Below are 62,549 nucleotides of genomic sequence, written 5' to 3'. Positions count from 1 at the left end.
ACTCCGTTGCTGATAAATGTGCGTAACCAGAGTTAAACACCTAAGTGTTGTGATGTTTTGATGTTGTGATGTTTTTACATCATCAGTGACTAAAGATTGGAACACCTGCTAATCTTCACTAATTAAGTTAATAACTGGTTCAATTAAATAACGAGAGACTGGATGAAACAAAAACCAGCAGCCACAGTAGCTCAGTAATATGGTTGGCGACCCGCTGACCTAAGTGAAGTAATCAGGAGCTAGTCCCCATTTACTTCCATTATATTTTGGCCCATACATTTCAATGTGGTGATAATAAGGAGAGAGTGACACGGACAGGGCAGATGTTATTATCTGGCGGTTGAAATTGACCTCGCCCAGTTCCTTGCTAAATAACAATGTCCATCAAAAGATATTTCTTTCTCCCTCGGAGGGAAATGTTCTGTTTCCAAAAAATTTCTCAGACAACAGAGCCCTGAAATGTAGGGACAGTGCGTTTTTGTGGTCTACTCCCAGCTCAGAAAGGAGAAGTTACACTCAAAGAGTCTTCCATCTGACAGTAAATAGGCATGACAACTAATAGCAAAGTGCGGGACGTCAACTCTGACAGAACAGTTCTGAAACTGCTGTAAACTCCACGCTCACACTGAAATTGACCAGATAGTGCAAATACCGGTAGGGAGCACAGATTACAGGGTCAAAAAAAATCTTAACAGGAATCCTTCACTTTAGCTTCCCAGGGTGAAATGAATCATCTCTTTTCCCACAGTGCCTTTGTGACTGTGCACTTGAATGCTTCAGTCTGTGTCTAGAGGTCAGTTACTTATCTTGCTGGAGGAGTTGAATTGACAAAAAGCGAGCATTGCTTCTGCTTTACTCTACAGTAGAAAATCCCACAGGGGCACAAACCCCAAACTCATGCCCTTTGCATACAAATGTCCCTGTCAAAAAATGACTTCCTAAGCATAAGGCTGATACTATTGACCTAGTAACTGCATATTCCTTGTCCTTTGAGATGCAGAACTTTCAACTTTAATTGCTTCAAAAAAATAGTCTTCAATCGACTGGAGTAAGAGCTTTGTGTGTAATTATATTCTGGTTGACATTAGGCAGGTTGAAACACTGAATAAGACTTTTAAGTCTAAATTGACTTTTTTTTTTTTTTTTTTTTAAATGTGTTTTATATAAATCGGTTGTATCTGGGGTGCATTGTACATATGAGCTCTCTTGTTTTCTTTTTAACATTGTAGAGCGTTGACGAGCATGATGTATATAAACATTATGTACAGAACAGAATAAGAAACGGCAATAAACAGTTTCATGAAAATTGGAGGTATTAAAGACCTAGATGTCATTAGTTAAGCAAAATGCAAAACGGCTGAGTTACAGTATGTGCAATAACTTCTTGCGTTCTTAAGATGCATGTGCAAATGTAAGCTGAACTAACTGGCAGACTAATGTATAGACAGAGAGACTCCCACAATCTGATACTCCCAATATCTTATGCTAAATAATGTTAATTATTTTTACAGCTGCAATTAACGTGGCACAGCTGCAGAACGTCACAGTAGAGCTGAAATAATTCTGTTTAAGCAGGAACACATGGACTTAATATTCTTTTCCCCATTCTGTGATTTTCCACAACACTGCACAGCACACTGGACAATATGATTCTAATTTCTGTCAACAAATCCAGTAACTATAACTACTGACATCACTGCAAAGGTTGTATTTATAAATGTGTATATTTTATAGGACAATATGTTAACCATGTGTTGATGATTATGTTTTTGATGTTTTCAGGTTTTTTTTTTTAAATATCTGACATTTCCAGTGGCAGACCTAGTTATCTAGCACTGTGGCTTAGTTTCCTGTAGACAAATGTATTTGCTACATTAGATATCTTTTTACTGTGTATAAGATATATTACCTATTATAAAACATGTAAATTAAACTTTATGTAAATATATATATATATATATATATATATCATATATATATATATATATATATATATATATATATATATATATATAATATAATATGATGAAAAACTAAGATGTTACAAAAAATTTTTAATTGTTTTTTAAAAATGTTCTTCAACTGTGAACTTTTTCTGCCTATATTCATAAATAAAAGATTTTGAAAACAATATATTTGCTTGAAGCTTGAAATGAAATAAATATTTTCTGCTAAGTCAATTGTGGAACTTTTCAACTCAGAGATTGCTATCTTAGATATAAAACGCACTCTATTACCAAAAATATATATAAAAAAATAAAATAAAAAACGAAGTATTTCTCCAAAGTCAATTTGGAAATGGTACATTTGTTAATTTTTTTTGTCTGTTTTAGTTTGCTGTGTCACTAAGCAGTTCAGAATTGTAGTGATTAGCAGCCACTGCCAGTAAAACAATGTTGTAACTCGTTTCCTTCTTTATTATCGTCAAACTGAGTCATTTTTACAATATGGATACAGTGACTAGTTTTAATACTGCCTGTATGTGCCCGTTTTGGTCATCTCAGATATAGTCCCAAAATGTTATGCTAAATACTGTTTCATTACAATATACTACGTAATCTCCCAAGGAAAAAAAAAAAAAAAGAAAACTGTAGCATACACATTTGAAATTGTATAAAAAGCATACTAATGCCTGGTAATGTTTTGTAGCTAGACGCTAATAATCAGTATAAACGCTTCAAAACCTGGATTACAGAAACCGCTTATTTCAGAAATAGTGAATCATCAATAACGCTAAAGACCACTGAAGTTTTCAAAACCTTATCACAATGGTTTCGTCAATATGACTCACTGAATCACGTCTGAAAGACCTTCACGGTAAACAACGTGCCCGTGTGCACGATTACCATAACTGCAGATGAAAAATTCCTCTATTGAAAACAGGGGACACTTCATTTCCCTACCCTGAGGGAATTACCTGCGCTGTGCAGCAGTCAGGAAACGTGTCAAATAAACAGTACACTTATTGGAACAGAGTTGTACCGCATTTATTTCAATTTCTATATCCATGCATTTCAATATTCATAGTTTAATCTCAAACTAGAAACCGTTTTTGGTCACACTTTACATTAAAGAGTAAGCAACAGAGTTCATTAAAATCATATAATCATAGATTAAAATCTATAATCACTGCAGGGAGGTTAAAAAAAAAAGCTTTTCCGTTCCATACCACGTCATGGACCGTTAGTGTTACCTGTTTGACAATGTGGGCAAAATCTTTACACTACCAGTGCACTACAGCGTACATTTTGAAAAGAGCTTTGAAACAGACTTCAAAGTTATAAGTGTAAAAAGTTGTCAGGCTGTAAATAATAATAATAAAAAAAAAAAAAAAATACAGGTCTGTCATTTAAATAGTTGCAGCAACACGTGAGAACATAAATCGCTATATTTCTCATAACCCTGCTACTTACTATTTAAGTGTCTTACTTAGTAAAATACAAATGTATTTACACATACAGTGTTATTATACATAAATCACGTGTGAATCATTTGTTGTTGCCATAATTTGTGCTGTATGTTTTAAACTGTCAGCTTACTTGAATCACAAACTGGCACATGGTGAGTGCATGTGTTTCAGTCTGTCTGTAAAATGTCAAAAATAAATTCAGCACGGCTTTATATATAAAACAAAAAATCCCAGGTGTTTGTGGTTCCCCAGGTCTATCATTAGTTAACAAAGGGTTCCAAGCAGCACATCTGGTAGTCTAAAGCTTTGGTTTAGTTGCTTTCGTCTACATCTGCCAACTCGTTTTCGAGGTACCCCGGCCCATAAATGAGTCTGCAGATAAGTGGAGAGGCTAACCACAGGGAAGCCCTGGGCAGGCGGGGCAAGATAGCTGCCCTCCACATTAGACGCAGGAGAAGGCTGGGGAGAAGGAGGAGGTTAACTCTGGCGCACAGCAGGGACGAAATGGAACGAGGCAAAATATAAATCCTTTCCTTGTCGCTCACTGGATGTATTGTTTACTGAAGAACAAATAAGATATCAGACATTCAACAATGTGCTTCATGAGTACATGAATTGATCTAATGTTGAAAGTGATTTCCCTGCCAGAACCTTCACTTTGCTTAATTTTCTTAACGCTGCTGCAAAATATTTAAAAACTGCTCAGACTTTAAAAAAAAAAAAAAAAAAAGTCATTCATTCATATGTTAAGCACTTGCAACTGCACTTCGGTCCACCTAAAACCGCGAGCTTCACAATTACTTCACAATCACACGAGGTGCGTTTAGTTGATTACCAGTTTCTGAAGTCAACTGCCATGCTGCCATTTAATTAGTCAACTGCACAGTGATGGCCCTAGTTTATTCTGCTAAAACCCATATCATTCTGTTTAAGCACAGTGCAAACTGAACATGTTAAATGATGGGTTTACTTTTAAGAGTTAATCTGACACCTTGATCAACAACTAGACTCCAGACAGGTAGCTGTAGCATTGACACATCAATGACGTGCAGTAGTCAGAGGAAACATGAGCGATTAAGTGATAACAGTACATGGCATATGAGGAGCACTGTCAAGCAACAGGGCATGATGCATTGACCTTAAGCAGAAAGCAATGATTTTCAAGTTGCAATTTGGGAGAGAATGTCCTGGGTTATATTCTGAGGGATCTCAGGGTTTAAAACTTAGCAGCTCAGTGGTTCCAAAAGTAGAATCAAGTGTGAAAAACTGATATGAAATTGTAAATTACTTCTTGTAGTAAACCATTGCTAAAAATTGTCATTCGGAGGAATACAAAACTTTTTTGGCTGTAGCAATTATTGACTTTATTTTGTTGGGACGGTGGGATTTTTTTTTTATGATCTGTTTTACAATGAATGTTAAATGATATATATGTATATAAACATTACTTGGAAAGGACACTGAAGTAAAGAGATGAGTCAGAGGATGTTTTTTTTTTTCTTTTTTTTTTTTGCAATTGCAATTACCAACTAAACAAGAACATAGTGTTCTCTAAAGGGGAATCAAATCCATTTCGCCAAAAACAAACTTACTGGTAGATTTTATTTTTCCCTGGTAGCCTCTGAACTTCGGGTAGAGAAACAGGTTACATTACTGCAATAATGTGTGACCAACTATACACAATATGGGTGCAATTCCTTTGAGGGTGATATATCACGACAGTGCTAGGACATTGCTGAAAGACTTTGCTTTATTGTTATTTGTGAATAGTGGATAGACTTTCGGCAACTGTCTTAATCATTACACTACAAATCTTAAGTACGTAGCTTGCCTATAAGTACCTCCACTGTTTGTTTTCAAACACACTTTCCCTTGACAGGTATATTAAATATAATTAAATTTCACAAAGTTGGTTCTTTTGAGAAAAAAAAATAAAGTATACAGCAGTGTGGTCCACTGGTTAAAGTCCAGGGCTTGTAACCAGAAGGTCACCGGTTCAAATCCCACCTCTGCCACTGACTGAATCTGAGCAAGTCACTGAACCTCCTTGTGCTCTGTCCTGTGGATGAGATGTTAAATCAGTGTCCTATTGTAAGTGACTCTGCATATAATGCACAGTTCACAGCCCACTTCTGTAAAGCGCTTTGTGATGGTGGTCCACTATGAAAGGCGATATATAAAGATATTATTTCATATATAATGGCCTTTCTAATCGATTACAAAGTAGCTGTTTGCATATTTCAGTGTGAAAGAAGTAGATATTTGGACTTGGGGAGGATATTACAATCTTGCCATTCAAAGACTCTCACGCTAGTTAGCAAAGCTTTGTGATGATTAAGTTGATGTGCTTCAGAAATGACAGCATCTTTATGTTTACACTGACTGCACACAATAACACTTAATACTTTGTACCCAAACTCGCACTGCATTCTGCTTATGAAACTTCCCACAATCACTCTTGTCAAGTTTCAGCAGTGTGGGTTACAGACTATAACTTACCCATGACTCACTCAGTCCAATTAAGCCATGCCTTTTACATTATTTGAGTAAAACACATACTTTTGCGTAAATCCAGAAAGAAACCAAATGTATTTATTTTTGGCTTATACATCTTGCCAGTGCCACAGTGACAATAAGACTAGTGGGATTTCGAATCCAATACACCTTTGCTGATTGTACATAGTACAAATCTATGCGTCCCTCATGTAGGATATTAACATTTCAGGACTCTGAAGTTAGTCAGAAAACAGTTTGTCGGGATTCAGTTGTGTGTGTTCTTGGAAGTCACAGTCTCTCAACATTCACACTGACCCACAGAAACTAAAGCTGCACACGACTAGTGCTTATTTTAGAGAGCAGTGCTTGATTTATTTTTTTTTTTGCATGAACAGTTAGCAAGCAACTACAGGGAATGATAAAATGATATTAAGTGATGCTTTGACATTTGTAACATTTACATTCAGGGTACCAATAAGACCAAGAATATGACCAGGTACAAATCATGTTTTTTTAAGGGGTAAAATGTAAAGGCTTGGAACATTTTTTTAACACAGATTTTCTGATTCTGTACTGAGTCTATACACATGGTATAGCGGCTTGCAATATCTATAGAAGTGTGTGGGCAATCGATTTCATTGTATCATAAACCAAACATTAATGAAAGTACGTCACCCATAACAAATACTCAATCATAAAAGTGTAAGGTTTTACACTTCATAAAACAGCCTCTCTATGTTGGTCATGAGAATTGCTTCACATGACCTTGCTGTGAAACAAGGCATGGCATCTCACCATTTATTTATCAACCACGAGAAACGCAACCCCTATCTTTAAATTCTGATGAATGACTGTGCCAAGGGAAGGTGCTCTTACTACAGTAACTGCTCAGGTCTACCCAACAGTGATGCCTGTCTCCCCTGTGTCCTGTACCTGAACCACGCATTAGTTTTTGGGTTTCTGTGTTTAGATATTTAATGTTTTCAATACATATATTTTTAAACCGTTGCCATCGCAGCGTTTCTCGCTAACTTGTGTTTGAGTAAAACCCAAATGGTAGAAATGTGCTTTGTTTTCTTCAGTCTCGATCACGGCTGAATCTACAGTTTCCATCGCTGTTAATACATTTCCTATTGCGAGGTGAGTCACAGCTAAAACGTGACACAATCTATCAAGTGCACCAAACCCATTTCCTGGAAACCGGCCTAGTGTCAGTTTGACACAGATCTAACATAGAAAAAACACAACAGCCGTTTCTACAAAAATAACACTTTTTTTTTTTTTTTTTTTCTTGCCAACAGAGTGTAATAAAGTTTTAAAAAAATACTTTATTTACAAAACTTATTCAGGTTTGAGAAGCTTAAAAAGCAATGGTGTGTCGTAAAATACAATGAGACCAACTTAAGATCATCTAGGTTACAATTCAATGTCAAAATCATGAATACTTATTTTGACCATGGCTGATGGCTATGAAACTCATGCAAAAGATAATATCTTATATGTCTCTGTCAAATATTTTTTCTTTGCATAATATCTTATGTATCCTCCACTTTTTGCAGTCTTATTTACCCCCCCTCTCGCTCACACACTGACCTACAGACTAAATGGCATAGGTATAATGGATTGAGGTAAAATATAAATTCTTTCTTTGCCGATCATTGGATGTATTGTTTAATTGAAAGACAAATAAGATACTAGCAATTTGGCTTACAATTTGATCTGGTGTTGGAAGCGCCTAAAATAAGCTTGACGTGTACGTGATTTGATCTGGGGTTAAAGTGAGCTTCCTGCCAGGACCACTGCGTTAATTATTGATCATTTGGCCGCTGGTTCTGCCTCTCAAAGTGAGTAGGAAGCCACCGCCCTCTGAAAGGAGGAAATGATCTGGCAATGTCAGGTCAGCAGGGGGGACTGTAACAAAGACACGTACTTCCTCCCCATCAAGGGGGCTTCCTGCAATAAAATTGGTTGGGGAGCTGGAGAATAGGGTTGCAACTGGGATTGCATCAGCAACAGAAAGGTGAATCTACCTTAGATTTAAATAACGTGTGGAGGGAGGGTTATGAAGAGAGAATGCAAAATTCATAATCCCTCCCCCTTAAAATTAGAGAGTGCTGTTCGATGGAGTTTATAAGCAAGTGAGTGCCAATGTAAGGTTCAGGCTGCACAGCCCTTCAGGAGAAGTGTAGCTAACACACATGAAGGACAACACTGCAGCTGCTCTGAAGGAGGGGAAGCCCAGGGCAAGTTAGTTTATGTGCCCTGGAAATGCAGAAATGAAAGTCCATGTATATATGGTGGATTATTTAGTATGGTTGGCATAGAGGCTGTGGATAGCTGCCAAGCATGTGGGCGATATAAGAACAACTCAAAACAACTGAACAACTGATCTGCACCACAGCTCAGTGTCATGTCTATCTCGTGACAAAAGCTGTCCTTTAATGCAATATGTCCTTTTTGTACATTTAACATGTTTTTGGTCGGACAACAATAGAAAGAAAACAGTGAATTGTTATGTAAATTACTATTAGGTTATTATTATGCAATTATTTTTATGGTTTCAGTTATGCCGCAGCGTCAATGGATATCTAGTAAACCCTGGCACAGTGTGTAAATTGTCTGTATCTTACCTTGCAGATTTGATAGTAATGCAAATGGCATTGCTGGAATGTAATTATTACTTTTCACAGTATTTGTTTATCACTAAGATAATGTTTGCAGAAAAACTAACAATAAACGCAGTAAATCTGGATAATAGTTTGATCATTTGTTTATATATATTGAATAATTTCTTCATCAGTATAAGGACTTAGATGAAGATATTTGCCAAAAACACAAGCCTGACTCATTTTAATGTTAAGGGTTTTCAGGCAGGATAATAAAATTGCATAAAACAAAACACAAATCTTACACCACTCAGGTCAGCATTGTATTTTTAGCTTTTAATAAATAGTTATTCTTGTGATTTTTCCACTTCCCGATACTGATTTACAGAAAATATCGCCCAGGCAGCGTGATGACGAACAGCTTACGAATATGTCTGAAACCGTATACGTACATGTGATCGACATAATAGGCAGAATGACAACATCAGTTTGATTATGGAACAATGACTTAGGAAGTCTGCTATTGAAATACTTAACTCTTAGTCATCACTGGTAATTGGCAGCTCCAGACATCTGTAGCCTTATTTAGGATATACTGCTGATACCTTAAAAAAAAAAAAAAAAAAATCAATGATAGGATTAATGCTTTGTCAAATCACTCTGCAACTAAGGAATTTCCACAAGGACCTTTTTGTTATGTTTAAACAGCTGATAGAAAAGAGTGACCGATAATTATGGTGTTTTGTAAGTATGTGCGTGTGTGCTTGTATTTCTTACTTAGGCAATTCCCGTCCAATGTCTTCAAGAGCTGGAGGCTAGCCATTGGGATACCCCTGTTTATGGAAGTTGCTTCCTCTACCGGCTGATACAGTTGTATTTGTCACACTGAAGGGGGTTTTCCTGTCTGATTTCTATCAGGACAGGAAAAATACAAGCGTCTGACCAACAATAAAATGTAATGAACACTTTTGCCATTGCACTGCAACTGAACTGCAGTCCTAAAACCGTGCGCTTCACAGTTACTTCACAATCACACAACGTGCATTTAATCGACTACCAGTTGCTGAGCAGCCATGCTGCTATTGAACTAGTCAACTAGTCGACTGTGTAGTGATAGCCCTAGTTTATTCTGCTGAAATCCATTCTCAGTTTAAGCATTCTCAGGTTGCAGTATCTAGATCACTGCTGATCTTAATTAGATACTGGATTGTTAAAAACGTTTTTCTTTTAGGGTGACGTGCAAGAAAAACCCATGTAGGTGTGATCAAAATCTAGGATGCATCACTGATCACATATAGTAAATTCCTGAAATAAGAGTTCGCTTCCCTGCAGCGAGGTTTCATGGTTACTGCCTCATCTGACATTTTAAATGGAGAGAGTCTCGAGCTTTGAACTTCAAAAGGGCTAATATTGACAATGGATGATAAGATCTTTTCAAGCGATACAAACACCATTTTTACATCCTGTTTTAATTTTTTGTGTTAAACTTACTAAAACTGTTTTTGTCACAGTCAATATTTTTATCAGTGAGTACTAACGTGAAATGACAAGAGTGGCGAAATTAAATATTGGTGATTATAGGGAGATTCAATACTTCTACAGCTACTACTAATAACATTGCTGATAATAATACATTGTATCTTTCAGCTCTGCATTATCTCGAGAAACGAATTATTCCAATTTTACAGAAGAGTGGATATAATTAAAATATCCAAAATGGATCTTATGGGTTAACTGTCTTGAACATGAAAAACTATTTTTAAAACCATGTGGAACACAACACCTTAATATAACTTCTGCTGTTTCCTGAAGTCTGTTTGCCATGTGTATTATTAACAACCTCTAGGTGGGACTAGAGTCAAAGGTCTGCACTCCACTGAACAAGAACAATCCTCCGCAATAACCCAGATGGTAAAGGAATTGCTTTCCAAACAGTTAGCGGCACACTTGTCGCCTTGACTCTTTTGGTTAACTTCTTAACTGTGATCACTACTGACTAGCAAGTGCTAGACCAACAGTGCCATTGTGTATCTAGCATCCTTGGAACTCTTTGCCTTCAAAAACATAAAAACAGCCTCTTTGCCAAAAGCTTTTTAAAATCACTCGCAAACATTTATTTTAAACCCTGCCCAGGCTTGTTAATCTTGTAAATACTTACTGTGTCAATTGGAATTGTTTTACTTGTTTTAAAGTATTTTTTTCGTACTGTTTGAATGATGTTACAAATCCATTGTGTTGTAATTGTGTCTGCTCACAGTTCCTCAAAAGGTTTTATAATGTCATACCAGATTGTGTCTTTTATATTACCCTGTCATTACCCTTTATCCTTTATAGCAGTGGTGCACAACTTGGTCCTGGAGGGCCGGTGTCCCTGCAGGTTTTTATTCCAACTGTATCCTAAAGTACTTTATTGGATCTCATTAGCAGCTTAATTGGTCTAATTAACTAATTTAGGGTATTGTTAGAACAAAAACCAAGAGGGACACTGGCCTTCCATGACCCAAGTTGTGCACCACAGCTTTAAGGCTATGGCCAAAAGTTTTGCATCACACTATAGAATCAACAGATTTTGCTTCATAAAGTCGTTAGAACCCTGCTGAATGTTATGTTAACATATTGAATTGCATACCGCTTTGTAGTTTTCCATATGCTTAATGAACTTAACATTTTAATTACAGCTTGAACATAAGGCTGTAATTTGATTGAGGTGTTCTGGCAGCAAAGTGCTGTAGGTCATGCCACTGATCCAGGATCCAGAAGGGTGCCAAAACAATGAATTGTGATTTTATGACATGGTCATGCTCCAGTTATATGCAGTCATAATAAATGTATTTAATAATTCAGTATATATTAACATATACTTCAAAATGGGCAATGACGCAGGAGATTATTAAAAGTTTCAAGGTCCACATCAGATCTCTGTGGTGTTTACAATAGACTGTCTAGCTGTCCGCTGAGCTCTTATTATCTGTATTGGGTCTGTGTGAGCCAAAACAGTCATACCATTACTGGGATACATGCCAATTCACAGTTATTCAGAGGGAATCAACAGACTAACCACAAAACCACTCATGTGTAGAAAAAATTTGCTGTGGAGGGACACATCTGTTAAAAACGAACACACACAATTTTAAACATTTATTCACCCAAGATGGTTTACTTTTGGTCATAGTGTTGCCTCGGTAATAAAAACACATAAGACTTTTTTGCACGAAAGGACTTTACGCAATAACATCTGAAAAGGATAAAGTCCTCAATAAGTTGGCCAACTTTTTCTTCTTAATACGCTGACGCTAAACCGTCATTGCCCTCAGGTTTATAAAGCTCTCAGAGTCATGTCTAGTCTAGCTAGTACGCTCGAGTGTGACTGAACCACAATGATAGACATAATGTTTCCCTTTAAATACATCTGATTAATAGGTATTTAGTGTTATTCCTGAAAAAAAAAACAACAACAAAAACGCTTTTGAGTATTATACTAAATTTTTGGATTTCATTGTGGTGTTATCTGGTCTTAAACCTCCTATTCCAGTAACACTTTAGTCATCAACAGTATAAGTCACACAACTTTATCAATGTTCTTACTCAGTCTTGTGTCACATGCCTTCCCGTTTGCACATGCACATCTGCAATTGATTGTAAACGTGATACACACTTGCACCAAGCAGTCAGTTTCATTATGAATGGAAACGGTAGCTCCAGCATTGATAACACTCATTTGCAAATAGTTTATTGATCCCAGTGCCGGATGTCATTTTTTAAAATGAAAATACATCTTTGCTACGCATTTGAGATCTCTACGGTAAACGTGAGTACGGGGTGGAAAGTTACTGGAGTTTCTGTTAGCGACAATATCCCTTTCAAAATCACTCTTGTTGATATCACTTAACGCCTGACCCCCCCCCATATTAAAAGCTTATTATTAATGACTCATAGCTCTCATAGGAAAGACTAGCCCTCCCTAACCGATATACAAATAACACCAGTATACCAAAGACACTAGCCAAAAAAAAAAAAAACAGCAAAAAACTGGTCCACTTGACTTTGTTTTTGGTAACACTTTGCATTAGTCTCTAATTACATAGTAGTTACTCAGTAAATACATGTGCACTTACACATAATTACAATGTTGTCATACATAGTTACAATGAACTTTACAATGTCACACTTTACATTTTTGCAGAAATCTGGAACATCATGTGTTTAATTGTGATGAAACATTATTTAGCATTAAATATTGGGAGTATAGTAGACCCCCTGACTATCCGTGCAGATTGGGGCCAATTTAAGCCTGAACTAGAGAACGCAGATTAGCCGAAATTGAGTTTACTGTTTGGGAAATCCCTTGCACTATTAATTGAAAACTCAGAAAATACAACAATACAAATAAAATATAATGTCCCAACAACGGTCAAAAGATATAGTGTACACAATCGGCGTTGTTCAGAGGCAGAGAGCGCTGGTATTCAGACTAAGAGAGTCTTAAATCAGCTTTCTGCTCGCTTGTCATTGGTTTCAGTAATCACAATACAGCATTGTCTTTAATTAAATGAAACGATGAACATCCACTTCCTCAGACACGCTGCTATCCGTGCTAATAAAGCGCACAAACACCCACGTCTGTATTGCTCAGATGATTTCTGCACTACACATGTTGATAATGTACTGTACTAAAACATACAGATTATCAAACACGGATTAACTGGGTTCTACTGTATCCGATTGTAGGGCTATATAGCGGTGTCTGTCTGTACATTTAACAGGTATCTTGAAAGTACAAAATCCACACAGTCATTTTAACAAACCATGATACTAGTACCTTATCTGCTAACCTAATGGCATCTAGGTCTTAAACACCACTTATTCAATTTTCATGAAACTAGTCATTATCATTTCTTAGATACTGTTAATATAGTACGTCATGATCATCAATATATATATATATATATATATATATATATATATATATATATATATATATATATATATATATATATATAGAGAGAGAGAGAGAGAGAGAGAGAGAGAGAGAGAGAGAGAGAGACATCAGTGCTTCATTTTGTATGTGTATATATATATATATATATATATATATATATATATATATATATATATATATATATATATATATATATATATAATCATATATGATATCTTTAATTTTTTATTTAATTTGATAGCTTTAAATTTAATTAATTATGGCTGTTATTGACATACATGCTACTTGAGTTAAAAATGATTGGAAAAACGCTTTACCAAAGCACTAGGCATGTTCCCCCAGTTCGTCATTTTCAAAATACCGTAACAGCGGCACAACCGAAACTGTCTTCTCTTATGAGCAAATGTAAGCACGTTTTAGATGTGTTCTGTACTGACTCTGCTTTGAGAAACATGACAGGAGAAGGTGTTATGAAGTAGGCTTTTGTTATTACTAGTTACCAGACTTGTCCCCTGTTTTCAGCCTTAAGTTATTTGTCCAGGTCAGAAACATTAAAATGGTTGAATCATCCCGGTTTTGATATTTTGTTTTCACATTTTTTATAGGTACAATACTGGAGCAGTATGCTCCACAAGTTAACAGCTTAGCCATTTATTATACAAAAAGTGAAATTAAGAAACTTATGGATTAATTGTTTAATCATTCTGATAAAATTCCTGGACAAAGTTTTTCAGAAAACCTTATTTTGGAAGTGCCACCAACCAAGTTAGCTATTTAAGTTGGTCCCGGTTGTGTTTTGAGTAACAATGGCATCTTTATCAATGTTTTAGAGTTGCTACAGCTTCAGTGAATTCACTCTGGAAATCTGGAAACCCTACTTATTACAAAATGGACCTCAACTGTTCTTTAAGATAGGAGTGTTCACACATACAGACGACCACGGAAAGTGAACTAAAGTAAATAAAACAGTCTGTCTGAAAATTATATTGGGCAAGCAGATTCACTTCCTGTGTGTTTGTGTGTGTGTGTGTGTGTGTGAGGGAAAAAGTTACTTGCTGTTGTTTCACCAATTAAACCAAAATGAACCAATTCCTTTTAGATTTGTGCGAATTCATCGCTGCTATCTGAAATTTACTGTGCATTTGTTGAAAAGTCCAGTCTTCAACGAATACACAATTTTCAGTTGGAATAATCATCCGCTAAAATGCTGTAATTTTACTGAATAAAAAATAATGTATTACATAATTATTACTAGTCAAATTAAAGAATTTTTTTATTTTTATGATTTTGCATTAATTCAGAGTTGTTCTCATTGCAATATATAAATATATATACACACACACACACACACACACACACACACACACACACACATCTCAACTGTTGGAAAAAGAAAAAAAGGGATCTGAGACACGTTAACTAGGTTAGCTTGGATTTTTTTTTATTTCTTTCTTTTTTTTTTTTTTTAAAGTTATTTTAAAAGTAAGCCTATTAAAAGCGTCTCAGTGAATTAAAAACACAGCACTTACTTGGGTTAATTTAACTTTGGAAGCTACTTGAAATACCATCTGTTTACCTATACAGGATTTCAAATTCTATTTATTCCTCCTCTATGTATTTGTTTTAAATATTGTTAACAATCATTTAAAATCTTATTGCAATTACAATATAGATTTTTTTTGTTTGTTTTCTTTTTTATGTTAAGGTGCTTTGACTATGATATTGGTGCTTAACATCTATAAAGACATGACTAAATATAATCTAGACATGTCTCTCTGGAAGCAACTATAACTCCCAAATTCTTGAAGCAACTCAACACAATCTTATCTTATTAAACTGTGCAGCTGAACTTTAAGATCAAACAGTGAGGTTGACCCTGTAATACAGGAAATTATGATGTTATAGGAAAGCAGTGGTTTAAACTTCCCAGATCTAGAGTAGTGGACATGTGAAAATCTCCCCACATTAAAAGTAAAAAAAAAAAGTTCAAAATCGACAAAGAGTACTTTTTGTTTCTAATCTACTTCATCAAGAGCAGGTAATTCAGATAAAACACTGAAACTCATACTGCAAGTGAAAAGCTGACGACACTATGTTACAGTCATTTTGAAATTAAATTTAAAATAACCAACTGACATGTAAAACACAACTGTGTAGAGCTCACTCATATCGCAATCAGAGAGGCGATTTGCATGGGAAAGATTTGAAAGATTAACCGTTTCCTGGCTTATTCATTTTGACATTTTCTTTTTTTGGGTTCATTGACTTTACAAGTCTTGGTATTGAGATGAAGATTTTTAAGTTTGCCTTTTCTATAATCCGACAACTTGACTTCAGCTTGTCTGGAGAAGTGACTAGGTTTACCAAATTTTTTCAATTCACTGACACCGTTTCCATTAAAAAAAAAAAAAAATATATATATATAATGACACAATAAGTCTAAAATTTTTAAAAAGGTGTATTTATTGCTGATCATAATAACATTAGGTTATTATCATAACACTGGTTCCCTGAAATGAACATGTAACTTATCATATGGATATTTACCTCCTTAAGACCAGGGGGCATAAAGACAGGGTTATGATAATAACTTCACCTTCCCTGTCAAAGTACGAAATGTAACCATTACCAAAGTCGTCGAAAGGGCAGTATTGCAGAACGACTGGAATGCTACAAGGTTATGCCGAAAGTCTGCCTTGTGAAGCTGCCCTTAACACTCCAGTTCCAGAACCTAGTGAAGGTCTGGGGGGTAGCCCACATGGTCGCATTGCTTATGTCCTTGACGGATGAACCCTAGAATAAAGCCCACAAAGTTGCCATGCCCCTGGTGGAATGGGCAGTAAGCTTCTCTGGAGGGGTAAATTGGACAGCTCAAAAATAACTCCTGGGGAGTCAATTCTGACACGACAAGTCGAAACGGCTGTCAGATAGACCTTTAGCATGGAAGTGGATTTCGCTTCGTCGAAAACGCCCCACTTGTACCTGGGAACTATACCCATAGTGGGACCGCATGAACGGTGATCTGACATTCTGCAGGGTGTCAATGACCTTATTGGAAAGCCCCAGACGGCTCAAATGCAGCCGTTCAGGGAGACAGACCCAGAGATGCAGGCTCGATGGGTCGGGATACCATAAGCTTCCCCGTGACAGACTGTGGTTGTGGCACTTCAGCAGACTCCATAGCTGGCCGCTCAGGAGCTGCATCAGGGTTGAAAACCTGGGCCAATAAGGGGCTACTAGGAACACCTTGCCCTGGAACTGCCTGATTTTCTCCAAACACAGCGGGGGGGGGGCAAGCCTTGGAAAGGCATGTAACAGTTGCCTCTGCCACGGGTGTGCCAAGGCATCTATTGCCAGCAGGTCACCGCCTTTTATTATGGAGAACCAGAGGGGATAGTGGGTTGATTCTTGGGAGGCAAATAAGTCTCACCACCTCTGTGTGAAGCCTCCACTCTGAGCTGCTGGGGACTCTCCTTGAGAGAGGTCCGTCCCCCAAGTTTGTCACCTCGGGTACTGCCCGCAGCGAGCGGAGGTTCTCTTGTACCCAGACCAAAAGCTTGCGGACCACACGATGAAGATTATGCATTTTATTTAATATGGTCATATGAGTAATTATTCTTTGTCAATAATTAAATATTATATACTGCTCTCACTTTGACAAATGCACAGCTTATTCACAGTTTTATTTTAACTTTTGCTATTAATAAGGCAACAGGTCATTGTTTAGTTTATCATGTCGAGTTTTAGTGAATGACTCAGGCTCCACAAGTCTTGAGTGTCTGGTATGGACAGTCCGACCTGGGTATTAACCTTCACGTTGCTATCACAAACACACACTCACAGACCTCCAGCTGTTCTCCTCAGTATTCCCCCCTTCTCTCAGTCTGAGTGCAAGCACTTGAACTTTCCAGATAGCTGGACAAGCAAGCTGCAGCATTCCATGGCTTTTAAAATATGGGAATATAGATTTCAGCATCTGTTTGACAAGTGGGAATTTTTTGCAGTTTCAGTTTGAAATACAGTTTGGATAGCCACGAAAGGTCCCAGTGACAGAACACATTTATCATATAAAAAAGATTTCTGCTAAATGTTATCGTTCTATATTAAAATATTGTTTTTTGAGACAGGCAAGAATAAAACAGCTTGGCTCGGTTGTATGACTGATAAAGGTGCGTTCCTGTCCACTTCAAACACGGGCGTACTGTGCTTGAAGTGGGGACGATTGTCTAGTCGTTGATATAGATTTAGTAAGGGTGTAGAACAAAGAGGGCTACAACAGGCACAAAGTGAGGTTTTTAAATTTTGTTTCAGTAGGCCAGCTTTTTTCATTCTGACCTATTTTGGTTCCCTTGTGGAATCCTATGGCACGAGTGTAAGGCCTGGAAAAAAACGAACGCAAGTTCAAATGTCTGTTGATTTATGGCCCTGCTTTCCTTAAAGCCTGCCCTCTGACCCTGTGAACTGAGAACACGTGCATGCGGCTGCCAACAGTATCAGATGACATTTAAAGTGCTTGCATGCAGTCGCTTAAAGAGGAGAGATCGAACGAAAAGTTGTTTTGGCTAGTTTTGCAATACAAATGGTTTCAAAGTGTAAATATTGCATTTCATTGAAATATCTATTAAACATTAACACTATCTCCATATAGTTAACAGAATATAAATAGTTTTTCATAGTTAATTGGTATATGGATTATGTTTTGAATGTATTATCCTTTTTTTTTTTTACCATACACATTAATATATTTGCTTGAGAGACAAATGCATAAGGTGCAACATATATACCTTATCTGAATTTTGTTTGCCATATTGTTTATTAAAATACATGATTGCTCTGTGGGTAGTCTCATATTAATGCTTTTTTAACATTACGTTTTAAAAGTTTGTTTCGGTAGATAAAATCAATTTTAAAAAGTTACAATGTGATGGGAATCGGTCAAAAAAAAAAAAAATCCAATCATTTCTTTTTCATTCCCAAACTGCGGCCAACAACAAACTGCCTAACAAGTTTCCCTTGGCCCCCTTACATCAGCTGTATAGCCTATTTTCCCATAAATCAGATTTAGCCTTTGACCTTTCCATTTGTCAAATATCAGTTCCCTACCCAAATGGGCTGTTTTTTCCAAATGTGCTTTCCTAAACTAGACAGTCCTGGTTATTTCTGTATCGTGTCAGACGACCACAGACTGTGACTCAAAGCTAAAGGCAAGTTCATTATCTCATTCCAAAGTTCAAGTAATCTCATAAGGTCCAAATCTTTATATATATCTATATATATATATATATATACTATATATATATATATATATATAATATATATAAAATGTCTTTATACGTGTTTTTTCCTGTTTTGGATGACCTACCCTTTGGGAACCTTCGGCAACAAGCAAGTATTGCTACGTGACTGTGCTTCTCTTGTTGGGTTACAGTAGGTCAGCACAGTGTAAAGTAAGCAACACATTCAGAATAATACATTCCACTGGGAGGGATGTTTAAAACACTCCTGCAGCTTCAATGGAGCTCCCACACATTTTTCTCACAGTTGCTACACCAGAGTGTAACCATTAACATGTCCCCCCCTGCAACACGCGAGCAAATGTGGGTACCTTTACATTAAGTGTCTCTAATTACTGTGTATGTACATAGCAGCTACTTGGTAAATATACATGTACTTACACATAATTATAATGTTATTAAGCATAGTTATGATGTAGTTAATGTGTAAATATTTTTTCATGATATAACCCTACACCTAACCCTAACCCGAAACCTATTCTGATACAATTGTGTACTTTGATATACCCTGCAAAAAGGGTTACACATTACATTTTAACTGCGCATAATAACATTGTACTCCTGTGTAAGTACAAATGTATTTACTATTTAACTTCTATGTAAATACATAGTAATTAGAGACACTAAATGTAAAGTGTCACCCAGATGTGGCATTATTTGATGCAGTTCATTTCATTGTACTTGAAAACTAGTCAACCTGGCATTAAAATTGGTTCTGTAGGAAAAAAAAAACAGCATGAGATTTGAAGTTGTCCTTTAAGAATAACACAAGTGGTTTTAGTCCTTTTCTAACAGACCAAATCACAGCTTCAACCTATTTTTTTCTTCCCCATAGAAATTGTTGCCGAGTGAGTAGCGGGGTTCCCAAAACAATATAACGTTATATGACCCCACGTGTTGCTACAACTGTTTAAATAAAGTACAAAATGAAAATAGCTTTGAAACAGACTTTAAAGTTATAAGTGTACAAAGTTGTCAGGATGTTAATGAAAAGAAAAATTACAGTTACGTTATTTAAACAGTTGTAGCAGCACGTGGGGACGGGTAACGTTATATTTTTCAGAACCCCGCTACTAACTCTTTAAAGCCAGGGGAAGTTTCAAGTTCTTTCATTTCATTTTTTTGTACCATTGTACCCACTCTTGATTAGGAAGTTGTAATATTTTGGCAGCAGGCGACACACACGCCCAGTCAGCACAAGTGGGGAATTTCGCAAACTTGCCAAATACGCATTCACGACTTCAGCATTTTAAAAACTATTTTTAACAGAAAGTTCACGACAGGAAAAAGCGTAGAGTTCATTGCCAAAAAAGGCTCTATACGTACAAAAATTAAAAGCAAAAAAAACATTTACACTTGAATCAAATGAGACAGGATCAACTGGACACAAACACAAAATGATTCTGACCAAAAACAGTTCAGTTGCTGTTCTTGAAGCTTGTCTGAGATACCACCATGACTACAGCAAGGAAAACGCTGACGGTTCATCTTTAAAATTGAGCCACACCAGGCATTTCTGGTTGACCGTGAAAATGTGTTCAGATTGGGAGTTCGCTAGGCCTTGGCGGAAGTCCAGTGCTTCACACAGACCTCAAGGACACACATCTGAGAGCACATTCCAAAGGAATGAAGTCAGTGCTGGCTTCACAGAGCACTCTAACTCCCTGCTTCTCCCTCCACTAACCAGAGGGAAGGGAAGGATCATACAGCTTCATATTTGTTTATTGGCAGGGTTCGTACTTGAACAGTCAATTGCTATTTTAAGTCAACCAGACCTCATGTATGAATCCTCATATATGATCGAATATCCTGACCCTATTTACAAAGCCTCAACTCATGAGTCAAACAATGTTATATTCATGTTGTATACAGCTATGGCCAACAGTTTTGCATCACCTAGAATTTTAGGATTGAGATATAATTTAAAAAAAAAAACCCTATATGAACATAATTTTTACCTTTTATTTAACATTGTGTAATCAAAGAAACTAAAAAATAATATAGCAGAAGTCTACCAGAAGCCATAACAGTGGTACAGTATTTCATGATAGATTTTGAAATGCCAAATTTATCTAATTGTCAGGTTTTCTTTAAGTATATAGGAAAACTCAATAAGTTAACTTTTATTCAACTTTATTAAGCAAAATTAGTTAATTCTACAGGGTGAGGCAAAACATTTGGCCATAACTAACTAAGGTTTTGTAACATCTCTTATTTGCTTTGTTAACATTATTACTGGGTCTCCCTCTGAAGGTGTGCTGGACAAGGTTTTTAAACATCAATTTTCATCTAGTGATCTGGCACTTTGGCTGATCTTGGCCCCGTTTCACATGCCTACGACAGGCAGCTGTAACTGATGATCAGCTCCTGAATTCATAGCCCAGTAGCTCAACACAGACAAACACAATATTTGAATCATGACACTAAGTACCCTATTTTAAGTGCAGCACCTGGATAGTATTGGAAAAGTCCAGGAGGGTGAGGATGGGGTCACTTCCATTTGTTCCCATCAAGGATCTGATAGGAATTTCAGAACAATATATTTCCTTTGCAGAAATCCTGGAGCTAGATGTCGGATTCCCCCCCCCCTCCATTTCTGGCTTTGGAGCAACTTTCCAAGCGCTCTCCCTGGGAACGGTCGAAGGGTTACAGTTATAAAACGGACAGGAAAGGAAACAGCCTGCATCTTGTGTTGTTCCATTTCACAGAACAAAATGAAGAGTCCCTCTGTGACAAGCACGGGTCTGTGTGGGTCAAAGTTGGCTACTGTCAGGGGCAGAAAAATATTAGGCAGGCTTGAGACGTTTGTGAAAACCAAAAGGAAGCTGTGAACTATTTTTTGACATAACCACGTGCCTCAAAATAAAACAAGCTTAAAAATAAGAACTTATAGGGCTCTATTCCCAAAAAGTGCTTGTCTGGAGATTCTTAAATGCCAGGGCTGTACAATCTTCCGTGTCTTTTTTTTTTTTTTTTTACAAATCACATAAGTGGGGTGAAGCCATAATAGCAGTACAGTATTTCATGTTAGATTTTGAAAAGTCACATTTTTCAATTTGTCAGTTTTTTGGTAAGGCTATGGAAAACTACAAAGCTGTATGTAATTCAATACTACCGTAACATTATTCAGCAGGTTCCAATCAATTTTACGAAGCAAGATTAGTTAATTCTATAGGGTGATACAAAACCTTTGGCCAGAGCTGTATTATCTGTTCAAAAGTCTCGTTTTCTGGTTCCCTGCAGCTTATAAAAGTAATATAATATAATACTTTAAAAGGTCAATGCTGACAGCACAAGTTTAACAGCTGTGTCTTCTTTTATGTGGGTTTGTTTTCGTAGTTATGTTTTCTGTGGTGTGAAAAGTGTACAATACGCATTGGGTCTTTTCATTCTGGTTTGTTCGGTAATTATTATAAATAGCCCCGGCAGGATATTGCGTGTTTCCACTGCTAGACAAAGAATCGCTCCACTACAGGAGTAAATAAGGGCAAGAGACCCCCGTTGACACATGGCTGGTTCGTGGGTGTGTTGGGGGGAGATGTTTGCGAAATCTTTTCAGTTTACCAGTGACCAGTGGAAGCAGTTGACCGATGCTCTCAAAATGTTGTCTCTTTACTTTTCAGGTCATTATGACTGTGTCAAAAGTATTATCAACCAACGATAAAAAAAAAAAAAATATTTACAATTAGAGAAAAACTACCAGCTAATGAATGTGTATAAGGATAGGTGGTTCACAACTCATTCATTTAATTACTTTGTTGTCCACACTACATCAGAAAGCAGACCTTTTTGGTGTTTGTTCCCCAGGTGTTTGTTTTTCAGTGTTAAACATCCTGACCACTTTTTACATTTTAAAGTCTGTTTCAAAGCTCTTTTCAAAATGTCAGCTCTAGTGCACTGATAGTGTCAGGATTATTGCCCACACTGTCAAACAGGTAACACAGAAATAACAATCCATGACGTAGTACGGAACAGAAAAACCAGAGCACTTGTTGTTATGTTTTATTTTTTTTAGTCACTCTTTCCTGGAAAATTAAGTTCAATGTGTGACCTCTGTCAGGACAATCTAGTCAACAGGGTCCACTGTCTATGGTATTTCTAGCTAAGATCGTCAACTTAGCACAGCCAGGATGTGGACCCGAACTCCCCTGACCACGCGGCAGTGCCCTTAGAAAAGTCTACTAGGCTAAAATTGGCATGGCAATTTTTCAGTTTCCGCATGCTTTTCCCAGGTTTACCATTGTTTGTCTTTTTTTAAAAGATAATTTACCATGACTCTGGGTTTTACAATGCTTACCTATGTTGTACCATGCTTTCACTTTGATTACACTTTGCTGTACGGTAAACTTTTACGAAGGGGTTTACCAAATAAGCCATTCAAGGACTCATTCCTCCCCCTTTATACTAGAAATATGGTTGTATACATACAAATTGATTAGCTTAATAGCCTATATACTCTTCTAACGAGTACTGAGAAGCACTTTTATTCACTAATATACTGAGTAAGAGATAAGAAGCAAGATAAGACTGAAATATGGGCAACCCAATCTGTGGGACTCGCATGGTCTTTCGTTCATCCATTGACCAACAATCAGCTCTAATTGCACCGAGCACTGACGTCAAACAGGGCAATAGAGGCAGCTTAAATAGAAGCAAAAGCAACATAAAGATAAGGAACATGATCCTAGTTATAAAAAGAACTCTGACGAACCTGCTTCCTGGATCCAGCTATTTTCAGCATACTCAGTTCAGTTCCTTTCAATCTGTGAGTTTTAGAATTGATTTTAAAGTTATGTTTAATACCAACATGGCCCACCACACTCTCGAGCCTTCTTGGCTTCAAGACTCTCTGGGACAAAGACCAATAGTTGCAATGCCCTCCGTCTACAGAACGCAATTCTAAACGATATCAGGACAATGAATAAGACGTGTGCTTTTTCACAGTTGGAACACATTAAAACCAAGTACTTACTGAGCTTTCTTTCAGATAGGCTGTCTGAAGCTACACAGGGGAGAGTTTCACATAAGATAACATGTGCATCACTATTCAGCTGACGCACATTACAGTGCATTGAGTTACCCTTATAGAAATTTACCCCAGATAGCAAAGTGTTAACCTATTGTGAAGAAAATGTATTGATTGCTCCTTGCAGTAATTCCAATGCTGCGTCTCTGCGTGCACGCATTCTACTTCAAAAAGGGAGTAAGAAGAAACGTTACTGACAGTGAAAACATGTCATAGGAAAAGTGTATGATATGTGTCCTGGGAATCCCAGAAGCTACCCTGCAAGTGTTCAAATATGCCCTGACATAATAAACTTCAATAGCAATACGGTAATTGCAGTGAGAACGCAAAGGTCAGCTGCAATGGTTCTTTGGGACAAGGAAGAACATACAGACATTTCAAAAGAAAGATAATTGTGTTTGTAGTAATATTTCTTTCTGGGGGAGGTTAAACTGCCTTTAAATGAATGAGTCTGACATTATAATAAATGAACAGTTAACCCTTCTGTGCCTTTGCTTATATAAATTACTCCAAGATTATTTGGTGCTAACAGAAGAACGACTGAAGCAGCGGGATGAATAAAGTTGACGGTTTAAACAATGTCTCTGGTGTTTTCAGAACAAACACAAGGTGGTTTGGAAACCACACTAATCCAGTTGACCTTGTATGGAGAAAAAAGCTCTTTGTGTTATTAAATTTAGTCTAGCAGACAGACTGAAATATTTCCTGTATATGTGGTCTTAATATCCCCTGCGACAGGAAAACTGGAATTTCATACATTCTACATTTTTAAAAATTTGTTTTGTGTACCGCGAGCACCAAAACCAGCTGCTTTTGTGCCAGGAAAAACGCTTACTGCCATTTTAAAAATGTACATTTATATAATTCCTAGCACAAAAGGCAGTTGGTACTCAAAACAAATTCTTAATACAAACTACCTATTTCCTCAAACTCAATGCCAGTAAAATATAAACATTCCTCTTTTTCAGATCAGGTGTTGAACTATAGGACTGGCAATAGTTTTTTGGGGGGTTTCTTACTGGCAGTAGAATTTTTTTTTTTTTTACTGTTCATTATTATTTGTTTATTTAGCAGAAACCTTTATCCAAGGTGACATCAGCTACAGCGTCACTTACAATAACAACAACACCTCACCTGAAAGACAGAGCACAGGAAGGTTAAGTGACTTGCTCAGGGTCACACAGTGAGTGAGCCAGGATTTGAACCACTGGACCACACAGCCTCCTATGGTAATCAAAGTATATAGAGCAATGGTGCTGTAACTTAGTTTCGACTCGGCGTTAACAGTTGTGTTTTACATATCACCTTAACAGGCTAATAGTACAGGATACTATTTTTTTTTTTATACACTTCAAAAATGCACTTTCTAATATTTTATGTTAGTCACAAAAGTCTACTGGACTTTCCCAGCTTTTTTTTTGTTAGGTATCTTGAAAAACTACAAAGCGGTATGCAATTCAATATATTAACATAACATTATTCAGCCAGTTTCTATAACTTTATGAAGCAAAATAAGCAAAACTCTTGGTTATAGCTGTATTTAGCTAATGGACGTGCAAAATGACTAAGATTGACTATGGAATTATTTTGTTATCATAATTGCTTTAAGATAACAGTAATGTAGCACACTCATGCTAAGTTACAGTTTAATTGCCTTTACAAAAACACACCTGGCCAGTTACACCTGTCTAAGAGTTTACATTGCAGTTGCAACAGCAGACAAAGATCAGCTGATAAGGCTAATACAACACTAGATGTTTTGTTTCAAAGTCACATGCCCAGCCCGGTACGAAAAGGTGAGGTCATACACAAATCAAGATTTACACAAGAGCACAGCTAGCAACCTGTTTGCAGTTCTTTGGAGACTTCAGTCATTCTCAGATGACTTGGCAGGAAAAAAACAAAAACAAAAACAAACTGAAATGTAGCGAGAAGTTTTCCATTGCCTGGCGTTATATTCCAGCTCAGCTTGAAGGAAAATATGAATGAGAATAACCCAAAAAGAAATAATAATAATAATAATACATAAATAAAATAAAACATTCTAGAATATTCTGAATGGAAAAATTAGTCAGGGTCAGGTGATCTTATAGATGTGTCATTTGCTTTTCATGGAACAATGGTTTTCTTCCCTGTTCCCCCCACATTATCACTACATGCTGCAGTGTCTTGAAGTTCGTTGTCAGCTGTAGGATAATCACAGTGCTTAAAATTCAAACGCATTGCATAAAAGTCTGTAAAATCATCAAGACTGTTTCTCTTTAAGAAAAAGGTTAATTACTTACAATTTTCGTCATTTCGTAATTATCTGTAAAACTTTAGTCGTGGGACACAAGTAATGATTGTGTGGTAGTTTTATTAAAGTCCTCAGAGAAGATTAAAAATTCGTCTTTAACCAAGTCATTCTTATATTTTTTGTTGTGTACTGTTATGACCAAAATTTAGCATCATCGAGAATTTTAGGATTGAGACAATTAAAAAAAAAAAAACATCTATATGAACATAATTTAGATTTTTTATTTATCATGTAATCAAAAGAAACTACAAAATGATATTGGAAAAGTCTACCGGAAGCCATAATAATGGTACAGTATTTCATGTTAGATTTCGAAATGTTTCATGCTTTTCACAATTTTCAGTTTTTTGTGATATATATGGAAAACTGCAAAGCAATATGTAATTCAATATGTTAACGTAGCATAATTTAGCAGGTTTCATTTCACTTTATAAAGCAAAATTACTGTTCAAAATACTATATAATGTTCCTGTAAGATTTATGTGCAGTACAGCAAGTTTGACACTGAAAATGAATACTAGTTTACTGGTACTTCAATTCCATTTTAATTGTGGCACCTCCATCCCAGCAATTAACAAGAAAATGCACAATGCTTCAGCTATAGGCTTCAATGCACTGTGCAGCACTAATATGCTTCATTCCTTCACATCAATTAACTTTGCCCAACAAAATGTTTGCTGAAATAGTAAGCATGCCTAAACAAACAATGAAGCAGAAACTGCAAAACACACATAACAGGATATAAAACAAGCAGGGAATTTGAAATTAAGAAACTGTAGTTAGTTATATTACAGCAGTCCTTCGTGTTAATGAAAATACTGAACCCTAAATACCTAGAGAAATCGTCCAATCTCAAGGTTAAACATTGGCCCCCAAAATAGAAGTTAATAAAAAACACACTGAGTTTCATTTTGAGTCATCGAAGCATGTGATACGTTTGAGTCATGCTCATGTGACACCTCTATGATTTGAGGTTAGCTTGACAATCGCTCACTTGTAAGCAGAGCAGCTTGTAAAAACACATTTGTAAAAACACAAGTGGGCAAGAAAACACTGTGACTGCCACACAGGGCCCGAGGATAAAACTGGGCTTTTGTGTCAGTGTACAAGCTCTGGTGAAGAACCCTAATCATGCGACTTGGCTGACAGTCCACACAAAACCATTACACATACAGTGCATAATACTCTACTGAACACACAGAACTGCAGTACAACAGCAGTATGGTAGTGCTATGAAAAGAGAACTAAAGACAACCATTTTATCTGGAAACTCATGCGATAGATTATTTAAAAGCTTAGACTAGACAACAATACTACATTATTACATATTTTATACAACATTCTTTTGCCTCACCGTTCGAGGTAGCCTTGCCCATAAATTACCTCACAGATAAGCGGAGAGGCTGGTCATGGGAAGGGTTTCAGAATAGCTGCCCTCCCCGTTAGAAGGAGCCAAAAACTCAGGCAGAGGCCAGGGAGGAGGAGGCGAACTCTGGCACCCAGCAGGGATGTAATGGATTGAGGTAAGATATAAATCCATTCCTTGTTGATCACTGGAAGTATTGACGATTTTATCTGGTATTGGTAGCGTCTAAAATATGCCTGACATTTGTGATTTGATCTAAGGTTCCCTGCCTGTCTGGAGAATCCTACTTGTAACCCTTATACAAGTTCCCCATAGTAAAAGCATAGCAACGTGTAATAAAGCTCATTGAAAGAATGGCAAAGCATAGTTAAGCATTGTAAAGACCAGTGTAAACAATGGGAAACTTGTATAAGGGCAGAACTGAACAGCCTTCATTCCATTCAAATCATTTGACAATGTGACCTTTCAAATCTCAGACCCACCAACTCTCTCTGTCTATGTGGAGTAGGTGATGCAAGCAGAATTAAAGCTCCACTTTTTCATATGACTGGAATGGAATGAGGGAGACTGTTCGGTCCTGCCAGACAAGCGCCAAGCCTGGTAAAGAGAACAAAAATAGCTTGATATGAGGGCAACCCCAAACTATTCACCAGTTAAACAGGGAAGCAATTAGAAAGGGAAGCAATCAGTGCTCTTTAAGAATTAAACATAAATTTGATTTTGTATATTTTATTCTCCCTGATGATGTTAGACTAAAAAAAAAAAAAAAAAAAAAAAAAAAACACTATAAAAACATTGAACAAAATGTTCCAGAAACGAGACCGTGATTCACAAATATTCATAGGTAACATACATAACTCATATTTTTTGTTTTTAATGACCTTGTTCTTGCAAAGGTAAAGTAATGTATGGGCACTTGCTAGACACTTCAAGTAGAGAGTAATTTCGAGTTGAAGAATCTTTCCACCATTGCTCAATAAGAAGTTTAAGGAATAATTTAAAAACTACAATGTTGCATAACTAATACATTGACATGACTAAGTGGCTCAGCTCTTAGAAAGGTGGGTGTTTTGGTTGGGCTGAAGACAGTAGGCAGAACTCAGTGGGCAAAAAACTCTACCTTTGCCAAGACAACCAAACTCAGAAGGTGAGCTAACCACTGCAAATGGAATGCCTCCCTCCTGTCAAGTCTGTGCGTGATTCTGTTTTTCCATTACATTTTTTTTTTTTAAATAGTTTTTAAAAGAAGCTCTAGACACTTAACATCTGCCAATATGCTAAAAGTGACAGAAGCATCACTTTGGACTGACATTGGCAAGTATGATTTAGTAGTTCTTCCAAGAAACCCACATTTCCTTTCTCATAAGACCACAGTAATAAAATAAAAACAAAAATAATATAAATGTTAGGTTACACTGTGTGGAATGCAATTTTATGTTGTAGATGTGGAATCCACTAACACATACACATACATAAAAAAATGATATATATACACACACACACACACACACACACATAGTGGACATAAATTTGTCAAGGGAAAGTGCATTTGAAAACATTGGAGATAAACAGACTTTTGATGTCATGGTAACGAATCTATGTGTTTATATAATTTGCAACATAGTTAATACTGTAACAGCCTGGTGTTCCTTTCTATTTAACCCTTCAGACATCATGGTATTGAGTCTATTTATTCATGTATTTTCCTTTATTCATCTATATTGTACATTATCCAATTGTATTTTTTCTTAGACTACACAGTGTTGGTCATTCATGTTATGTTCATTTTTTTTTGTAAAGTGTTGATTGGTTCATTTACTTTATTTGTTATGATTTTTGATATGTGAATATATATATATATATATAATATATATATATATATATATATATATATATATATATACATACACACACACACACACACACACACACACACACACACACACGCACACTGTGACAGGGTTACTCGAAACTACACTGGTTCTTGTAACCAGTGCAGGCCTGCTGAGCCCCACACTCTCTTACAAACACACCCCTTCAGGGAAGCTGGGAGCGCAGGCAAGTGCCTGCATGCCATGTCCTGCCTCGCTCACACTTTTTCCAGGTGTCTGACGTTGTGTGAGGTTCCCTGTTTTCCCCACTCAATGTGAGAAAATAAAATAAATAAATAAATAAATAATATATATATATATATATATATATATATATATATATATATATATATATATATATATATATATATATATATATATATATATACACACACACACACACACACACACACACATACATTTTCACATCTGGTCAAACTGAGTGGTAGCTGAAACCTTTTTTAAGGCTATTTTTTTTTTATTATTATTAATATTTTGATAACTTATTGCCCCTTTCTTTGGTGCTTTGTATGTTATATTTCCATTATAGAGCCTACTAGAAAAGATGTAACCATGACAACATTGCTTATAGCACCCCAACAGCACTCAGGTTACAGTGTGTGATATTGCATTGTATCCACTGTATTTAAATGCTTTCACGTGGAGTATATGGTGTACAGTACTTTTTAAACTGGGATGTGGATGTTGAGAAGGTGTGATTGTTTTGTACTTTTAATAGGGTACTACAAACCAAACCTTTACAAATGTATTGTCTACCTATCCATTGAGCTCGTTCCTACAATCATCCTATCAGGAGCTGCAACTAAAATAGGGTTGGGCCAATTGGTGCAGAAGATCGTGAAAACGATCCTAGAAATGCTCACGTTGGATTGGATTGGGATCGTGTTGGCCATGGAAGATGCCTGAAGTCTTGGGTGTGCTCTTCAGACCATTAGCATGCCAATTATGTGCATGGAAGCACTACAGTCTTATCAAATTAAAACAGGACATGTCCAATCAGATAGACGGGTCCTAATTAAATGGCCATGCAGGGTCTCTACAATTAACAAACTTAATAAATAAGTACAATTCTAAAACATATATACACAGGTGTTAGGTATGGGTGGCTTCAAAAACGCCAGAACTATTACCTTTCTCTTAGCAGAATTTAAAAAAAAAAAAAAAATTTTGTACAGTAGGTGTCATTTTCAAAGAGCTTTGCTCAAGTTGTGTTTTTATGCTTTTTGGTTATTTTGCTCTTAGAAGGTTCTGTTAATTTTTGTCATGGTGGATCGTTTCCCCTAAGCTTTCATCAGGTGGAAATGGGCCTAATAAAATGAGTGTTGTTTTTACTGAGATGCAGAGTTTCCTGGAACTCAAGCTTGCATGCCGGAACTGCCTTGGGATAAAGTTTCAGGCTCTGGTTCTGCTGAGTGGAAGCCTGTTGAGCTGGGGAATGCAATGGGAAGGACAGAATCTTCTTGAATGAAAAAAAAAAACTACATCTGGCCGGCCCTGCTTATGAAAAAAAAAAAAAAATAAAAAACCTTACATACATTAAACACATTTTCTTCCCTACTCTGCACATGCATCTTTTGTGACTAATATATCACACAGTACAGGATACAGATATAAGTTTGAGAAAGAGTGTGTGAGATCGACCTCGAAATTGGACATCATTTTTTATTTAATTTGTAGAAACTCTAAAATCAATCTCTCTCTCTCTAATAAACTCAAGTGACAGTGACACTGGTCTCAGGGCTTGTGGAGGAGTCTGCTAACTGATCTAGCATTTAGGTGGGAATCGGCATAAGCCCTTTAAAAAACAGATTAGTGAGTTTTCCCAGCATCCAGTCGTTTATTTGACCGTCTGTAAAACATTTTTTTAGTTTATATATATATTTTTATTTATTTTTTCCTCCCCAGTGAGTAAACTTTGCAATGCGATAAAGCTGGCATTGACTTGGCCATAAAAGACAATTTGTCTTACCTAGCCTGCATTACATGTATTTATTTACAGGCAACTATAACTAAAAGAGCTGATCCTGGGTTCAAGTCTGCTGCTTTCCAGTTAGAAACGTCATGCTGGGTTTTAAAAGGCTCAACTTTGAGTCCCTACTTGGTTTGTTGTTCTGTCAGTGCAGAAGTCTCCATGGCAACAACACCACACCTTGGTGAACAGTGTTGAACTAATTCCTTTGTCGATACAGGTCCTCTGTTTTACAGTTCGTTTCCAGTCGAGACCATTGAGACTCGGTAATCTTCTTGATCTGACCTACTTTAAAACGGAACACCTCCTTTTCTTTCTTTAAATCATCTTTCCATACACAAATGAGGTCAGTTATTTCAGACATAACTGCCCTTAAAAGATGTGCTGTCCCAATGTCAAGGATTTCTATATATACAGTATGGTACAACCGTTACCTTCTGGTTACAAGCCCTGGACTTTAACCACTGGACAACACTGCCTCCTGCATATATAATGTTGAAACAGCTGAACATTTTTTTAAAAACCTTTTCTTTCATATGCCTTCAATTTTGTACACTGCAGTTATATATATATATATATATATATATATATATATATATATATATATATATATATATATATATATATATATAATATATATATATTTAAATCTAAATTTAATTTAAATTTGTAGTAGATATGTAGATTCTCTCTCATCTCTCTCCAGAGAGAGAGAGAGAGAGAGAGAGAGAGAGAGAGAGAGAGAGAGAGAGAGAGAGAGAGAGAATTCTTAAACAGCAGCTCTATATCCAAGGGGAATCAGGATCCAACATCCATCTGTAAGTCAGAGTGTGCAGCTTTCAAACTTTCTGCTAGTTTTACCATGCTATCTGCTACATTATAGTAAACGTGTACTTGATTATTCACTGGTATTTATTTATTTCAAAACTAGACTGTGTCCTTTTAAATTTGATCCCGCCAGTATGGGAGAATGGTGTGTTAACAAGAGGAGAGCCTTTTCTCATTCTCAAACTTTTATGTTCTTATGCCAGCAACCAATCATGACTCACATGTTTTCAATTCCTCATCAGCTTTGAGCAAGTACAGCATTGAAATACTAAAGTCAATTTGACACTAAACTGACAGGACAATAAAGATCTGCACAGTGATGGTGGTACACATGAGGTCATATTTACTGGAACTCATTTATAGCTCTAGGTGGATACAGAACTATCCGACTCGTGTTCTGGTGCCACTGTATATGTTTCAAATGGGAAGCACCTTCTTACCTGAACTTCAAGCAAATCCAGTCAACACCATACTCCCATAATGTCCTCTTAAAAATACCCAGACTAATTAAAGGCTTGGTCTTACTGCCAGCCTATCAGAGCGGATTTATAATGAGCACAGACATTCAAGGAGATTATAGTTTCAAAAATGACTCGTTGAACAAAGAATTTAGTGCGAAATATGCATAATCTAGTAGTGTTGTCTAGTCTAAGCTTTGATAAATAATCTATCGCATGAGTTTCCTGACTGAACAAACGCATCATGTATCTCAGCCACTTAACGGAATTCTCTTCAAACCACTTTCTCTTTTAAATGACAACAGTAGTGTGCATATAAATGCATCTCCCATCAGCCTTCAGGTCTGTCACAACCACAACTATACACTCACTCTTAGTCTAAACCACTTAATATCACTTCTGCTAATGTCACCCTCCACTTATTACCACCACTCGCTAATGTCCCTGATCAAATATAATGGAAGTCAAAGGGGACAAGCTTCTGATAATCACATGTATTAGTTATGCTGATTCTCACTAAGCCATGCAATTCCAAGTATTATATCTCAAGTTCCACAGCCAAACGTATTGTTGTTCTATAAACAATGTTTGAATGCTTGTTTTGTCAGGTTATTGAGGAAGCCAGCTCAGTTTATTCTCCCATTTTGTGCTCAGTCCCTGTGAATAAAAACACTGAAAGGGCTTCTCTGTAGATACAGTAGTGTGCATATGTTTTAGAACCCCCCCCATAGGTTTTGCTGTTTTCATTTGTTGTGCATACGGAATCAAACCACTATAACTGAAAGTCTTTGAAAATTGTCAAAATAGGCAATTCATTTTAAAAAGTTAGAAAATAAAGAAACAAATGGTAAAAAAAAATAAAAATAAAAGACTTTTTAGAAGTTGTTTAAGAGGGCTAATTAAAAGCACAAAGTGGTCTAACATTTTCACACGAGTGTCAATTGTTTCTATATCACCAATTCCTAACTGAAAATTGAAATGATCACATCCAGAGGTTATATAACAAAATATGCATGACAAGCAAAGCAGTATGGCGGGCTGATATTTGATCCACTCTCTTGCTCACATAGGAATTCGGCTTCCAAGGCAGTCAGCATGGTGCTTTCTATTAACTGTGTCTGGAACTTCACTGCAGGGCTGGCCAGATTGTGAAAATGGACTACAGCTGTTCAACCTCGCTTAGACAACAAGTTCCAGATGAGGGAACGAATCAAAATGAAATACCATGTGGAGGTGCTTACAGGAATGCAATGAACCTCAATGAAAACCCAGATATTGTTCGATATTTTATTTGAAATGTACGAAAACCTTTCAGTGTTGTTTATGGATACTTATTAGCGCTAGAAATGCTATTAATGATTGATTCCCCCCCCCCCCCCCCCACACCCCACACACACACTTTTGGTCCTTGTTTTTTTTTTTACAGTTCAAATTGGAATACATATTTAACCCTTTCATTCCTGAATTGCTTTTGTCAAGCTGAAGAATAAACGCCTTTATTCAAACTCACACCTAGAAGTCCCGTGAGGTTCCAACGCATGTTGACAAACAGCGCTAAGATAGAACCTGGAAGTGCTAAAGACTGTGCTACAGAGGAAAGCTTGCTCATTTTGAATAGCATGCTGGATTGATTTGGAAATGTATATACTCTTCATAATGCAGAGGGAACATTTTGTTATAACAAAAAAAAAAAAAACACTCACCAATATGATTACACTGGAGAAGGTACAGAGAAGGGCAACTAGGCTGATCCCAGGACTCAATAGCAGGAGCTGAGGAATCTTCAGCCTAGAAAAAAAGGGAAAGAGGGGACTTCATTTTAGCACATAAAACCATAAATGGTAAACTGAAAGGGTATAAATAGCTGCAAAAAGTTAAGGTTAAACATAATGCTGGAATTTTTTTTTTTTTTTTATTTTTTTAAATGCAGGTGTAATAATCAAAAACACCAGCAGCATTAATAAGCATTCAGACTGCATCTTAATAAATGAAATTCCCTTTGTAGGAACAATGGTGTGTTGAGAAGGGACGAGCCGTGATGTTTGCATATTAAATGCATTCCTACACAGCGAGATAACTGAGTGAAGAATTCTCCTCCGAGTTTCCTGGTTGTGCAGACAAAACGAGTTTGTTATTTTTTAAGTTGTATGCATTCCTGTAACATGAGAAAGCAGGGGTGACTAATGGATTATGTCAAAGCTGGCACCATTTCAGTGTACATAGAATGAATGTAAAAATGCTGCTTGGGTTGATGCCAGGAATATTGGTTTGTGATCCAGAAATGTTTGTGGTATGGTGACTGACTGCAAAAAGTTTCATGACAAAAGAGGTTGGCTTCAATTACAGCAGCCACTCCTTGGCTTAGGCAAGTTAGATTTAATTTTGGTCATTTCCCTCCAGCAAACTGACGACTGGAATTTCAAACTGTTAAATGAAAAATAGCCATGCAATTTAAATTAGGAAAAAAAAAAAAAAAGTGTTCCTATTTAAAAGTAAATCAAATAAGCAAGAACTGATTGGGAGAAAACAGGAAAATAATAGGAACACTTTGGGGTTTTTTGTCGTTTATTAGTAACGCACATGTTGACCGTGAAATACGAGACTGAAATATATTTTTTGTACCTGAGAAACAAATTTAAAGTCGAAGTTACACAGTTAAATCGTGCTGGTTAGGACCTAGCATTACCCCTCACTTGAACCGGACTCAGCAGCAAGTTTGTATGCAGCAATACTATGAATATGTCTGTTGCATCACAGGAAGCACCAAAGTAAGACATTTTAAACAGTTTGTGTGAACTCTATGGAGTTCAAGAGGTTGCCTTTCCATAGATTTAAAAAAAAAAAAAAAAAAAAAAAAAAAAAACACACACACATGCATTATAAAATAGATAGATAGGAAACTGAACATGGTACCATTGTGCACACAGTGACTGAAGGGGATGTGGTCAAGAAAAACACATGTCATCTGTTTTGCTTGATTTGTTCCTTGGGTAGAATATTTGTCGAATTAGTGACTGACCAATGAAGCATTTGATTTCAAAGTAAACAAAAGTGTATCACTCCTTTCATTATAAAAGGGAATTTGAAGTACTGTAAAACATGTTAAAATGTGAAGTTTGAATGGGACCTGATTGTAAAGGAAGAGAAATCTCATCTGTGGGATGTGGTGGTGTGCCATGACCTCATCAGGAAGTTTACCCCCTGCCTCTTTGTATGAGAGCTAACATACTGAAAGAGTAAGACGAAGAGGCTTGGTGGGCTAGTGGTTAGAGAAAGGGACTTGTTACAAGGAGGTTCCCATTAAAATCCTGACTCACGGTGTGTGACCCTGAGCAAGTCACTTAACCACCTTGTGCGCCGTCCTTCAGATGAGATGTAAAACCAAGGTCCTGTTGTAAGTGACTCTGCAGCAGCAGTTGTGATGAATAGATCACCCCCTAGACTCTGTAAGTTGCTTTGGATAAAAGTATCTGCTTAATTAATTATTAAATGTGGATTGTGAGCGACAAGAAAGAAAGGCACTTTAAGAAATTTTTATCCAAAATGTTCTATCGCTGCTTAAATTGTTATTTCCCATGATCTCTTAACTATCCTAGCAAAAGGGCTTCTGAAAAGACTCCCAAAGGCAGTTGTTTGTTTGTTTTCTCACGTGAGGCTGGGAAGCCAATCAGTGTTGCAGACCAGTGGGCTTCAGTGCCATTCGCAATACTAACATCCTTCCCCACCTAAACAAAACTATGAATGATAAGGAACATACGCACAGTAAAAGTAATATACTATAAAGGAAGATCTTAAAATAATTAAATTCCTGTAAATGACATCCACTGCATTTCACATATAAATGCACTGCAGTTTTATACTTTTGAAAATCTACTCAAACCCCCTGCTCTTTAAAAAGTTGTGATGCAAAGTGCAGCACATTCTGCCTCCAATCCCAAATCTTTCGGGAGGGTAGTGTATACATGTTTTGCTTTACATATACTGTGGTTTCGATAGATAACATCAAGATTGTTGTGTTGGTGCAAAATGTAGGCAGCTGCATCAGATGCCTTATTTCCCTTAATCAGAGAACAAGCCTGTGCAGAAAATGAAGCTACTGTGGTAAAACTGACAGTGTTGCTTGGCTAAATTATGAGTAACCCTAAAAACAAAAACAACAACATGTACTGTATAGTTAGAAAATAGATTACCACTTCCATAACAGCTCATTTACAATGCTGCAGTTTCACTACAAGGACAATAAGAACAAATCTAATAGATTTTCTGTTTTACATAGTTATAAAATGCATGAAACAGCCTACTGCATGACAGCGTACAGCCTGAAACACTATGAGCAGTATTAAGCCCATTCAATTAGTTCCTCTTAGTCAGGACAAATGGGACCATCCTTAATAAACCTTTCCGTTCCCAAACTTTTCTTGTTCCCCAGATTTCTGTTTAAAACTAGGTGACACGTATGCTGTGTTTAACGATAAATGTGTAAGCTTGTAGATGAGTATTTGGAATCAATAAATGGAAACTTACTAACATAGCAATTGGTATTGTGCACTCATTTGCAGACTTCACATTAGCTTCCTTGCATTCTGGGTTTAGCAGAAACTTTTCATAGCTTTACCTTTATGATAGCACAGGCTTGACTTCAAACAGCTGCTTGTCAAAATTATTGCTTTTGTTGATGAAAGGTTGAAATCTTGCATGCCGCAGCATAGTCCACAACCACATTTTCCTTAAACACTTTCTGGAATTAATCAAAACAATTCCTCAGCTTGAAAGAATTCCAGTGCCTACCCCAAATAATTTTACAATTGGGAAAAGTGGGTTAAATTAGCTCCACATGGAAATGTGAGGAATGATATCTTTAATCTTTAAAAAAAATAAATGAATTTATCATCAAGAAGTAAATGATGCTGAACTGAACTGCTAGTGTAAATTTCAGACTGCTTTACCAGGCTTTATCAAGATGGCTTTCTTGATAGCAAACAGCTTTGAAAAACTGCCACGTTTTGCTTGACTTAGTCAAGCTCAGGGTCAAGTTTTTGGCAATATATAGGGGAAAAAAAATATACATGTATATAGTGAGGAATGAACACACTATTTTGTAAGCCAAAGAAAACCCAACTTGATTATTTAGTACGTACTGTACCAAACAAAAAGTTTATTTAAGAAAAAAATGTGACTGCATATAGCAGAGTTATAGGACAACGAGCATCTGTGTAGGTTATACAGCATGTAAACAGACCACTGTCCATTCACTTCTATTCATGCTGGTCATTGTGTACCCTCTGACTCCCTCTCCATTCATGCTTGAGGCTGAGAGAACTGCTCTCTCACTCTCTAGTAGAAAGGCTGCTCCCTCCAGTCCACCTCCAGTCCAGGACAGGCTAGAGGCATGGACTGAACTGCTCCCTCACCCCCTAAGAGAAAGGGTGCTCCCTCCAGTCCAGAGCAGGCTTGAGGTGTGGAAACTGAACTGATCCCTCATCCACTAGGACGAGAAGGTAGTAGAAATTGAAATAGTACTAATAATAATAGCCAGTGTGTTATCATTACTGTCGCAATTACAACAACCATGTGGATTTTCAAACGTTTGATTCTTTTTTGTAATCACGTTGCTGCATTTTGGGGTTATGTAATGTGGTAACTAACCAGCATAACCAAAACAAGAACAAGTTGTTATGTGTAACTGCGCCACGATGTTCTTCCATGTCCCTGCACTGCTAAGAGTAATGTCAACGACCTACTAACTAGAATAAAACTGAACTACCTTCAAATAAAATCAGGAACAGTACCTTATAAATTCTTAGAAGTTTCCTTCACTGCAGCAATGCTCCACGTAGCTCGGGTGAACTGAAGTTTCAGTGGGCGTCCCACGATTCTACGACCAAGCCAGTTTCCACCCAGGAACTCGACAGATGATGTCAGCGAACTACTGGCCTCTGGAGGGGCAAAGCCCGAACTCATTAGGTGCCTGTATGACCCTGAACACCCTGCAGCCATGCTTTTACCAAGTTTAAATACTATTGGTAGCTGCTACTCATTGAAGGGTGTTGAGAATGTGGCAATTTCTCCTTAATTCTTGATTATACTTTTGATCGTGTGGAATTTCCTACCTGAAACTTCTCTTAGCTTTACGTTAATTATAGCACAGATACAGTATTTACAGCCGTGCTGGGGGGTGGAGATGTCCAGGGATTGGGAATGTTAAAAATTATAGTAAGGTTTGCATTGCAAAATGCTGACCCTGCAAGCCTTTAGTGATGAGCAATTGACTCATATTCCCTTTTACTCTCCTTCCACCATCTGTCTTTCTGTTTCCCCCACCTCCCTTTTTTCCTTTCTCACTGCCCAAGGCCCTGTAAAGATGTATAGCTTTCTTAGCCTTCATTCTTAGCCACATTCTTGGAGGCTTTACAAGTGAGCGAAAGTGTGCGTGTGTTTTTTCTTTTGGTTTCGGTTTTACAAATACATTCGGAGTTCCAGAAACTGAGCAGATTTCCAGCTCTGTTGACTCTGTTTAGGGTAAAGGATGTCTAAGACAGGGAGTTAATAATCATCTAAATTTATATATGTGTGTGACACTGTGTCAGCTATTAAAGTCATTTTCAGTTGCTGTGGTTTGATTTTGTATGCACAACAAATCCAAACTCCAGATGCAAGGGGGTGTTCTAATAAATGTGCACACTGATGTACACTGCTTTGACACTATTAGGACCTGTTGCCTGACATCAGGTCACAGCTTGCCCTGACCACAGTTTTGACACAAGGCATATAGACTCCACAAGATGTTGGAAGGTGTCTAGAGGAATCTATTCAGTCAATAATATTTTAGACATGACAAGCCTCTTTAAAGACACATTATTTTTTCTAGGAAACATGGTTCCAGGAGACCTAGTTTGAGGCAATTTTGCTCTATCAAACCACCATTCTCTCCCTGTGTGCCATGCAGTGGCCTGAAATCTAGTCTCCTGAAACCAAGTTACAGGCCACAAAGTGGCTTTGTGTTCCCTCAGCTTCATATAAATATTGTATCAGCTGAAAAAATGAATTAGAGTGTGGACAATATAATAGTGAAATCACCAACCCCATTGTATTGAAAATGGGATTTGTGCTTCCTCAGCTTAACAGTCTATTCCCTCTGTCCTTCACTGTTTGTGGCCATCACTTTTTCTTTAAGTGGTCAAAATAGAACTGGCCAAGACATGCACAGTGGCAAAAATCCCACTATGGTTCATTAAAAGCCCCAGACAATTGTTTTTAGTTCAATCAACGCTGAATCAAGACGAAATGCTGCATCACTCTTACCCTGACAAACAGTCACACAGATGAAAAGCGTAACACTAGCACATCAGTCTTCACTGTACACTAACTCCTGTGAAACTGTTTTGTTACAAATCAGTGTGAACACACCCCAAATAAACCCATTTTTCCAGTCCGTGAGTCAGAAAGCTCAGAAAGCAGATGGATTAAAACGATCCTGCTCGTTGCCCAAGAACAGTCCCATTACCAGAAACCGTGCTTTGTTTTCTACAACTTGCCTGTGTTTTAAATCAATTATGTCAAATGTCAGCTTAAAATAGCACCATTAGTTATCTCTGCTGCTGTTTTGGTTGTTCTTATATTTGTAGAGCATTGCTATGCAACCGTTTCAGTGCACACAGTAGGTTAACCCTTTTAGTTTTAATTATTTGTCGAGCTGAAAAATAAACTCCTTTACTGAGTATACACGAGAACAGGACCATTTTTTTAAAACCTATATTCATACACTACTTCAGACTGGGACCTAGGAGTCCCGTGAGGTTCCAAAGTGATTTCCAAAAGCATGTGTTAACAATTGGTGCTAAGATAAGGTGGGATTGAAGAGGTTAATGGCTTATTGCGAGACATAAAATGATTACAACATGGCGGACACAATTCATAAGACTGTTTTAAGGAATTATTTTTTAAAGACTTTTTTTTTTTATTCCCCCATAAGCAGTTCTTAAATCAGAACTAAAGAAATTTAATATAATTTATCAAAATCAGCTTTAAATGGAGTTCTTAACAAAATATTCCTTAAAACATAAACATGGCCTCATATACAAAGCTCAAATCAGGATGTGGTAAATTATAGCCTAGACAAGATAACATTACTACATTACATATATTTTACACTGCATTCTTTGGAATACCCTTGCCCATAAATTAGCTCACAGATAAGTGGAGAGGCTGACCGTAGGGAAACCATGGGCATGGGGCAGGATAGCAGCCCTCTCCGTTAGATGAAGCCAAAAAGCAGGTGGAGGCCAACTCAGATGCAATGGTTTGAGGTAAGATATAAATCTTTTCCTTGCCAATCACTGGACGTACTGTTTTTTTGAAAGACAAATAAGATGCTAGCTATTCAACTGAACGATTTGTGATCTGTCTAAACCACCGCTTTGCTTAATTGGCAACGGGCCTTCTTTTCTAATTTATTTAAGGTATACAATGAGGGTTTAAAAAGCCTTGATGCATCAGTATAGCATATTCTGCTTGTAGTTTTTGCAACGGCTACTTTTGATCCAGTCTCGGAATGGAACCTGTCTGTTGAATAACAATGAGATGACAAGTTGTTCTATTGCGGTTTCCTGCCTGTTAATGCAAAGGTGTCCGTGCTGGGTGGAACACTGAATACAATCTCTGCCACAGCCGATAGCCCACTTAAGACTGTATCTGTGACAAGTGGGCAGAGAGGGCTGTGGTTAGAGCACAGCTTGTGCAGATCGGCTTGCAAGATTAGCACATTGCACTGCACACGTCTAACTCTACCAATGCACAAAAAATGATGTGCCTATTGTTTAAAACCCTGGGAGCTGAGATCTAATACTCTCCATCCAGCTGGATAAAATGCTCCTGTCCAAAGTGAAGGTCCCGCACACCTTTGTAGTACACTCTTACACGCGCCCCACTGTCTGCCAATTCTGCAAAAAGCTTCTCAAGGGTCTGTTCAGAGAAGGCTTGCAGTGCAAAGGTAAGCACATGCAACCAGCGCCACTGTACTCTCTGCAAAACTGAAGGGTGGTTCAAGCTGAACAGAAGACTCTGTCAGTTCTGTTTATTTTATAATGTACACTGGAAATGCTCCAAGTTACCTTGCACCTCATTTAGACACATGTAACTCCCCCTATGCTTTAAGACCAAATTATGTGCCTACTTTCAAAATCCCTAGATTAAGATCTAACATGGGCCAACGTGCCTTCGTATATCAAGCATCTCCTATTTGAAATTGCCTTAGAAAATAAAAACAGCCTCTTCACAATACCTTTTTTTTAAATTGCTCATACATATGTATTTTAAAACTGACCAGGAGTTGCAAATAAGTGCTGACTGTGACCAGGATCACATGCATTGACAAGCCTGCAGTGCAAAGGTAAGAACACACAACCAACACTACGTGGGGCGGATCAGTTAGATCAGAAGGCTCTTTTACTTTGTGTGTTTAGTTCATAAGGTATACACTGGGTGGTTTTACTAACTGTGATTTCTATGTTTTGGTTTTTATTTTCTTCAAAATTAAAACACACCCCTCAGATTCTGCTTTTGTTTTATTTGTGTTTGCCATATAGTGCCATCAGAAAGACTGGTACTTTCCCTTCTGATATCACTCAGCTAAACATAGGAAGATGTCCACATTATAAAAGCACACTGGATTATTTTATGAATCACCTGATATGCCATCTTGTCATTTTAGTATATACATAAAACTGTGGTAATCTACAGCATGTGCGTCCGTCTTTATAATGCCAAATATCAAACAGTGTATTATTATGCTTATGTGTACCGTTGAAATGTTAGAACGAGACAGAGTGACATTTAGATACATTAAAAAAAAAAATCTAGTGTTGTGGAGCAATGCATGAAAGAATAAAGTCAAAGTGAAAATGAAGCTTGATGTTTTGTTTAGTTAAAGATGTCAATTTTGATTAACTCATTAAGCACCACTGTCCTCATTTAAGGAAAAGCTACTTTGTAACGGTTTGCAGCATTTTTAATTTTGTTATTTTATTTTATTGTTCTATTTAAATATTATAACTTACTCTAATTTTGTTATCCCCAAAAGCCAAGTCTAATTAACGGGCTAATCTAGTTCATGAAACCCTTTGCATCTGTTCTAGAGAGGGTTTGTTTTTATACCACACATGTGGCTAAGTATCTGTAGTTATTCATGGAGTTCGGATAACTCACGATACAAAAGTTATTATAACTAGATTTTTTTTTTTTTTTTTTTTTTTCTGCTCAAGTCAAATTAGCTCTGCATGGTGTGGGCCAAACACCTTGGTCAGTTAAGCTGAGCCATTTTTTCCAAGAAGAGCTTCCAGAATACTGGTTCCAGAAGACCTGTATCAAACCCTAAGTCTCCCCTGGTGTCCTAAAACATTGTCTCCTGAAACCAAGTTCCACAAAGTGGCTTCGTGTTCCCTCAGCTTTAACCTTGCTGGCACGGCATTCAGCTGTAAACAAAGAATTCACAATAAGTCAATGGGGAGCCTTGCTGTTATGCAAGACATATTACACCACCTCCTTCAAGCACCAAACAAGTGCTGACTGCGAAAATGTACAGGCAAGGACTTGTGATTACGGCCATCAATAACAAAATCATTGGGGGTCTCTTGTGTTGTTTGTTCACCCTCTGTCATTTAAAGTTATTTTTCAAAACATTGTTAAACCTAAGAAAATATTTACAAACCCTCGAAAAAAAAAAAGAAATCCTTCTTAACAAAGCAGTTTTGTGAAAGAAGGGCCACTTTCTTCAAATCGTATCCCACATAACATAAAACATGTCCAAACTAGCCCTTCAGAACACACACATGTCCGTAGAGACAGGAAAGTCCCTGATATGCAGTACAGTGCATTTCTATAAAGACTGGCTGTGCCTCAGTGCGATACTTAGTTGCAGACCCCACCCTTAGTGCGGACAAACCATTAGTTTTTATCTCTAGCTCACAGTACACCGTGACAAGCCTTCAAACCACCTCCTGTAGACCAGAAGGGAAACCAGAAGAGAGTCTTATGGTTAGGGTTACAATGTCAGGACTGTTTGAATTGTGCTCCTTTTCTCCAGGCTCTGTGAAAAATGGGCTTCTGCTGGGGTTAGCGTAACTCCGTGAACTGTAATTTGAAGTGTGCACGCGAATGGCAAATATTAAAATCTTCAAATGGATCTCTACTGTACAGCGCATTCCCTGATCATTTCTTTCCTATTTCACATTCGTTTACATGGGTTCAATATCATTCCTTATTGTGTTACCTGCTACTTATTCACCTGCTAAAAAAAAGGAGATATTTTCGTTCTTCAGAAATGACTTAGAAAAGCCGAATTCGAGTTTCTTTTTTTTTTTTTTTTTTTAAAAGCAGCACCCTTAAAAAAAAAAAAAAAAAAAAAAAAAGTACAGCAGTTTAAATCTTGATCTAAGGAGAAACAATCTCACCGAATGACATGCACTCTGAAATAGTGCATAAAACACTTTACAAAAATATTTAAAGAAAATGTATATGGTACCTCTTTAAGGTAGACAAATATCACTAGCCTCACATTTCACTGACAGCAACATCTGTCTGCTTGGAATTTTGCAAAGCCGTTATTCCAGCCTGTAAATTTTTCAAAACTTAAACCGAACAAGTAATATAATTAAGTATTTGTTTGTGAATCCAATACTGAAGATGAAATGGATTTGAAGTTAGTGACCTTTCATAGGTACTAAAATTCAACACACTTCACAGTGCAGGTGCATAAGTACCATATTGTAGCTAGTCTATACTAACAAAATATTTACTGTGCTGCTTCCTTTTAAATATCAGTAAATGGCAGCTGCATAGTAAGGTCAATGCATATACATAATGTCTGTATAAATGCATCCTCAATTTGTTTCAGCTTGTAGGAAACAGACCTCTGATTTGTTTGCGTTACTTAGGTAAAGGGTGAACTTTGACAACCTCTTGCATATAAACAGAAACTAAAACTCAGTACTCTGTGACTACCGTGACTCATTAAAAAAAAAAAAAAAAAAAAACGATGACAGCGTAATCTCCAGTAATCCTTTGTCACTGATCTGTATAGAAATCCAGTAAATCGTCTGCCATACAATCTCAAGAGAGACAAGGCAACTGTAACATTATCGTTTCTTTTGTGTGTTGCGGGTAAAATAAGTGATTGTACAGTATTTGTTTATTAAATGATATACACGGTATGGTTTTTTTTAACACGTTCTGTCTAATTCACAAAACTCTTTTCAGTATTTGTTAAACTCTGTTTTTTTTTTTTTCTTCTTCTTCAATTTTGATTAATGAAATCACAGGTTAAGTTCACAAAACCCTTTTCAGTTGTTTTAGAAAGGTTTAGAAAGTGTATTTTCATGTTTCAAAGCACAGTCTGACCTAAATGAATGTTAAAAAAATAAATAAATAAATAAATAAATGAGTACTTAAAAACATTACTTAAAACTGACTTTGTGAATTGCCTTTATTTGCCAAACAGGTCTGTGGTTTGTGTGTCCTTGCTAAAGGACCAAGACAGATAGTAAATGAAAGTGGAATGTAGCATTAAGATAATGATTGGAGGTACAATTAGGCTTACTCTGGCCCGGTTTCATTCAGAAACCCAGTGATGGCTAGAAGTATTATGTAGCCTTTTTTTTTTTTTTCCTACATGGCTTCTCCATTGTATAATCTTAATGGATTTTCCATTTACTGTAGTATGGAAGCATCTGTTTATTGGTTGGTTCATACTTTCAGTTCTCTAACAGCTAAGCCCCTCTCCTCATTATTGAAATGAACCCAAAGTATCTCCCCTCTTGCAAACCTTTTCAGTCTGTTTCCTTTCTGCAGAAAGGCAAGGACTACTGAGTTATAATTTTGTTTGTTAGCAAGGAAAGCTACAGGGAAATTTCAGCCCTGTGTGTACCTCTAGAAAATTGGCACACCCTATTGCATTCCGATTTTTTACAGGAATATAATACTGCGTTTAATGACTCGGCTGTGCTTAAAATAAATCTGTGTACTCTGTTCATAAAATGCTTACTAGAATCACTCCAGGAAAAAAAAAAAAAGTTTCATAAAAGCTTTGTAGCACATTTAGTTTATATAATTATATTTGTGTAGATCAACCAAAATTGGGTGATGATAAATATTTCAAATATTTCAAACTATGACTAAATATTTCATGGATATGCGTAAATAATCTTTATACTGCAGTTATACCTCCTTCCAAACCTCCTTTCAAATGATGCGATACCTTTTATTGAATTTACCAAACAATAATTAATCACAAGCTTTTTTCAAAGTCTCTTCTTCAGCTGAAACAATTTTCGGTCTGTAATCAGTAATATAGAAACAATAGGCAGCCCTGTGTGAAAATGTCTCTCTCTCTCTCTCTCTCTCTCTCTCTCTCTCTCTCTCTCTCTCTCTCTCTCTCTCTCTCTCTCTCTCTCTCTCTCTCTCTGTTAAAATAATTAACACAACACTGATACCCTATTCATAATATGATTGACATATTAAATCCATATAAAAATAAACCTCAACAAATAAAAAAAACACAACATACATTATGAAAGCAATATACTGTTTAAAAGAAAAAAAATGGAGATATCAAATATATATATATATGCAGATCTAGAATTGTAAACGCAAACCAAAAAAAAAAAAAAAAAAAATGTGCGTATTATAGAATTTTTTATTTTAAAGAATAGTCGGTTTAATGACTAAAAACAAAACAAATACAGTTTTATTCGTGATAATCTCACTATGATAAAACGCCGGTTATGCTGTTGGTGTTAACACTAGAGCCCTCTATCGGTGAGGACTTGCATTACAGGCAAGAAGTCAAACAAAACCGAAGGCTTTCCGAAGCTGCTGGGAAATGACAAAGGCGGGTTCTGGTAAACCACCTTTTAAACAAAAGACAAAAGTTTCACAGGGAATTAAAAGGTTAACCCGGCGAAACGATCCGGGCAATAAACAAAAAAGGAGCGGTATTTTATAATGCTGTCAAGTTACTGTAAAGCAAAATCTATAAAAAAAAAAAAAAGTGCACCCTTTTTTAAATTTAATAATAATAATAATAATAATAACTTAAGAGTTTGATCACTATGTGTTATTGACATCATGCAGATTTAAAAACACATATTAAATATGTTCATTTTCAAATGCGTTTAATATGTATTAAGTTTTAATCAAATTAATGAATATATTAAATGATACAAATTGTATAGATGAGTCTATTATGTAATAATATCATATATATATATATATATGTGTGTGTGTACAGTAGTAAAAACAAACTAACCCCCCCGGGCGGCGGGGAAGTTGCAGTGATTGGGGTTTGTTTGTTTTTTAAGTTAAAGCATAGTGTAACATGTACATGTGCATCAGTGGGTGTCACCCGTTTCGACTATGTGCGAAAAGGACGATGACAACAATTTTAACACGCCCTGTAGCGCATAAATACCCAGGCGAGGGCTGACAGGGTAGGCTTGTGCTGGTTACAGGCAAACACTGACAGAGCACTAAAGGCAAGACGTTTAGTACGAGTTACAGAGCGCCTTGGATTTCCATTTTCCCTGGACTTACAAAAAAAATAAAAAATGTCTGAAAGATTTGATGAACAATTGTTGATGGTAAGTCTATATTTTGTGTATCAGAAATACATTTGAATGCGGTGTTTATAGAGAAGTTACTACACTATAGAATCTAAAAGTTTATAAAAATTAAGAATATTATTTTTTTATGCATGAAAAAAGTTAATAGAAGACAACCGAGCATCTTAGTAGCATTAATTATGTCTTGCACGACCATACAGCCTATATTTATTTAAAAATAGTGTGTGTGTGTGTGTGTGTGTGTGTGTGTGTGTGTGTGTGTGTGTGTGTGTGTGTGTGTGTGTGTGTGTGTGTAACAAGGCATCGTTCGTGCTTTGTTTCACTGGTTTGTGTGACTATGTGACGACTTTTCCTGCTGAAAGGACACTATTTTGCTTGATCTGAATTTAGTTATATTAATCAAAAAACTAATGAAAAGTTCACTTTTCAAGTATAACTGGTATTGACCCACAGTTTTAGTAATGCAACAAAAAAAAGACCACTTTAAGAAAAAACAGATAGATAGATAGATAGATAGATAGATAGATAGATAGATAGATAGATATACATTATTAATGTTGACTCAGCAGGTTATATAGGGTTAATCATACTACGTTCTTTTAAGTGTTTTTATGGTCGAATAATGTTACGACTAATTGTATTTTTTTGTTTTGTTTTTTTAACAGAACGTTATAAACATGACTTTGAACGATTCATACAACCTGGAGCAGCAACAGGTAAATTCTATCGGCCACAAAAACAGCAACCCCTCAGCTTCATCTTACCGGCGCTCCAGTTATATGTTCAATAGCGCGGAACAGCTCGACGACGCCCCCTGCTGGTCGTTAGACATCAACCCTTGGAGCCAGTCAGAACCCACCAAGAGTCTCCGTCAGTTCAGGACTGATCGATCCATAAGCCTGACGGATAATAGTACCTCGGGATTCGGAGGGACCAAGACCCTAGCTGTGCCTCCACCCCCGGGATTTCCACCGCTGAGTGCCCAGACACCTCTCCCGTCCAACCGCTACAAGACGGAGCTCTGTCGAAGCTTTGAAGAGAGCGGCATCTGCAAGTATGGGAGCAAATGTCAATTCGCCCATGGAGCCAGCGAGCTGCGTACCCTAAACCGTCACCCCAAGTACAAAACCGAGATGTGCCGTACTTTCTACAACTTCGGCTACTGTCCTTACGGAACCCGCTGTCACTTTCTCCACCAGGAAAGGCTTGCTTCTTCTAACGGCTTGCAACTAAACCAGACTCCGCAGCCTCAGCAGCAAACGCGCCAGTTCCGCCAGAGTGTCAGTTTTGCCGGCTTCCTGGGTTCAAGAAACTCCCCTCCTCCATCTCTCCAAGACCCGCTGGGTTTCACGCGTGCCCCGTCGGTGTCGCCGCCTCCTGCCGAGCTGCATTTGCCAGTCTTTACCAGCGACGCTGCGCCACAGCCGACCAAGAACGCGTTCCAGTTTTGCAAAAGCCATCAGAACCTGGGCGAATTCAACCGCGTTCCTCATATTCTGGAGCCCAACAACAGCTCCTGCTGCCTCTGTGGCGTCGGAAAAAGCGTCCAGCCCCCCCTCGGCAAAATGAGTCCAAGAGACGACCAGAATGTATTCGCTCCACGCCCCAAACTCCAGCGTTGCGCTTCGGAAGATTCGCTCTCCGACCGGGACAGTTACAGCTCAGGCAGCCTTAGCGGTTCCGAATCCCCCACCTTTGACAGCTTGGGGAACAGGCGGCTAGTGGTTTTCACTCGCTTGTCTGTTTCCGACTAAAACAAACAAATCAGGAAAAAGAGAAAAAAAAAAAAAAAGACTTAAAAATCAACGCAGAATGAATGATGCTGATAAACACTTTATATAATATATTTATATATTAATAATTACTGCTCATTGAAATGTATATATATTTTTTTTGGTACACAATCTTATAACAAAAAGCTTTATTTTTTATAAATATATATATTCTATGTAGCGTACTTTTTTTTTTTTTTTCTCAATCTTGTCTTCCGTTTAAAATTGAACATTAGGCTTTATTTACAATTCCAAGAAGTACTTTTAAAATGCAGCCATAATGTGTTTGTTCTTTTCAAAACAGTACCTTTCTTTTTAAGTTCACTATAATACTAAACCAGGAAAGAAAGCTACAATTTTGTATGTTCCCTGAGTAGAATACCTCTTTTTTTCAAATGCTGACAATTGCCTAAACCAGCTACATCCAGGTTTTAAAAATATAGTTTCTTGCTGTTCAGTACCTATCCAAAGATGTGTGTTTCCATAATGTGCTGTTTTGAAATCTGCATTCTTGCTAAATATCAGTATTTTAACAAATAAGCATTTATATTTTATTAACATTAATGTGACAAACTTGAAACAGAAATATCCACTATATTGTGTTTTGCACTTTAAGTACAAACTGGGAATACATCTCAGTATGTAGCATTTTATCAAAGCTTTGTTTCTTTGCGAACACTCTCTACTTTAAGTGCTTTTTAGTAAGTGAGCTGACAATTATCTCTCTAAAAATAATGTATCCTTATGTGTGATAAAAATTTTTTTTTTTACTGTTTTCCCATTGACTGTGATGTCTTTCACAGACCGCAAAATGGTTATTTAATTAGATGCGCAAGGTGTTCGTACTTAATTCACCGTTTAAGAAAAGTGGGTTGAAGTACAAAGCTGATCAGAATCGCATATTGACAGTACAGTGCTTTTTCACTTCCTTAAACTTTTCTTAATTTCCTTGTCTTGTTATATACTATTGTATTTATTATGCATATTTATTGAAAACAAAATCGTGTCCTTTTTACATATTTATCTGAAATAATGGTATTTTGTGGGGGGTTTCATGCTAAAAGTGAGGCGCATGTGGTTACTGAAATTGATTTGTAATTGTTCAAAAATAAAATTACTTTTTAAAAAAAAAAAACTATGAAGTTTTTGGTGTGATTGATGTCCCTAACATGTATCTGTATTCTATTATTGCTGCAAGGTATTTTCATCCAGTGTTTGAATACTAAATATTGAAAAGCCTTCCGATCAATCAGAATCAATGGGAATTAGTTTAGTGCTCATTTTGTGTAAGCATCCTTTAAAAGGAGTGCTGACCATGGTTTTAAAATAAATTTCCTCTTATTTATACTAGAAGCATTATCACTGCCCCATCTTCACAGTTTGTACATTACGGCAAATGACAATCTTCAACTGATGAGCAAACTCCTTTGGCTGCTTTACAACATCCAGTCCATCTGCTATTAAAAGGCTATGTGGCAGCTTGGAAACCACTAGCCCTGATTTGGATGAAGGAAAGCATATGAATTAGCTTTAATTCTACACATTTTACATACAGCGATGACTAAAAGTTTTGCATCAAATAGAATTTTAGGATGGAGACATCATTGAAAAAAAAAAAAACTATATGAACAAAATTTAGATCTTTTATTGCATCAAAATTATAGTGCAAAAGTGTACTGGAAGCCATAAGCCAGTTTTACATGAAGTACAGTAGTCTAAGAGAACACCTTACACCTGACATGCACCTTATTTATCAGAATGGTGAAGCAACTCACCAGAACGGGAAACGCCAAATTGCTCAGCGATTTCGGGTGTTTTTCAAGAGCTCGAACAATTTCCAACTTTATGTAGCAAAAAAACAATGGCACATTTTTCCATTTGTTTACAAGACGTTTTGTAGTGATGAGGTGCATTCGTGGAAATCACAATACAAAACAATTAAATGATATGATTGTTTAATAAAACAAACTTTTTTTTTTTTATATATTACATTAGCATTCAGCAGGGTTATGAAAATTAATTCTATAGGTTGGCCATAGCTGTAGTCTACATAATTTTCAAGTTCCTCAACTCTGTACATTCCTGTTAGCCATGACCGCCCGCTTATAAGCCTGTATTAATGTTTAATGCATCTCTCACTGCTGTTACAAATAAAACACAATAGCACGTATGTTGCTATGTATACATTCTGAAGATTAGGACATATTAATCACATGCTGCTTTTTGCAATCTCAATGGTATTTAAAAAAATGTAGACAGAACAATACTGTATTCAGAAAGTGCCAGTGTATGCTGCCTGATCAGTTTAGAAGGAGTGTCTACCAGATTGGAATTGGCATTGCCCCGACATGCTCTCCTGGTATACCCTGGGTCCCTTGTTTACTGTGGAAGGCCAAAATTCTACCGTAGTTTGCTTGGTACCCTGATGGCTGCTTTCAACAATACTGCACCCACCCATCGCGTCACATTTGTGGATGAATGGTTTAAGAAGCACACCGGACATCTTCCATAGGGTCCACATTCAGGGATCTAAAGCCATCCGAGCATGTCTGGGATGAACTTGAGCAATGCGTTCGTCATCACGATCCTGTGCCTACCTCACTGCGCCAACTGCATGAAACATTAATAAGCGAATTGATTAAGATGCCTTTAGGTCCGGCCAAGGTTAGGTTCAGGCTCCAATAAAGTGGTCGTTTGTAAAATAAATATTTTGTTATCCAAGGGGAAAGTCTATTAACACCAAAGGTGACCCTTTCTAACAAGATGCAGCTAAGAGTTAGTGTTGTTGAATTGATTTGTTGATAAACTAACAACGCAGTCACAACTGTCAGCCCCTAACATTTTACTAATGATATATTAAAACAGCAAAGCTAACTCTGCATTTGACTCACATTTGCAAGCAAGATGCAAGGGTAATTAGGTAACAATACTTGAGTCACACATTACAAATGAACAACAAACATCCTGTAAACACATTTCTGTTTGAAATTACATGTGGGATTCTATATCTGTGTATATATAACTATATATATATATTTATATTTTACTTACTTCAGGTCACTATGTCTGCATTGCCATGTGTACAAAACTGAAAGACAATTACTCAGCACACCTTGGGAGTGTTATCTAACAGGACTATATAAACATGTATACAATATAATTTGTGCAGTCTCTTTTAGAGTAAGACTGACATGTTGGGAGGGCTAATTTGTGTTTGTTCTATTATCAAACAAAGATATACTTATATATAACATAAGATATATGAGGCTGTGTGGTCCAGTGGTTAAAGAAACAGGCTTGTAACCATCAAGACCCCTGTTCAAATATAAGCTCAGTCTGAGCAAGTCACTTCACCTCCTTGTGCTCTGTCTTTCAGGTGAGATGTTGTTGTAAGTGACTCTGCAGCTGATGCATAGTTCACACACCTTAGTCTCGTATCTTGTAAAGCACTCTGTGATGGTGGTCCACTATGAAAGGCACTATATAAAAAAAATATATAATAAATAAATGATCTTCAGTAGCATGGTACTGCAGTGGTAATGGTTTCATATTTTGAATAATCAATAGAAATCCATTACTGTATTGTTATACAAGATCACTGCCACTGTATTTGGACAACTGCATAATATTTGAAATGATTTGTTCATGCTTCTGCTAAGTGCTCTGTGGAGTAAGATACTCCGGTTATAATGATTTTTTATAAAAATAGGTATAACTGCAGTGTAAAAAAGACGAAAAAGAATACAATGAACCAATTTGGGACATACACAAAAGGTTTAAATGATTAAAGCAAGTTTTATTTCAGGACGTTTCAGACTGAAGCCCTTCTTCAGCTGTGTAGAAAAGGTGTTTACTTTACTTTCTACACAGAAGAAGAGGCTTTTGTCCAAAACGTCCTGAATAATAATTTTTTTGTACCCAAACAAAAAAACAAAAATTAAAATTTGTTTCATTTTTGTTAAACTAGAAAGAAGCACACTTTGTGTACAGTTTGTCAAAGCATGTGAGAAAGTTTACCATGTATGTAAACTGAATTTCACAATTGTGGCTGATTAGCTTTTTGTAGAAAACAATGTAATAAATCTCATCTTTCCAGCAGGATTCCAATTACTGCACATTTGACAGGAAAGATTTATTGAATTACCTGTGTTATTTAGTTTGTGTTTGTGATTCCACTGTTTGTCGGGACAGCTATAAAGATCAGACAGCTCTTTTAAACAAATTAGGAATGCTTTAAATGTGTATGTCCAGAGAGTAGTAAGTTTTCCATAACTGTACAAACTCAGATCCGTCTGCTTGATCCCCACACCATCGTTGCACAATGCAGTTAGCGATCACGCCCTCGAAACTTCCAGTTCAGTTTAAGAGCATAATTCTGAAAAACTCTTCCCAGATAAATATCCTGGCATTTGCGTCTTTTCCTTTACGTCAACACTGCCTGCCAATTTATCACATCTTGGCAAGTCTTTGTGTACTTTTCAAAGGTTTTTTTTTTTTTTTTTTTGCAGGTTCTTTTTTTTCATGGCCGTGGGATTAGAAATGAAACTTGAAGAGTTGACTATTAAGACACATTGTTCTAATACTAGTCTGTATTATTCCAACACAGCAGTAGTTTCAGCTGATTGGGAGTGGGGCGGTGGGGGGGGGGCTTTAGCCGAAATATTTTTGTGTCCCAACTCCAGCTCTTAATTAAACCTGTAAATTGTGCATTGTATTTCCTGGCATCTCACTGGTCAAATTGTTCAAAAAATAGATAGACAGAAATGGTCAATGGGAAACTAGGTCAGAAACACGAAATCGACAGAAATAAAAACATTAAACAAACATTTTAGAACGGGAAAGTTCGTCTTGAAATATTTCAAAACATTAAATATTGCGGTTGTTTGTTTTTTTTCATATAAATTAGGCTACACAGCACGATTTCTTTTCTTTTTTTTTTTTTTTAATGTTATTATACTGATGCATTTAAATGTCAGGTTCATGTTTTAAGAAAGCAGTACGACTTATTTGCTAATTTACAAAAAAAAAAAAAAAAAAGTAACTAATACCTCAAGACTCTAGAATTTTAGTCTTTGTCTTCCGAGTTCGCTTGGCAGCCATTTCTATTGCTTTTTTTGTAATCAATAGAAGAGTGGCCTTTTCCACACCTAGACCTAGCCAATCAGAATTGATAGGGTTGGCAACTAAATATAACACATATACTGTTAGTGGTCCTGATAGGGTCTGATTCCGATATTGTACCGTCGTACTGCTGGATTATCACAGTGTGGTTCATGTAATGTAATTCCCCTACAAATGTAATGACACAGATTATTTGCAATGTCTGTGGTAGACAGAATTTCGCTTTCTTTCTGTATTTCTGTAGTTTTAAGAATCCAGTTAATTATATTTCTAAATATACTGTATGAATAATTAACATAATCTATTCATACTGAAGTACGACCAACAGTGTATTTAAATATATATTTATATATTTTACCATGAGCAGCAAATATAATTGCCTCATATTAAAAATAATGTACATAGAGTAGTATATTAGATAGGTTTACTATTTTGAGTACTTATCTTTCCTATATTACTAGTGCGGTCTGCAGTGTTAAGCAGTTATCTTTCTTGTACCAATAGAGCGCTCTTTTGGGTTACTGTAAGTGGAGATATATTTCCTATACTACTAGAGCAGTCAGCTGTGTTCACAAATAAAATACATCAACTGACATGGATGTATTCTTGTTACCTAATACAGTACATGGGTTGTAATGGGAATAGGGGCCATTGTGTGTAGGAATTCATATGCAAGGTCATATGCATCTGATTCATTTGTCTTCATTGTGTACTGTGTAAAACAGCAGCCATTGTCCACTGATTCCATGGAATTCAAATTTTGCTTACACAACTAGAGTGACGTCGAGAAGGACTTTAGTTACATTACCTAACTCTGTGGGAGGTAACTAGTTCACCTCTTTGCAAGAATCAATCATTTATCAAAGACCATTACCTAATGCATTTTTTATAGGCTGGCGTGTATTTAAACATAGTGTGGCGTACCTTGGTTAACGCAGGCAGGCTCATCACACAGGGCTAGGCAATCCACACACAGACAGAGGGCGTGCACAAACCCAGGACCTCTCGCATTGAAGTATAACGCCAATCCCGCTGCACAAAAGAGCCTGCTCCTTTGCAAGGAGCGCATATCAGGCTAGTATATCGGGTTTATGTGTTTGTCTGTGATTACGTCACCTACCAGGTAATTATGTGTCACTAAGTCACTGTTCTGTAAATGCATAGTCATTAGGAGACACAATGATTGTACTGATTTATGTAATCTAATATTAGTGTATAAAGCTAGCTGTATGAGGTTTGGAAAACAGTCACGCTGTCTACTTTTGACCAGCCCTCAGTCATCTCTGAGAACAGCAAACACAAATACAGCCTCCTGTGTTGGCAGACCAAGGGCTACCTTATTACAAAACATAGCTTTGACAAAGCAGGCTGTAGATGTAACCCAACCACCAGTTACAGCCAGCAGTGGTCTTAAAGACAAATGCCCTTATTTAACGTTAATAAAAATATGTAGATTGCTATTTTTTTATTATTATTAAATTAGTCACTAATATATATATATATATATAATCTCTTCTTCATAAAGTTGAATGAAACCTGCTGAATAATGTTAACATATTAAATTACATACCGCTTTGTAGTTTTCCATATATTTTCTAGATGATGCAAAAGTTTTGGCTATAGCTGTACTATAAGATACATGTAATAATTCTTGGTCCCATATTAATATATTAAGGCACACATAGTTTGGGTCACACTGTAGGTTGACATCTGTAGGTCACACTATTTTTAACTTGGTTCAACTGAAATCTTGAAAAAAATCATTTTGGAAGATGAAAACAGGATATTAAGGTATGGCTATTTTAACATTCTTGAAAATGTTTGGAGTCACTGTCTATGTGCAATGCTATATATCTGAGATACACACTGGCCTGTACTGTGTTAGCCCCTTGGAATTGCACATCACATCTAATGTTTACACAGCATCTTCACGCCAACACATCCGCAAGCAGTGTGAAACTAAGACAAATCTTGGAGCTGAGAAAGGCATCTTTGCAATGCAAATGTCTGCTGACTAGTCCAGAATAATGCCTGGAAAAACAACAAATAGACTGTCTAAAATCATGCTTTACGGTGTCCCCAATCCTTCTGACCCTCCACTACAGTATATTACAGATACACCTTTCGCACCAAACGTTTCTTTTTGAAAGTAATGTACCCGATGAAAAACTGGAAAAGCTTTATGCAAATATCTGACATATACATGCACAATAAAAGGCCTTCTATATGGAGCAACTATGTAAATATATGATGCAGCATAGATTTTGCATATGTGGTCCTTGCGTGCAACAGAATTGGCCCCCTTTTGGAATACAGGAATTGTCCATTTTGCTTTCTGAAACACCATTCTGATTTGGAAATGAATAAGAAACAAAACATTTTCAAGCCTCTAATGAACCGGTTTGGAGTAATGACGATTCAGAGTAAACAGCTTTGAGAACCAAGCCCATAACATTATAAAATTACAACACTGGCTATCCCTTATTCTGTTTATGAAAATGGAAGCTCTTGCTAACCAAGAACCTACTTTCAGCTCTCTGTCAAAGTCTGCTCTCTCTCTCTCTCCCACAAAAAGATTGACAGAGCTTTTAAATGCATGCACTAGCAATGTTTTTTTTTTCCTTGCCGAAGACATACTGAACATCCTGTTTGATAACTGCAGATTAAATGTACCGGGCTCTATAGTTCCTTTTCTGTAATGACTGTGTGGCGTTTACAGGATGTATCGCCATAGCAACAGATTTACTACGCGTTAAAAAGGAGAAGTGTTTTTTTTTTTTTTTTTTTTTTTTTTTTTTTTTTTTTTTTTTTTTTTTTTTTTTTTTTGTTTTGTTTTTTTTTTTTTTTTTTTTTTTTTTGTTTTTGTTTTTTTTTTTTTAAATTTAACACAGTCGATTCCCACCTCTGAACTGCTGTTTGGCCATTCGTAGATCTTCGTATTTCAACAGTAAGCCCTGTAGTTATTTCAAAGTCTCTTCCACTACCGATATTTGTCACAGGACTAAATGGCATGAGCTAGGAGGACAGGTTGAAATAATTACATTTCTCTTCAGCCTGGAACAAAGAATGAAAAGAGGGGACTTCACTGAAGTGTTTAAAATTATAAATGGTATAGATAAAGTCAACCCAAAACGCTACTTCAAACTTAGCACTGAGAGAAGAACACGATTAAGTTTTACCCCACCAATAGGAGAGAACTGTGTGCTAACAGGGGGTGAGCCAAAGTTTTCTTTTGTTGTGAAAGTACAACGGTCATCTACGATGTGCCCTGCAATGGAGCTACCTGATTGGTTGATGAAAGTTCGGAGGTGTTGAGTAAGATTTTAGTAATCCTGTCTAGTAGTTAATGGCTTTTTCAAGGTAGCCACTTGTTTTATTTCCTGGAGAGAGAGAGAGAGAGAGAGAGAGAGAGAGAGAGAGAGAGAGAGAGAGAGAGAGAGAGAGAGAGATTAAGGATTTCCCTGGCATTTCAGAGAGTGATGGTAAAACCAGCAGAGTGCTTTGTGAAGTGGCAGAGTCAATAGATACCAAGGAATCTGTTAATAATTAACCTTCATACAGCCTGTCACTACGGGTTACAGAACAGCGTAGGCCGTTCTGGTTACATGGGTTTTTTGACGTCAATACGCATCCCCACACAGTTGCATTATTAAACAATATCATTAAACAATATCATTTTGTGTACCTACATTTTATATATATATATATATATATATATATATATATATATATATATATATATATATATATATATATTATTAATGCATGGATGAAGGCTATATTTGCATCTGAGCCATTCACAAAAAAAAAGGCATAATACCTCAGTAGTAGTCAAAAAGTGATAATTCTAGAGGAAAATATACTTGACCCATTGGACTCCGATATCATCACTTTCAATTCAAACACAATTAAATGTCTCATTTTCAATCACTCGACCATCCCCACAGTACATAAATGATAATTAATGATCAACAAAATGAGAATTTTGTTCTTTAATATTATCTTAAGGGTATCTGTGTATTATGCAAATTAATAAGTTTGGCCTCTTCAGTGAGTTACAGGAAAACAATTCCATCTTGGGTTTCTGTGAAGGTTTATAAACTACTTGACCTTCAGTCTTGCAATTTATGATGTCACAGAGACTCTAGATGGACTTATTTCCCTGTAACTCACTGAAGCCCATCTATCTATCTCTATCGAGATAGATATATATCAAATGCGTAGAAGTACCTCGACTATATGAACTCGATGGAGTATAAGAAATTGCCCTGCAAAAAAACATGCATACATTATAAATTAAAACATAGGTAGGAAACTTTAACATGGTACAATTATACATGCAGTCACCTGAAGGATATAGTTAATAATTAAACACAACAGCTAATCTCTGTGCCATAATTTCTGTCTGGTACAAACCATCTATCTAATAAAAATACATTTTTATTAAAAAATGACAACACATACTTTACCCTAATCTACTACAAGATTATGAATCAATCCTTAAATATAAATCTCTATATCAAAGAATTACTTTTTCATTGAGTCATAAAATGAAATGGTAAAACAAAAATGTGCTGACTGTACAAAGGTTATCTGGTAATGATGGTTTGCAGTTAATGATTGCATGCAACTGGGTAGTAATCAGCAAAGGTAGCCCTAGTGAGGGCGGGCAGACAAGTGTATACAAAAATACAAAATAAAACATGATGGGTAAAACAGCTAAAACCACAGGTTTGCCCTCAATTAGCTCAGCGCTGCTCCCACTGAAAGAAAGGTCCTGCTCCAGAAAGTTCTCCCCAACACAAACTAAATGATCTGGGGATGGATTCAAATCCCTTAAAGGAATTCTTTTGCTAGATCCCAAGGTTCCTGGTTATACACGCGGTGGTCCTCGGTTTTGTTTCACTCACCCTGAGTATCTTTGCAGTCATGCGCGTCATGCTGGTAGATGAAGAAGAACAAAGGACTGGCTTTTCAGTCCCTTTTTAAAGGCATGTGGTCAGAGTTAAATGGTAATCAATTAGTCAATCAACACCTGGCCACATGCTGTACATGAATTTCAATTAGGACAGGAAGGGAATTCTAGCATCCCTGCCTTGCCATATCTTGCACAAACTTGATTTGAAAAAAAAAAAAAAAAAAAAAAACGCTACTTACAATCAAACAAAGCATATTATGTAGGGGATGTCCAGCTTTTAAATGATACAGAATACATGCTTTTGTATAACAAATATATACATCATAACTCAAAAGTGTATGCTACAATCCCTTTGTGTCTACCGTTAACTGGGGAAAACACAAAGCCACTTTTTTCAGGAACAGTGGATTGAAACCTGGTTCCAGGAGATGTAGTTTGAGACAACTTTGCTGTATCAAAACCCAATCCTCCCCGTGTGCCATGCAGTGGCCTGAAACCTAGTCTCTTGAAACCAAGTTCCAAGCCACAAAAAGGCTTCATGTTCCCTCAGCTTTATATAAATATTGTATCAGCTGAAAAAAATAAATTAGAGTCTGGAAAATAAAATAGTCAAATCACCAACCCCATTGTATTGAAAATGTTTCCATTTGTGACATGTCACAGAAAAGATTAAAACCAACAAAACAAGGTTATTTCATATTGTAGGGCTTATCTGTGAACTGTGCGGTTCACATAAAGCTGCAGATTGCAGATTGTTGGTTGAGAAGAGACCAAAACGGAAGATCAAAGGTCCAATTAATTCATCCGCTCATTACACAGATGTGGTCTATTTCACTGTTGCTTCATTACAATATCTTACTAGAGAATACTGTACATGCCATATCCATTTAAAATATTGAAATGATTCAATATAAACAAACCTTGAACTGGCAAGTCTATTATTATGAATCAAATAACGTTTATTATTCCATATAAAAACTGTAGTGCTAACCACGGTTTTTAAAATCAGTTTTCTTAGCTCTCATTGAGCCCTGTATACAAACTTTACGTGCTGGTTTAATGAATATTTTAAGGTTTTTTATTTATTTATTTATTTTCTTTTCTTTTATTAACCTCTAAAACAGCTGAAATAAGGGTTATATAATCTGCAAGCTTGATTAAATGAATCAAAATTGGCTTAACAATGCACTCCTTAAAATAGTCCATATTCTTAATTAGTGTTTTTGTGAGTCTAAAACCTGAACCAATTCAAACTAATCAGTTTAACCCTTTCATGCATGGCAGCCTCACGTAAGGACTGATTAAAAAAAAAAAAAAAAAAACTCTTCTAGTCTTTATGTGGGGATGTATGGAAAAGGCAAGTGCATGATGACCTCATAAAAAAAATGAAAAATATACTTATTATACGTCCAAAACTTTCTTCAGCTATTTTCAATATTTAATGCATGAAAGGATTAAGCCTTACAAACATTTGATTTCACAAGTCCTTACCTGTACATTTTCACAGTTGGCAGTTGTTTGATGCTTGGAGGTGGTGGTGTAATAGGGCTTGCATAAGAGCAAAGCTTCCCACTTCATTTTTGCTTTACAGTTGAATGCCGTGCCAGCAAGAGTAAAGCTGAGGGAACACAAAGCCACTTTGTGGAACTTGGTTTCAGGAGACGAGGTTTCAGGCCACTGCACGGCACACCAGGGGAGACTTGGGGTTTGATACAGCAAAGCTGCCTCATAGGTCTCCCTGTCTCCTGGAACGAGGTTTCAATCCACTGTTCCTGAAAAAGTGTTTTTGTGTTCCCTCAGCTTTACAGTTACATTGCAGATTGTTGGTTGAGAAGATGATAATTATTATTATTATTAATTTGATTGCTTTTTTAAAATTTTTAGACTGCAGCAGGTTTTTAATTAAGACCGATGTTTAGAAATAATAAACTGGATACATTCAGTGGCAAACATTTAGCCTAAAACACGTTTTCAATGTCTGCAAGGTGAATTTCTGTGAATACATGCCATATCACATTATAAGTCACATTAAGTAGCTTGTCCAAATTTGTAGTGGTTGTATCTTTACATGAGGGGGGCTTGGGTCTGAGCAAGAGCTATAAAATACCTGATCATGCATTTTTCAAATCACCCAGGGAACACCAACACCTGTCTTGTTGGTGACGAAATATCTGCCAACGGTTAAAATATAATGATTGCAACACAGCTGCAAAATACTGTAATTGTATTTATTATTTTAAAAAAAATAACGATTGTAGCACTGCAAGACGTATTTTGCAATACAAAAAATAACGTTTATTTGTTTCAAGATAACATGCATGAAATAGATAACGTAGACTGTATACAAATGTGTTTTGCTTAATCTTAAAAAAAAAAGTGGAATAGTTTTATTGATACGACCAAAGCAGTGGTAGTTCTGTCAACCCAGTGCCCGCTTCTCTCCTGCTCCTCTCCTTTCTGCATCAGCGCCAAGTTTAAGTTGAAGACCCGGCTCTCTGGACTAGCATGCGTCTAATTGGAAAGGCAGCTGGAAAAGTTCTGTCTATAAAAGGCAAGTGCTTTTGCTTCCACTTACCGACGTCAGCGTTTCATTATTCACTGAGCTCTGCAAAAAGGAAAGAGTCTAGCATCTTTCAGTTGACCCCTCTGTTGCAAAAACAGTGATTTTTGTATTTTATTTTTGTATTTTGGTAAAGTGTATTTTACTATGCACATTTTTTCTTGTTTTTTTCTTGACTTGAATGTCAATGTACTAGGTGGGTCTTGTCTACACAGTACCCAGACTGCAATTGGAAAAGATAGCTCAGTGTTTGCTTCATATGGAATAGATTACCTGACTCTCTCGAGCAATGTCTTCCAATAGCGCACCCGCAGACAAACAAACAAACAGTTTTAAAATCCATAGTTAGGGTCAGAATCCGGACCTTTGAGCCCCATCTGTCCGTCTGTCTGTCTGACACATTCTACATGGTGAATAACCGATTATAGTACAAATTTATTAACTATGCAGTTTCCAAATATATTGTAGTACTGAATTTGCACTATTGTTTTAGACTTGCACAAACAGAGTAAAACCACAGTACCAAGTTTTAATTCAAATAGTATATAAATTGTTTAAATAACGTCATTATTTATGAAGTTTATTTTACTTGGATTTAGTATTACTATTGATCAGTATACATTAATACCAACTATTCACTGCAATTTGCAGAATGGCTGTAAAATATGGACGTTGTGTTAATAATTGTTGAACTGTCATGCCCAAAGTAACCAAAATGTATTCATAGTACTTTCCTGGAACAGTTAAGCCAGTTCCAAAGTTTGTTTTTTCAAAAGCCCTCTGGTGATAATACTCAGATCACATTATTCATATCACCCTAGGCTCGGTTGACTAGGGCATTATTATCTTAATTGTTCATCTTAACAAGACTGTTTCTACATTTCTTTTTACCAAAGGGCGTCACTGGTTTAACAGGGAGAACAAGGTCAAAGCACGTTCAGAGATTAAATCCAGATATGGATCAAAAGACGGCAAATAGTGTGTGCG

At 36.7% G+C, this 62,549-nt stretch overlaps 1 protein-coding gene across 1 annotated transcript; it reads left to right on the top strand.

Annotated features, from left to right (window-relative positions):
- Positions 1 to 47,051: 47,051 nt before the first annotated feature.
- Positions 47,052 to 49,058, top strand: LOC121303845 (mRNA decay activator protein ZFP36-like). Its single transcript, XM_041234672.1, has 2 exons — positions 47,052 to 47,209; positions 47,857 to 49,058. Exons 1-2 carry the CDS (start codon positions 47,177 to 47,179, stop codon positions 48,943 to 48,945), a joined length of 1,122 nt encoding a protein of 373 aa, XP_041090606.1. The 5' UTR covers positions 47,052 to 47,176; the 3' UTR covers positions 48,946 to 49,058.
- The last annotated feature ends 13,491 nt before the right edge of the window (positions 49,059 to 62,549 follow it).

This window comes from Polyodon spathula, chromosome 35 (assembly GCF_017654505.1).
Source record: "Polyodon spathula isolate WHYD16114869_AA chromosome 35, ASM1765450v1, whole genome shotgun sequence".
NCBI classification, from domain to species: Eukaryota; Metazoa; Chordata; class Actinopteri; order Acipenseriformes; family Polyodontidae; genus Polyodon; species Polyodon spathula.
Note: the sequence above shows the minus strand (reverse complement) of the source record. Positions and strands in the feature narration are given on the sequence as shown.

What these genes read in the sequence shown, in the direction of transcription:
- LOC121303845 (XM_041234672.1), top strand. Translation starts at nt 47,177, where the DNA reads ATGTCTGAAAGATTTGATGAACAATTGTTGATG. An exon ending in TTGATGAACAATTGTTGATG is followed by an intron (nt 47,210 to 47,856) that starts GTAAGTCTATAT and finishes TTTTTTTAACAG; the next exon opens with AACGTTATAAACATGACTTT.